This window comes from Haliotis cracherodii, unplaced genomic scaffold (genome assembly GCF_022045235.1).
Source record: "Haliotis cracherodii isolate W230 unplaced genomic scaffold, xgHalCrac1.p SCAF_4, whole genome shotgun sequence".
Lineage (NCBI taxonomy): Eukaryota > Metazoa > Mollusca > Gastropoda > Lepetellida > Haliotidae > Haliotis > Haliotis cracherodii.
In genome coordinates this window covers 40,731,479-40,803,567 of record NW_027266297.1, presented here as the reverse complement: position 1 = coordinate 40,803,567, position 72,089 = coordinate 40,731,479, and the positions used below count along the sequence as shown (strand labels likewise).

The 72,089-nt window shown below is 41.4% G+C and overlaps 3 protein-coding genes across 4 annotated transcripts in view; all 3 read left to right on the top strand.

The window, feature by feature from the left end:
• Positions 1-2,756, top strand: part of LOC139480150 (C-type lectin 9a-like) — a 12,017-nt gene extending 9,261 nt beyond the window's left edge. Inside the window, exons 8-9 of one of the 2 annotated variants that reach the window (XR_011654402.1) lie at positions 1,149-1,215; positions 2,708-2,756. Coding sequence is in view for 1 of the 2 variants with exons in the window: in XM_071263184.1 (XP_071119285.1) it covers positions 1,149-1,163 (15 nt within the window). In the remaining variant the exon portion in view is untranslated. Of the gene's footprint in view, positions 1-1,148; positions 1,301-2,707 lie in introns of those variants that run through there. The other variant, XM_071263184.1, reaches the window with a different exon arrangement.
• Positions 2,757-11,431: 8,675 nt separating this feature from the next.
• Positions 11,432-29,644, top strand: LOC139480149 (uncharacterized). Its single transcript, XM_071263183.1, has 13 exons — positions 11,432-11,567; positions 11,866-12,018; positions 13,034-13,113; positions 15,519-15,654; positions 19,535-19,663; positions 20,335-20,352; positions 20,907-21,133; positions 21,762-21,904; positions 22,574-22,713; positions 23,192-23,285; positions 24,157-24,322; positions 26,056-26,105; positions 29,487-29,644. The coding sequence occupies exons 1-12, from the start codon at positions 11,432-11,434 to the stop codon at positions 26,065-26,067; spliced, it is 1,434 nt and encodes a 477-aa protein (XP_071119284.1). The 3' UTR covers positions 26,068-26,105; positions 29,487-29,644.
• Positions 29,645-31,198: 1,554 nt separating this feature from the next.
• On the top strand, positions 31,199-43,934 carry LOC139478650 (uncharacterized). The gene is made up of 12 exons (XM_071261211.1): positions 31,199-31,278; positions 32,276-32,428; positions 34,347-34,426; positions 35,280-35,415; positions 36,859-36,990; positions 37,897-37,914; positions 38,530-38,756; positions 39,271-39,416; positions 40,145-40,284; positions 40,696-40,789; positions 42,822-43,029; positions 43,847-43,934. Exons 1-11 carry the CDS (start codon positions 31,209-31,211, stop codon positions 42,994-42,996), a joined length of 1,371 nt encoding a protein of 456 aa, XP_071117312.1. The 5' UTR covers positions 31,199-31,208; the 3' UTR covers positions 42,997-43,029; positions 43,847-43,934.
• Positions 43,935-72,089: the final 28,155 nt, after the last annotated feature.

Below are 72,089 nucleotides of genomic sequence, written 5' to 3'. Positions count from 1 at the left end.
TTATTTGTGTCGGTTAACATGCACTCATATTCACCGTATTCAAAGATTAAGCAGCATCAGAAATGGAATCAGGTTTATGCAAGCTGTAGTGATCTGTATGTAACTTCAATGTCATCATATCTGCACGATTAGTATTTGTGTCGGTTAACATGCGCTCATATTCACCGTATTCATAGATTAAGCACCATCAGAATCAGGTTTATGCAAGCTGTAGTGATCTGTATGTAACGTCAATGTCATCATATCTGCACGATTATTATTTGTGTGGGTTAACACGTGAATTGGAATCAGGAAGCAAGGACAAAATCTGTATGTCACTTCAGCATGTGTTACGGGTATCACAGTGTCATCAAATACATTTCCCCCTACAACTATGGTTATAACGAACACGCTTATAACGAACTGACCGATATAACGAACTTATATTTTAGTCCCGGCCATTCGTTGTACATATGCTGTATATAGGCGAATAACGAACTACGGTTATAACGAACTAAAATTAGTGGTCCCTTTGAGTTCGTTATAACCGTAGTTTACTGTAATTTAATCTGTCAAAGGCACAACAAGCCAGCTGTAAGTAATTATAATATTTAAATGAATATTTTGCAAGAAACGTCTATAAGATCTAAGTAATGACAGAAAGGGGAGTTTTTGGTCAATGATGTATAACAGGTGAACATTTAACGTTTACAATACACTCATCTTGATTCATTTCATAACATGCAATTGGTTGATCATGATTAAAAGTTGTATGTGTCTTTGTTTTGAAACTAGAAAAACGCGAGGGCCTTTAATTACCATTAAATGACAGGCGTTCCCTGTTACAGTGTTGTTGAAGTGCAGCATACCATCAAGTGACCTTGACCCAAATAACTTGACCTTGACCCTAATAAGAGCCACGGGGCTGCTAGTACCGTGCCCGTGATCAAATTGTGTCGCATTTACATACATCAATATATGCGGTGAAAGTACAGTGTTAGAATACGTACACAATTCAAATTACTGGAAGTCACATACTGGGAAATTGAGAGCTGACAAATTTTGTTTATATGCTTTCTCAAATATGTAAACTGTTCTTCTAGACGTGCACGTGTACAAGTTGAAGGTGAGCTGTAATGTTTAATGAAGATAGTGTTGCTCTCTTGCAGTTGTTCCCTGAGTGAAGACATCGGCTTTGGAGTAATGCGCATGGCCTCTAGTGTGATCCAGTCGGAGGTATTTTCCATGTTTCAGCTGCCGGGGTACACCTGGTAACTGGTATTCAGTTGTGCTCTTGTACCCACGTCCTCTTTCAGATATGAGTGGCAGGTTAGTATATACGTATTACAAATTGAGAATGAGTATTGGCTACGCTGCAAACAGCAATTAAGTTATATCACGGCGAATTGTCGGAAAGTATGTGACAAACTAGTGGTTGTTGAACATGAACAGTCAGCCACGCCCACCATAAGGTGTAATCAGCCGGTTGATCCTTATTAGCAAGTCTCATGATCAGCCTCTGGTGTTATATAAATTTTATGTTGAATCCCCAGGTGTACAATCATGCAGGCAGTTATTTTTAACAAAACGTAATAGTCCATGACAGCTGGTCTCGGGGTATAAATCAACCCGTCTGTAAGTCTCATGATCAGCCTGTAGTGTTAGATACCTCTTGTATTGACAGCCAAGTCCCTTCCACCGATTAACCAACCTGAACTAGAAATAAAGAAAACTGGATAGACCGTCTGATCTATTTCATGTTTTATCTGGGCAAACAAATTCAGAGGTTGTATGATAGGGATGGTATTCAGCTCCAGCCTTTGGTGTTTACATGTCACAATGTCTAAGGTATAATCTCGTGTCATACGACCCTTGCTCACAGGTTGTTTGGTCAAGGTTACAACATTCAAGGCCTCAGTAAAGCTTTCAAAAAGACTCATGGTAGACATATGGAGAAAATTTCCAAATTCACGCCTCAGTGACAAACATTATGTCTGATAGTATTCCCTATTGGACTTGTACCGTGTTTCAGTTAAAAAAATGACTTGCATGTGCTTGTGACGAATGTCACCGATTAAGCAGAATACTCTCACCTTTCCTGGAACAGCTGGTATCATCACTTTTTGATAGTGATTCATAAAGATATGCTCACGATATAGCCGGAATCTTACAGTCGAGTTTGCTTTGGGCAGATTTCTTATGAATGTGTAAAGGGTTTTTTCGCTTATATTTACGTTGGGCAGCCAGACTTTAGATGACAGCTGGCCTGTACAGAATGGGTGTGTTTCAATTCGGTTTCCCCCTTTTCAGTTTGTGGGTTCTTCTTCTGTTGGCCCATATTTTGACATACGCTGAACGCTTTGCATCCATGGTTATTTTAAAGTTCGGATCCCAATCAACAGCAGGCTGTTCACGGTATTCTGGGTCATATGTGAATAACTGACGAATGCTGTCATTGTCAACAATAGAGAAGTAACCTGTGGTTTTACGACAAACATGATGGTGGCTGTATGATGAGATTTGGAAGCCACGAGCAGTGGAGTATAAACGTTGTTTACTATTTATGTCAAATGCTAAAGGAGTTCACAATATGATATGTATAAGAGCGCGTTTTTGGCACAGGGCTCGATGCGTCTAGGGCAGTGACAACACGCCACTACCTTCTTCATTCGTAGAAACAGTTCACACAAACAGCTTACTATGTAGACTTCTTTTCCTTCTTCCACAGTTTTGTCCCAGGCGTTGGTGAGGCAACTAGGAATGGACAGACGCGTGACAGGTCATATACAAAGTCAGCGTTTGGTGAGAACATAAGTGTCATTATTCACGAGTGGTAATAAATATTAAACCAATCATCAGTATTAACAACTTGTAGAAGCGGGGTAAACCAATAGTAGTAGTCATTTTGTGAACAGCGAGCCATTGACAACGGCAGGTCCTTATGTATCCTCATCTGACACTGAGGGTTATCCAAACCCTGAGTTCTAGTGCCACCTTATATTGTTCATAACAACACCTGTTCACTTGAAATAAAGAAAAGTATCACCTTCTCTCAAATTGAAATATTGTCGTCTATACTTTACACCAATGACTGTACAAGCACTCCGAATTGCAGAACTGTTAAGTTCGGTGACGCCGCCGCAATTGTCGGCCAGATGAAGGACTCCAGATCAAAGAAACACTACAAAGAAGACATTGACCGTTTGAGAATATAGCCACGTAACAATTATTTCCTGTTGCACATGATGAAGCTCATGGAATAATAATTTACTTTTGAAACGAACCAATTTGGAATTGATACTGAGTATAAATACTTTGACTCAACTGGAATTTAAACACAGATAGTGTTTACAGTAAATGTTCACAATACCTTCCCTCTTAAAGTTCACTTTTAAGTGTAAATCAAGCTGTAATATCTCTTATTTACATCACTTTCGTTCAAAGTATTTTACCCTATCTGCTCGAATTGGAAGTGTGTCGGCACCCCAGGGAATCCCCCTGACAGCCAGGTCTACATGTACCGCGTGTAAGTTCACAACTACCCAGGGAATCCCCCTGACAGCCAGATCTACATGTACCACGTGTAAGTTCACAACTACCCAGGGAATCCCCCTGACAGCCAGATCTACATGTACCACGTGTAAGTTCACAACTACCCAGGGAATCCCCCTGACAGCCAGGTCTACATGTACCGCGTGTAAGCTCACAACTACCCAGGGAATCCCCCTGACAGCCAGATCTACATGTACCACGTGTAAGTCCACAACTACCCAGGGAATCAACCTGACAGCCAGATCTACATGTACCACGTGTAAGTTCACAACTACCCAGGGAATCCCCCTGACAGCCAGGTCTACATGTACCAAGTGTAAGTTCACAACTACCCAGGGAATCCCCCTGACAGCCAGATCTACATGTACCACGTGTAAGTTCACAACTACCCAGGGAATCCCCCTGACAGCCAGGTCTACATGTACCACGTGTAAGTTCACAACTACCCAGGGAATCCCCCTGACAGCCAGGTCTACATGTACCACGTGTAAGTTCACAACTACCCAGGGAATCCCCCTGACAGCCAGATCTACATGTACCACGTGTAAGTTCACAACTACCCAGGGAATCCCCCTGACAGCCAGGTCTACATGTACCGCGTGTAAGTTCACAACTACCCAGGGAATCCTCCTGACAGCCAGGTCTACATGTACCACGTGTAAGTTCACAACTACCCAGGGAATCCCCCTTACAGCCAGATCTACATGTACCGCGTGTAAGTTCACAACTACCCAGGGAATCCCCCTTACAGCCAGATCTACATGTACCACGTGTAAGTTCACAACTACCCAGGGAATCCCCCTGACAGCCAGGTCTACATGTACCACGTGTAAGCTCACAACTACCTAGGGAATCCTCCTGACAGCCAGGTCTACATGTACCACGTGTAAGTTCACAACGACCCAGGGAATCCCCCTGACAGCCAGGTCTACATGTACCACGTGTAAGCTCACAACTACCCAGGGAATCCCCCTGACAGCCAGATCTACATGTACCACGTGTAAGTTCACAACTACCCAGGGAATCCCCCTGACAGCCAGGTCTACATGTACCACGTGTAAGTTCACAACTACCCAGGGAATCCTCCTGACAGCCAGGTCTACATGTACCACGTGTAAGTTCACAACTACCCAGGGAATCCCCCTGACAGCCAGATCTACATGTACCGCGTGTAAGCTCACAACTACCCAGGGATCACCCTGACAGCCAGATCTACATGTTCCGCGTGTAAGCTCACAACTACCCAGGGATCACCCTGACAGCCAGATCTACATGTACCGCGTGTAAGCTCACAACTACCCAGGGATCACCCTGACAGCCAGGTCTACATGTACCGCGTGTAAGCTCACAACTACCCAGGGAATCACCCTGACAGCCAGATCTACATGTACCGCGTGTAAGCTCACAACTACCCAGGGAATCACCCTGACAGCCAGATCTACATGTACCGCGTGTAAGCTCACAACTACCCAGGGAATCCCCCTGACAGCCAGGTCTACGTGTACCACGTGTAAGTTTACAACTACCCAGGGAATACTCCTGACATCCAGGTCTACATGTACCACGTGTAAGTTCACAACTACCCAGGGAATCACCCTGACAGCCAGATCTACATGTACCACGTGTAAGCTCACAACTACCCAGGGAATCCCCCTGACAGCCAGATCTACATGTACCACGTGTAAGTCCACAACTACCCAGGGAATCCTCCTGACAGCCAGGTCTACATGTACCACGTGTAAGCTCACAACTACCAAGGGAATACTCCTGACAGCCAGGTCTACATGTACCGCGTGTAAGCTCACAACTACCTAGGGAATCCCCCTGACAGCCAGGTCTACATGTACCACGTGTAAGTTCACAACTACCCAGGGAATCCTCCTGACAGCCAGGTCTACATGTACCACGTGTAAGTTCACAACTACCTAGGGAATCCTCCTGACAGCCAGGTCTACATGTACCGCGTGTAAGCTCACAACTACCTAGGGAATCCTCCTGACAGCCAGGTCTACATGTACCGCGTGTAAGCTCACAACTACCCAGGGAATCCTCCTGACAGCCAGGTCTACATGTACCACGTGTAAGCTCACAACTACCTAGGGAATCCTCCTGACAGCCAGGTCTACATGTACCGCGTGTAAGCTCACAACTACCCAGGGAATCACCCTGACAGCCAGATCTACATGTACCGCGTGTAAGCTCACAACTACCCAGGGAATCCCCCTGACATCCAGGTCTACATGTACCACGTGTAAGTTCACAACTACCCAGGGAATCCCCCTGACAGCCAGATCTACATGTACCACGTGTAAGTTCACAACTACCCAGGGAATCCCCCTGACAGCCAGGTCTACATGTACCACATGTAAGTCCACAACTACCCAGGGAATCCCCCTGACAGCCAGGTCTACATGTACCACGTGTAAGTTCACAACTACCCAGGGAATCCCCCTGACAGCCAGGTCTACATGTACCGCGTGTAAGCTCACAACTACCCAGGGAATCAACCTGACAACCAGTAAGCCACATAGTCTGCCCTAATCAACATTTCGATTTGGATCCGTTTCTATTCTCAATGATTTCTGTGAAGGATAAAGCACGACTCCGAGGTTATGGTCGAGGCAAGAGAGTGTCGGCTCCGAGGTCTTACATTGCCGATACCCGACTGCCAAGGTCTCACTTCCTCGACCATAGACGAGGAGTGCTTTATCTCACATGACAACCGTCACTATACAATACTTTTAAAAAAAATATTGTAATGTTTTCATCACTATGCTTGTTTCATTTGACAAATAGTGGAATATCGAACCAGGAAGTTTTCAATCCGTCATATTCAGTCACGTGACCAATTCGCACGGACTGCACGATCGCTGCTCGCACACAACAACCGTGTGGCATTGCCGATCAGTCGAACGGGAGTGAAGAGAATGATGATGGAAGACTCTGACAACGAGTTATCTATAATCGTAGCGAATCGGTGAGGTTGCACAAAAGAGCCTCTGGTGAACAAGCGGCCTGTCTATCAGATATGTTGTGTGCCAAGAGGACAAATGATCCCTAACCTCGCACCGTGCCGTCAGCCGAACAAAAAGTAGAATCTGTGACATCAGCCGAACAATAGGAGGACTCTGTGATAATGCCAAGGCCAAACAAGAACTACATTGTTCTACTGAATTTTCAATGTAATCTCAACTTAATAAATACATGGAAACTGTCTGTGTGTTTTTATTCAATCCCCGGAAGTTACATCTACACATTAGGATTAACTTTCCAAAAGTAAGACCACCTAGTGCAGGATACAAGGTCTTACTTTTGAAAAGTAAGACCTCCTGATGGTAGTAAGACCTGATACAAGGTCTTACTTTTGAAAAGTAAGACCTCCTGATGGTAGTAAGACCTGATACAAGGTCTTACTTTTGAAAAGTAAGACCTCCTGATGGGAGTAAGCCTTGATACAAGGTCTTACTTTTGAAAAGTAAGACCTCCTGATGGGAGAAAGCCTTGATACAAGGTCTTACATTTGAAAAGTAAGACCTCCTGATGGTAGTAAGCCCTGATACAAGGTCTTACATTTGAAAAGTAAGGCCTCCTGATGGGAGTAAGCCTTGATACAAGGTATTGCTTTTGAAAAGTAAGACCTCCTGATGGGAGTAAGCCTTGATACAAGGTCTTACATTTGAAAAGTAAGACATCCTGATGGGAGTAAGCCTTGATACAAGGTCTTACATTTGAAAAGTAAGACCTCCTGATGGGAGTAAGCCCTGATACAAGGTCTTACATTTGAAAAGTAAGACCTCCTGATGGGAGTAAGCCTTGATACAAGGTATTACTTTTGAAAAGTTAGACCTTCCAGACATTTACATCATGGTAAATACACAAAAATGGATTATTTCTTAAATATAATGAACCTCCACTTCAATAGGAGATTTTTGTTATCGCAATACGTTTATAAATCGTTATAAGGGGATGGCCTGTCACACGTCCATTTCTGTTCACTGAAGCTGGGTTATGTTGGCACAGACGGTAATGCGATAGTAATCCGTTGTGTTGAAGTTGTTGCTTTTCTCTAACTTAGCCGGCTTTTCAGCGGGAGATTTGCACGTGAAATACAAAGTAAGACAAACACGTTTGTGAAGTGTCCTGTCAAACAACCATTCTTGTAAGCCATGTCATGGTGTTGGGTCAGTTTGGGGTAGGTGAGGTCCTACATACCTCATACCTACATACCTTTTATGAGTGTTGTCAGAAGGTGGACTGACAAAAATTGCAGCGGAACATGGACAATAGTTCTGTCATGGACAATAAGTACCCACACCACGCTCATGCATTATCGGGGCGGTCGGGTAGCCTAGTGGTTAAAGCGTTCGCTCGTCACGCCGAAGACCCGGGTTCGATTCCCGACATGGGTACAATGTGTGAAGCCCATTTCTGGTGTCCCCCGCCATGATATTGCTGGAATATTGCTAAAAGCGGCGTAAAACCATAATCACTCACTCACTCATGCATTATCTGCCAACTGGCCATTCTTGTATCTTAAACCTCTTAAAGTATCAAGTCTTTGAAATACATTTAGAGGGGATACACATAAGGAGGAGAATCTATGGATGACAACTTCTTTGTTATGGGGAACACAACGTTTCGGAGTATATACTTACTCCTTCATTTACCTGATGAAGGAGTAAGAATATATTCCGAAACGTTGTGTTCCTCATAATAAAGAAGTTTGCATCCATATATTTTCCTCGATATTACAGTATGTTGTCGGTGCAATTCGGTAATGCCTTACATATGGCAAATAATTGTTGCCCGACTTCATGTATTAAGATTGTTATTACAATGGCCCCAGACCATGATTCGTATAGAGATCGTGAATTTTGCTGTTTGTATGTGTATCCTTGTAGTTTGTTGGCACAAGCTGACTTCATCATGTGTGTTATGAGAAACAACAATCGTGAGCAACGAATGGTATCTCTCATCGTATCCGATGACGTGATTGTAGCCTGTGCCGCCCAACATTGTTTACCCTTGTCCATGTTTTCAGTTGAAATTCTGAAAGTAACTGCGCCGTAAAATACTGTAGTTCAATGTAAGAAAATACAGAAAAACCTTCACTCATTGTCAAAGTCTTAATGAAAAATACTCTGTAAAAATACCAAGCTGTTTTTTTATTGTTTATTATATCTGCTGCCATATGAGGGGACTTTCTCATTTGAATCGATTATAAACATTTCATAACTGTATAGCTAGGAAAGTCAGTATACATGATCTTCGTTGGTAATAAATGGAGGCATCACGCAAGGTGGTAAACAACTTATAATGCCCCAATAAAACTTTCGATGTATATCCTATTCTTCTCTCCACTCTGCTAGGTAGATGATGTACATGTATTCTCTCTCTCTCTCCGTCTCTCCCCCCCCCCCCCCCCCCCCCCCCTCTCTCTCTCTCTCTCTCTGTGACTGACTGACTGATATAGAAGATTTAACGTGCGCTTTCCGACTTTAGCGTATTTCGCATTTCGTATTTAGTGTATTCCGAAAAGGGTGAAAGTGGTGTGTGCAACCCAAGGGGGGCTTTTAAGGCTTGCTTAATTATATTGAATTTTTGGAATTTTTAAATTTGGAATAAATGCCGAGGTGGGTGGAGGAGGGATCTAAGGGAGCCGGGTGAGGTGGGTGTTTGTATGTTTATTGGATTTTGGATTGGTAGATTGATTAGTTTTTAGATGCGCTTAATTAGGTCTGTTTTGATTAGGAATACGCCTTGGGCCTTGAAGTTTTCTAGTTTATTTTGAGGGTTTAGTATTTCATCTAGAGTAGGAACCTTATTTAGATTGAGGGTGGTTTGTAGTGTGGTTCTGTGTGTTTTGTAGTGGGTGCCGTGGATGAGTGCGTGTTCTGTGGTTTCGGGTTGTTTGCAGTGGGGGCAGTTGCCTGTGGTGTGTCATTTAAGTTTTTTTAGGTGGTATTTAGGTTAGTGTGTCCTGTTTGGAGTTTTGTAATTAATCTGTCAAATTTTTTTGAGGGGTGTAGGATTTTAGGTTTGGCTAGTGGTTTTCTGAGCACTTTTTTTATTTGGCTATTTGAGTTTTGATATTGATTATGCCATTTTTTGGTTATTTTTTGTTTGTTTACACTTTTAATTTCTGATTTTGAGATGGGTAGGTTTAGGCTTTTTTCTGGTATTTTGAGAGATAATTTAGCTGCTTTATCGGCGCTTTCGTTGCCGTAAATTCCTACGTGGGCGGGGATCCACAAGAAGGTTATTTGTTTGCCTGCTTGTGTTAGGTCGTTGGAGCTTTTAAGTATTTGGTTTATTAATTTAGGTCGTTTTTTGTATTTTTGTTTTGGAGGGCTTGTAGTCCACTAGGGGAGTCGGTGAGAATTAGTATTTTATTGTTGTTTTTAGATTGTTGGTAATGCAGGGTTGAGGCCATGCCCATAAGTTCGGCCGTGAATATAGATTGGTTGTTAGGGAGTCGGTAAGATTGAGTGGATATAACTGGCTGTGTGGTATGGACTCCGAAACCCGTGTTTGGAGGTCGGATCTGAGGATCCGTCCGTGTAAATGTGACACCAATTTGGCCAATTTTTATGTATGTATGCTAGTGTGGTAGTTTTAGCTATGTTTGGGTCGGTTTGTTTATTTATTTGGCTAGCTAGTGTTGTGTCTATTTTGGGTATTTTAAGTTTAGGGGTGAAGATATTTGATTGTTTGCAGTTTTGTTTAAGATTTTTAATTTGGTGTTCATTGAAGTAGTTTGTTATTCTTTGGGATATTGGGGTAAGTAAGGGGTGTTTACGAGCTAGAGCTTGGTTTTTAGGGCTGATGTTTTGGTTTATTAAGTTTTGGATGAGAGGGTTTGATTGGGACGCGGCCCAGAAATTTAAGCTTAGCTGTTCCCTGCGTAGACTTAGTGGCATTTCTCCTGTTAAGGCCTGAAGTGAAGTGTAGGAGGTGCCATGTTGGGTGCGTGTAATGAGTTTGAGGGCCTGATATTGTATTGAGTCAAGTTTTTTAGATAGAGAGTTGTTTAGGGTGTTGTATATGGCGCAGCCGTAGTCTAGTTTTGATCTAATTAGGGATATGTAGAGAGAGAGGAGAGTATCTTTGGAGGCTCCCCAGTTAGAGCCAGTTAGGCATCTTAGGGTGTTTAGGTCTTTACTGCATTTAGTTGTTAGGTTTTGGATGTGAGCATCCCAGGTGAGATGTTCATCGAAAATAAGTCCTAAGAATTTGGTTTGTTTTTGAAATTTGATTGTTTGATTGTTTAGCTGGAGGATTGGGGAGGCGGGTTTCATGTTTTTATGTTTGAATACTATTCCTGTTGTTTTTTCTGAGTTAAGGGAGAAGCCCCATTTGTCAGCCCATTGTTGTATTTTAGATCCACTCTGTACAATGTATTTGCTAATGTAGTGGGTTGGAGGGGCTGCTCGTCTTGGTCGTCTTCGAAGGGGATTACATGTACAATAAACAAGCTCGTCTCAAACATAACCACAGTGTCACTTTGTTAATTGACTTCTCAGGAATCAAAGGATTACCACCAGCGGACGGAAGTGTATTGTCCGGATAAGTGAGACAATTTTGTGTGCATTTCAGTGTTTTGTGTATGAAACTGACCGTCCGGTTCCGGAAACTGAATTTCCGAATATACGGGGAAATTTATATAGTAATTATTTCGTTTTGATTGAAAATCGTCTGAGAATCGAGGTTTCCGGATATCTGAAGTCCGTATAAGCGGGGCAAGACTGTATAAGCTGCATCTACTGGTTGAAACACTTTACTTTGATAACACTAATTATGTTTAATGTGACCCAATCAACTATAACAACACCGAATGTATCCTGACCCACTTCTCATATAAGCTTTTGTGAAATTAGCCTCCATAACGGCTATTATGTGAATGCAGCTGTTATTCGATAATCAGCAAATCATAGACGACAGCTCAGCACTGTGCTCTTCGGCTCCCACAGAAATGAAAGTTGTTCTCCTCTTTACTTTCCTTGCCTTTGTAACCAACGCCGCTGGAATTATCACAGGTATGGGGGCTTCATTGGCTTTCATATTATTTGATTTATTTTGCACGAAATATGGAGAAGCCTTGCAAGAATTATTTATCGATGCAATATATTCATGTTTAATTGTATTTTCAATCACTCATCATACTTTAAATTACCAAATAGTATTGGCAGTGAGCTAAAGCAATGCTGAGATTTGTCATTTGTTTAAAATCTGTTTGATTTATAACATGATATTTTGCAATGCATATTTACTTTTTTGTACCTGAACTGGCTGTGGCACTATGTTTATGTCATAAGGCCATGCTACTTTTATCAGGGTGCCCCGACGATTGGACACAGGTGAAGAGAAAGTGCTACAAGTTTGTGAACGAAGACGTTAGAAGGGATAATGCATCTGCCACATGTGGAGAGCGCTATGGAGCTACGCTGGCAACGATTCACAATATGGAAGAGAATGTAGCCGTCCAAGGTATGTTGAAATGTATATACATTTAGGCCTGATACGTGAGGTTGATGTTAGTGAAAATAGTGAGTGAAGTAGTATCAGTTCTGTCTGATAGGAGTCTGTCTATTGGAATAAATGCAACAACCATGATAGTTTCCTATGCCATGTGTTTGTTTGTTTATTGTTTAACGCCGCACTCAGCAATATTGAAGCAATTTGTAACATACTATGGTACATATAATAATTTCAAAATTCCAACTGACATTGGTTTGGGTTGTATTTTTTCTTTAAGTATTTAGTAGTCATTAATTTGTCTTCTCTGGTACTGTGTCATTTCAACTGTTTTGATCATAGTCAGTCATTGTGCTTTGAAACTTCTGATTGATAAATATTGTGATTCGACATCTCTGATAACCAATAAAAATCGTGTATTCCATGGAATCAATACGTCATGGCAATGATTCTCTATACAGTGTAGCCACAATGCCTTCAATAGGTTAACACATTTATTCGTCATCAATATACTTTCAAGTTGCACAAACATTCTCCAATGAACTTGCTCTCACGCTGCTCTGCACGTGTACTCAACATGAACTTGCTCTCACGCTGCTCTGCACATGTACTCAACATGAACTTGCTCTCACGCTGCTCTGCACATGTACTCAACATGAACTTGCTCTCACGCTGCTCTGCACATTTACTCAACGTGAACTTGCTCTCACGCTGCTCTGCACATGTACTCAACATGAACTTGCTCTCACGCTGCTCTGCACATGTACTCAACATGAACTTGCTCTCACGCTGCTCTGCACATGTACTCAACATGAACTGAAAATCCCCTTGTACATGAATGGCGTTCATGAAGTTACACTTAATTTTTACGAATATACTTCTCATGAAATTAATCACCCGTTGTACATACATGTCCCTCATCAACTTACTACACAAGGTTTGACATGAATGTCACTCACGAACGTACCCTCAATATTTCATGTATCGCCCTTATGAAAAACCTATATTTCATAGTTATTATTTCTAGATCTTATACATGGTCACAAGTATGCGTGGATCGGTCTGGATCGCAGAAATGGATACCATCGTTGGGACGGCAGATATAAAGTAAGACAAAAACATATCATGAACGTAATCTACTAAAATACGAATGAGATTTGCTGGTTTGAATTTGATGTCTGTATAGATAGTTTCCAGAAACAGCAGGATGACGGACGCGCTGAATTCCTTGAAGGAGAATGCCACATCTGTTCTTCAGCGCCGCTGGTGAACGCGTACCATAACTCTGCCTACCTTCCTTCTTTTTCACTGTCTGTGCTTCAGATCAACTAAAAAATACGCAGAGATATACTCTATGCACATCACTTCAGAAATTACAGAAAAAAATCCAAATAAGCGCACCTGAGAAGGGAAGACTTGATTAATTGAAATATGCCACTGGTCTCTTCAATCGCCGGATCAGATACATTTCAGGAAGCACTATAAGCACTGCCTGACTTTGGTAGTTTATATACTAACCGCCAAAAGGTACGCTACATGTTGTGTGAACCGACGCTCGTGAACGCATCACATGTGACGTCATGGATCTATGACACGATATTTGTCTCGTGCAGGAACTCACGCATACCATCATAAGAACAAGGACACGCCGTGGTAACACTTGACTGATTGTTAGATTTGTCATTAAGTGGTACACATTGGAAACATCTCTTCTTAAAATACATACTTCTCTCTATGTTTCTATTGTTAGCGTTTCTTTTGGCGGTGAGTATATATATTGCACTATGTGCATTAGCGATGCTACTGGAAATTAGATGTTCCTCAAAATGATATTATTTCTGATGTATTTTCAGTTTTATGACAGATTTATGACATTCAGATCAAGCACATGTTTAACACACACAAAAATATCAAAACAAATGCCTTGTCTTAAATAAGCTTCATGTCTCTTAGCTCGCGGAAATTGATAATGTACCGCGAGTTCATTATGAATTTCGCTTGATCTCCCATTTAACGAGTACATCTCTCAAGCTAGCTGATACAGCATGCCAATTCCTCCTTCAGGTAAAACTGAATGTGGAAGAAACAGGGTTAATCCAATCTTGCACTATAACAGGTTTCACGTTAGAATTATATGATAAGTCCCCAGGGTGGATCGTTGCTCCCACAGCTATCAATTGCAAGTTCCAGGTTAGACAAAGTCTTCATCAATCCATGTTTATTGTAAGAGGCGACTATCGGCATCGGGTGGTAAGGCTCGCTGACTTGGTTGATGCATGTCATTGTCCCCCGGGACATAGTATTCACGACCGTACGTACATACGTCCGTACGTCCCACCTGTTTGTTGCCGCGATATCTCAAGAACTAAACACTGGATTGTCTTCATTCTTGGAACTATGGTGTATATACAGACTCCACAGACACCAGTCGGTTTTAGTGACCTTGACCCCATTTTCAAGGTCACAGCAGGCAAATCTGCTTTTGGAGTTGGAAAACGGTGTTGCCGCGATATCTCAAGAACTAAACACTGGATTGTCTTCATATTTGGAGCTATGGTGTATATACAGACACCGCAGACACCAGTCGGTTTTGGTGACCTTAACATAATTTTCAAGGTAACAGCAGGGAAATCTGTTATTCGAGATGGAAAACAGTGTTGCTGCGATATCTCAAGAACTAATTTCTGGATTCCTTCATGTTTGATGATATTGGCTTTTGGAGTACGACAAATAGTTCCATGGAGGTATCTAACACAGAAAATAATATTATTCAAAAGGAATAAAATATTTTGAAAAAAACACATATCGCTTAAGGCGGCGGGGGACATTTCGTCACTTTGTGACAAATACTTGTTGTATCCCAAATGAGTTGATCGATGATCATGCTATCAATCAACGGGTTGTCTGGTCCAGATTCGATTATTTACAGACCGCCGTTATATCGATGGGATAGTGCTGCGGCGTTAAACAACAAACAAACAATCACATATAATTGTGTTGTCTTGTTTTGGTAAGGTGCATCCAGCCGAAATATTGCTGAGTGCGGCGTTAACCAACAAACAGACACATAAAAAACAATTGAGCAATGTTAAGAAAAAGCCTTACTGTTATTGTTTTTTTCTGTCACCAGTGGAATATACATCAATGAATTCCTTTCTCCTTTCTAGAGAAGCCAATACACATTCCATGGCACTTTAGAAAAGCAACATGCCTACATATTTTTGACCATCTTCCCGAGGCAAGAGAGCTAACTGCTTTAAAAGTCCAGTTTCAACCCTTGCCGAACAAGGCTGGAATTCCTGGGCTCAATCGTAGCGTCACCGGTGGTTACGACGAGTTATGTCCCTTCTATGCCTCTCCTCCCAATCAGATTCCACCTCTCGTATCAGTTGCATTTGTTTCAAACAAAATAGCGGCACCCAGTCAAGACGATATATATTACTGTATATTACTTCAAACAGAAAAAGTATATACTTATTAAAACACGAAGTAGCAATTCTCATGTGTTTTAGTTTCAGGTCCGTTTTCAAAACTGGGTTGGTTGGCAGTATCAGAAAGGAAAAGAGTGCGTACAGATCGTCCAAACTGGCTATTGGCAACCTGCGCGTTGCAATAAGCACATCTCGTATGTATGTGGGAAAATAGTTGGTAAGCAACACACACAAGGATTCATAAGGTGCACTTAGCCATGCAAATATATGATGATGCGCAAAATAAAACAAAATAATGCGACAAAACCCTTTCAGTTAGTGGCATGAGCAAGAGGTCAGTAACTGGTTAATAGCATTTAGTTTCCGACAGACATCGTCACTCACGACAAATTGATAACCTCCACAAACCCAACATTTCTTTTCGAATCAACGCCTTCGAAGTGAGTTGTCTTTTTCAGTAAGTATTTATGCAAGCTTTTTTTATTCAAGGCCTCAGTAAAGCTTTCAAATGGGAAAGCGGGATATACAGCAAGATTTTATTATTTGTGGCAGCTGAGCAGCGGGGCATACGGCGAATGTGTGCTACATCGGGAAGCAGGATGTACAGCAAGTCTGTGCTACATATAGCCATCGGGAAGCAGGATGTACAGCAAGTCTGTGCTACATATAGCCATCGGGAAGCAGGATGTACAGCAAGTCTGTGCTACATATAGCCATCGGGAAGCAGGATGTACAACAAGTCTGTGCTACATATAGTCATCGGGAAGCAGGATGTACAGCAAGTCTGTGCTACATATAGTCATCGGGAAGCAGGATGTACAGCAAGTCTGTGCTAAATATAGCCATCGGGAAGCAGGATGTACAGCAAGTCTGTGCTACATATAGCCATCGGGAAGCAGGATGTACAGCAAGTCTGTGCTACATATAGCCATCGGGAAGCAGGATGTACAGCAAGTCTGTGCTACATATAGCCATCGGGAAGCAGGATGTACAGCAAGTCTGTGCTACATATAGCCATCGGGAAGCAGGATGTACAGCAAGTCTGTGCTACATATAGTCATCGGGAAGCAGGATGTACAGCAAGTCTGTGCTAAATATAGCCATCGGGAAGCAGGATGTACAGCAAGTCTGTGCTACATATAGCCATCGGGAAGCAGGATGTACAGCAAGTCTGTGCTACATATAGCCATCGGGAAGCAGGATGTACAGCAAGTCTGTGCTACATATAGCCATCGGGAAGCGGGATGTACAGCATGTCTGTGCTACATATAGTCATCGGGAAGCAGGATGTACAGCAAGTCTGTGCTACATATAGCCATCGGGAAGCAGGATGTACAGCAAGTCTGTGCTAAATATAGCCATCGGGAAGCAGGATGTACAGCAAGTCTGTGCTACATATAGCCATCGGGAAGCAGGATGTACAGCAAGTCTGTGCTACATATAGCCATCGGGAAGCAGGATGTACAGCAAGTCTGTGCTACATATAGTCATCGGGAAGCAGGATGTACAGCAAGTCTGTGCTACATATAGTCATCGGGAAGCAGGATGTACAGCAAGTCTGTGCTACATATAGCCATCGGGAAGCAGAATGTACAGCCAGTCTGTGCTACATATAGCCATCGGGAAGCAGGATGTACAGCAAGTCTGTGCTACATATAGCCATCGGGAAGCAGGATGTACAGCAAGTCTGTGCTACATATAGCCATCTTGCGTTCCCGGAGATGCCTTGAAATAATCTGACCTTGACGCAGACTGAAATGTTTCAGGAATGAGTGAATGGGTGGGTATGGTTTTACGCCGCTTTTATCAATATTCCTTCAATATCACGGCGAGGGACACCAGTAATGGGCTTCACACATTGTATCCATGTGTACTATATATATATATATATATATATACAAAAATGAGGTAAATGTTCACTCGGTGTACATGTAATATATAATAAAATAATAATAATATATATATATATATATATATATATATATATATAATCATATATAGAGGTTATCACGCGAGTGTGTTTGGGGATGGTAAATATCCTGCATTAGGAATAAACATTGTATTTAGCGAGCCTTGGCGAGCTAAATACATAGTGTTTATTCCTAATACAGGATATTTACCATCCCCAAACACACAAGCGTGATAACCTCTTTTATCATATAATGTCATTCTTTAATTCTGTGCTTCAAAATCGCTTTCCCTCTCTCACAAACATTACCGAAACATTGCGACTTTTCCTGGAATGCGCGCATTAATATTTATTACGTCACAGGGTAAGTGATGTGTCAGTCGGACAGTGACAGTAGCCAATATAGTTCCGACTCAAATCTCTTTCTTATACAGTGTCGAAGCAACATATACGCAAAACAACAATTGTTTTTAATTGCCTTTCGCGGCAATTCATCGGTCTGTCCGCTAGAGTAACTGCCCTTTGTCAAAGGGAAGCTACTCTAACCCTAGTCTATGAGACGTCACGACCACGGTCAGACGTTGTTGACAGGCGGTCTGTCCTGTCATAACGTTAAGAAGTGTAGTCAGATGTACACACAGCGACAAAACGAAACAAGGTAACATATTTCGGCCAAATCCAACTATTTTAATTTGTGGAGAAGGTTTCAAGCCGCAGAGGTCTACAAGCACAGATATGGCTACTGATCCCGCTTGGCTAGGCCTCGTGCCCTCGTAATATTGTTTCGAAATTTATATCGCCAAAGTTGCCAAAACTTATAAAATGCCTTAGCTACGTCACATTTAGGCTATGATTTTCAGTATATTAGACATATGTTCTTTTGATGATGATAGCATTTATCCCTGTAGTTTATCCAGAATCCCGATGGTTTATTCTGACTCGATCGCCGAATGACGAGGGCGACGCCATGTTTGTTTATAAACAGTGAAAGTAGTCCCTACTTGACCTTTGATATTTGCATCTCTATCCGCATATGACCCCAACGGATATCGTTTTTATCCGTTGGCTTTATCCTGCCGAGAAACCTATATATATATATATATATTCTACTCAAACAGCGCGTAACCGTCACCGTGAGGCATGGACTCCGTGAGGCATTGTGACGGTGGGCATGTATCCGCATGCCACTCACCCGACATCACAGGCAGGCAAGTTTGGATTGTGCTGAAGAATGCGCCAATTGCAATGACCGGGACGTGGCTCCATACTGTTTATTGATGAATCGAAATTCTGTCTAGACTTCACAGATCGTCGTGACCGAGTGTAGCGAAGAAACATTTGAGGATTCCAACGTAGCCAAACATGATTGCTATGGATTGGGCTCAGTCATCTTTGGGGCGGGCTCAGTAGAGCTGGAAAAACCGTATGCTGGCCCAATCGGTCCAGACGTCACCCTCATGGACCATAACGCAGGACCTCATCGTGCCTGTGTCGTTGATGCCTACTGAGAGCTGGAGACCATTGTCCAGACGGAGTGACCGGTTACCAGACATCACCACAATCGAACACATGTTGGCTGCAGATCGCCCTCTCATGACGCCCTGTCCTTCCGGAAACTTTACAGGAACTCGACAATACTTTTACTGAAGAGTTGAACAATTTTCCCTTGGCAACGATCCGGAAACTTATTGGTAGCATGAGACGACGGTGCCAGGCTGTGATCGTGATCGCATCACGTGGATGACATACTCGTTACTGACAGATGTTTTTGGACAATACATTCGGGATTGTTTTACGTTTCAGTTTTGGTAAGACTTTCATTTTGACGGATGATTTGACTGATTATTTGCCACAAGTTGACTGTTGGGATTTTGTACATGACAACGGACTTTTGTTCATTAAACATGTCTTTATATTGTCTTTGGCTGTTTCAACAGATGCATACAATTTAACGTGATACCGTTTAAAGTGATGACCCTGAGGAAACCTTTACTAGTATGAGAAAGTGATTTGTTATTGCATGATCCATTTAAGTTAGTTAATAAGATTACGTTTAGTTTCTGTCTGTTTATTAGGATTGTCGTGCTAGGTAAGTACTTATACACATATGTGGAGTTTTAATTTGCATTTTCCTCTTGATTATGTCATGTCAATAAAGTGAATATGTTAATACACGGTGCTATTTCAGATTGTGAACCTGGATGGTTTGGAGATGAATGTGAGTGCCAGTGTCACTGCTACCTGGGCCATGACTGTAATGACGAACCTTGTCCTTATGGATGTGAGCCGGGGTGGAATGGCGAAATGTGTGACACTCGTGAGTGATAAGTAAATACATACGACCCCATGCAAAGTCGAATCGCAAAGTGTCGCTTCTGGTTTTACAGAGACGATTGCTGGACATTGTTTCATACCAAGGGAACGCATTTCACACTTTTCTCGTCGGAACCCGGATTGACTAACGTGGTTGTGTACATTGGTCACCACTCGCCCCTTTCCGTAACCTGCAAGAAGACTCGTCCCCTATCGATGTCCCGATGTGCTTTAAATTGCATCTGAAATATATATAATATATGGGGAAATATATGTGAACCATTACGCAACGAGTTGACAATTGTTTTATGTATGCCCGTTTGCGCTAAGACGGAACCCGTTCGCAAAAAATGGCGTTAAACGGTGTATGGTGTATAAACCTTGGGAAATAAAATGCTTGTCGTTTGTGAAATTGCCGCAGGTCATATATGTTTACATTTTAAAGGAAACCATGGTAACCAAATAGTGGGTGTGGCCAACCCAAATACCTCAGTCGAGTTGAACTGACACTTAGACACTTTCAGATACATGACTGATTATAAGATTAGTTCACAAAATGAATTGGAAACAGTTTAACATTTTGAAATTGTAGTTGAATTTTCAAACATATTCAAGTATCTAGTGTTTTTTTCTTTCTTGCACTTAAATTATACTGATACTTGTACTCATTTCCAGACTACCGAAAGCCTAAAGGTAAGAATAAATTTTTATTCGTATCGACCGCCTCCGTGGTCTAGTGGTAGAGCGTCCGCCCGGAGAGCGGAAGGTCCGGGGCTCGATACCCGGCCGCGTCATACCAAAAGACGTTAATAGATGGTACTTGTTGTTACCCTGTCTGACGCTCGGCATTAAGGGGCTAAAACAAGGACTGCTCGGCTCGGAGTCAGTATACTGTGTCTGAGTGGGGTATTCATGTTAAACTGCGGCATGGTATCTCAGTGAGCTAGCACTATAAATCGGCATCATTCCGGACTAGTACAAGCAGCCACACAAACACACATACATACATGCACGTCGCTATATAAGTGCAAGAATCTTGGACGCGACGTTAAACCCCATTTCACCTCAACTTTTATTCGTATCCATCGCATATGTAAACGAATGCTCACACCCTAATTTATTGTGGTTACTCAGAACGCTCCGTCGCTTTCTGCATCTCATGGCCATGTCTATGGAATATTCAGTAACTTAATGGAATCGGCGGGGTGGTTTTATTACATGGTGTACCTTGTATTACATGATTGCAGTGACATTCTACTGTATGAAAATAAGGGGAGGAGGCTATACTCTGAGGGTTTTCATGGACCGGTATGTTCAACTCTACCAGAGAATCGGAGCTGTAAACGCTGAAGGAGACATCAGTCCCAACTGTACCAACGATAGATTTAGAAGGACCAGTGTTCGTGATATACATTTAAATGTTCAGATTCCAAGAGTGTCAGGTGTACTGAAACCAGATTGTCCTGCAGAAACAGTAAGTATGTAATGCTTATCATACTTTGTTGGCATATGTGTGTTATTCCATAGCGTGTTTGTTTGTTTTGTTTGTTTGTTGTTTTACGCCGCACTCAGCAATATTCCAGCTTTATGGTGGCGGTCTGTAAATCGAGTCTGGATTAGACAATCCAGTGATTGACATCATGAGCATGAGCATGATACGATGGCATGCATTAACCAAGTCAGCGAGTCTGACCACCCGATCCCGTTAGTCGCCTCTTCCGACAAGCATAGTCGCCTATTACGGTAAGCTTGGGTTGTTGTAGACCTATTCTACCCCGGATCTTCATGGGTCTCCACAGCGTGTGTACTTGCACCAACTTGAGTTGGAGAGTTGGGTATAACGCCGCTTTTAACCCACGAGCAGAGGTATGGTGCTAACAAACCTAGAAACATAATCGGGGCGAACCGGGATTCGAACCCACAATCATAGGTTTCTGGCGTGCAACTCTGCACAGCGAATCGCGGCACCTCAGACGACTGGGCCCCCCGTGCCTCCACACCAACTTGAATATCAATGCCGGGAAATTAGGGACACATCGTCAAGGGTAGATGTAACTATATCTTCACATTCATTGTAGTTATTTTTGTTCACACAACACTAGGTTGCTGATGGGATCCTGCGATGGACGTTCAGGCTTCAGATGAAAGAAGGTATAGAATCAGTTGAAGATGAGGTACTTCAAGTCCAGTGTGATCTGTCTGAAGCTGATGCTGCATATGATTCTGAGCGTGTCGTGATGGAAGAGTAAGTTTAATAAACACGATCGAATCAAATTTTCTTTTTATTGTCCAGCAAATAGCATCGAAAAATAGCTGTAATAGAAAGCACGGGTGGCCCAGTCGTCTGAGGCGCCGCGATGCGCTGTGCAGAGTTGCGTCCCTTGGGCACGCCAGAAACCTATGATTGTGGGTTCGAATCCCGGTTCGCTCCGATTATGTTTCTAGGTTTGTCAGCACCATACCCGTGCTCGTGGGTTTCGCCGAACTGGTAACCGTTTGAGACCTGCATCATTTCGGGCTTTCCTCCCACACTAAGCTGAAACGCCGTGATATAACTGGAATACTGTTCAAAATGGCGTTAAACCCGACTCACTCACTCACTCACTCACTCTTATTATTTTATTATTTGGTCCTGAACATACTTTTTTGTTTGCGAAAGATCCCAGGTTCGTGAGTAGTTTGGGTGGTTGGGCACACACTCAGTTGCCTGATCTGTTGATAAATGCCCATTCAATAATAACAGCGAAGTTGCTTCTTTTTGAAGAAATTCCAAAGACATTACGTCAAAGACCAATGTGGCAGGTCGTAGCTGCTCCCGGATTGGTTGAACAGTTCACACGGATTAAAACAAATAATTCCATTTTCTAAATACTGCTTTGTGTTGGAATCTTTAATTATCTGTTATTTGTTTCAGGAATCGTGAGATTCCCTTAACGACTGCCACACAGACTAGAGTCAATGTACGGACGTTCCTTGCCAATCTTGACTCTCTGGAACCGGTCATAAACTTCGCCCTTGGTGCTCCTGTCAGACTGGTGGTCACGCTTCCTGAAGGTGCACTTGTTCCTGGAAATATATAGGAGTCACTGTTTGGATTGTTACTATGATCAGCCTTTCTGGACGTCCGCTTTAGGACGATGTATTCTCCTGATGTGTACTGTACATGACGATAACCATGATTTGTATAATGACGTAACACTTAGTCCTCTTGGGTAGATTCCACGAGCTGTCAGCAGACCTGGAGTCTGACTCGGCAACTGCTGCAAACGTAGTTGTGATATTCAACCCAGAATGCATGGTCAAACTCAAATCTGGAAAAGTTTTTCGAAAGCAGGACTGGTTCAGGGAGCTTTTGGTTAAAACGAAAACATTTATTCAGGAAAAATTCTATTTGTTTCAATTTCCACGGTAATGTCATATCTATCTGTTGAAGATACTGACAGATGTCAGATATGAATCTTGGGACATGTATATTTGTCGTCTGTCTCTATATGTCATTCTTCAGCTGAACATGTCCATCTTTTTGTATCAGGGGATGATCTTGTCCATCCGTTCTTTTATCCCCGGTCCTGTCAAGCTTCATCGCCAGATGGGAAGGTTTCTTTTCAAATGACCAATTCCGATGGGTCAGTACGAAATTACTCTCAAATGCTGCACTTGTTATGCCTTCTAATGAAAAGCACTTCCATGAACAAAACGTCATATGTTACCCAGGCAACAGAAAAGCACTTTCATGAACAAAACGTCATATGTTACCCAGGCAACAGAAAAACACTTTCATGAACAAAACGTCATATGTTACCCAGGCAACAGAAAAGCACTTTCATGAACAAAACGTCATATGTTACCCAGGCAACAGAAAAGCACTTTCATGAACAAAACGTCATATGTTACCCAGGCAACAGTAAAAGCACTTTCATGAACAAAACGTCATATGTTACCCAGGCAACAGAAAAGCACTTTCATGAACAAAACGTCATATGTTACCCAGGCAACAGAAAAGCACTTTCATGAACAAAACGTCACATGTTACCCAGGCAACACAAGTTTCCTAACTACAGACCTAATGAAGTATCCATTTAATATGTTTTCTATGATTTGAACAAATGCCTGTATGTGTATAGGTCTCTTATAGCCAATATCCACCTTCATTATAACTTTTAGGGGCGGTCGGGTAGCCAAGTGGTTAAAGCGTTCGCTTGTCACGCCGAAGACCCGGGTTCGAATCCCGACATGGGTACAATGTGTGAAGCCCATTTCTGGTGTCCCCCGCCGTGATGTTGCTGGAATATTGCTAAAAGCGGCGTAAAACCAGACTCACTCACTCACTCGTGTGATCCTAAGACTTTGGCGTTGTATTATCTTAACAAATTCTGACGAGGACATTCAATCGTCGTGTGGACGTATACACGTGTAAGGTGAGCTACAGTGTTTAATGAAGATGGTATTTCTTGTCCCTCAGTATCTACATCTACTAATCTGGTTCATCTATTTCAGCTGTCCTCGAAATGAATACGAAATCTTTTTGGGGAAAATGGACAAGGCCTCGGGTGTGATCCAGTCGGACATGTTCAAAATGTTTCGGCTGTGGGGTTACACCGACGTGGTATTCAGTTGTACTCTGGTAGTACCCACATTAACGCATGCAAAATATCAGAAACCGGTTAGTGTTTGTTTTTACTTACACTTCTGAGTGAGTGAATGTTGTTATACGTTGTGTCTATGTATGTTTGTATATTTTCATAACGCTAAATGGGAACAGATTCCGACCTCAATCGTTCTTAAATATGTATAATATATTCAATACAGATCCTCCATCCTCTTCCGTCGGGAAGCCTAAAGCGTTCGCTCGTCACGCCGAAGACCCGGGTTCTATTCCCGACATGGGTACAATGTGTGAAGCCCATTTTTTGTGTCCCCCGCCGGGATATTGTTGGAATATTGCTAAAAGCGGCGTAAAATCAAACTCACTCACTCACTCACTCCATCCTCTATCTTTTCTAAATAATAGATGCTCTACAAAAACATAAACGTTACATAAGGTTTCAGTTCTCTCTCATTCAATGAAAAAATATGGTTCCATCAAACACATAATGATAATGTCTACAGCGACTGTCCAGCTCATGTCTCAGCAACAACAGATCGCATTCGCCTCAGAGGCCCTTTAGTAGGGTACGTTACGTCGGCTGTACACCCTTGCTCTACCATCTGCCTTCATATCCGATAGGGGGCACGGGTGGCCCAATCATCTAAGGCGCCGCGATGCGCTGTGCAGAGTTGCGTCCCTTGGGCACGCCAGGAATCTATGATTGTGGGTTCGAATCACGGTTCGCCCCGATTATGTTTCTAGGTTTGTCAGCGCCATACCCGTGCTCGTGGGTTTCACCGAAATGGTAAACGTCTGAGACCTGCATCACAACGGGCTTTCCTTCCACATTAAGCTCACACGCCGTGATATACCTGGAATACTGTTAAAAGCGACGTTAAACCCAACTCACCCACTCATAGCAGATAACGTGACTCTTCACCTTACAGGATTCTCTTCCACCACATCCATTGCCAAACATGGTATCGATCACTGTAGACGTTCAGTCTGGTGAAGTTTTCAGGATGTAACATTTCCGAGATCCCAGATTTCCTCTGATCGGAAGTGCGTCGCTTGTCAGTAATGCGATGGGCAGTACTGGTGGTTGTGAAGCGACCACTAAGGCGTGGGCGTATAATGTAGCGGTCCTGTGTAGCGTTTCTGACCCGAGCCTGTCAAAGGCACTTACGGTTGTATCGCACTCATGACCTGTTGATTGACAATCACTTGTCATATTCATGGCGCTTGCAATAACCGGCTGGGCCAGCTCTGCCTCTGGACGTCTGATGACACTGTGATGCTGGTCTTGTGTCGGCCTTGGCAGTTTGTACTTGTCAGGATCAGGACATGAGCCTACGTCAGGATGGGAATACTGTCAATATGATAGCCCCGGCAGTGGATATACATGGGAAATAGCACCACACGTTGCATGTAAATGCAGAAAACATTAAAGGTTGCTTGTGATTGCGTTTTGGCGGTTTCCGCTGGTTTCTGACCATTGAAGCCTTTTATTGTTGATTCAGCCCATGTGTATATATACCATGGCAATAATTTACAGTTAGCTAATTTGTAGCCTAATGATTCTTTTTTAAGGGTTTAGTCACACAACATCCTCCTGTTCTGCCATTGTTCGAGTACAACGACTGATGCGAGTACAACGACTGATGTTCGGAAAATATGTGGGGGATGGAGGATGAGACTTTGGGGGGGGGGGGGGGGGGGATTTATATAATATCAGGATGTCATACACTAAACCATATCCTGTCATTCATTATGTCATTTAATGCTTTCATGTATTCTTTCTTCAACAGAGTTGTTCCTAGTAATAAAGGAGAAAGCGGATGAAAGGTCAACTGCAAAGGTCAGTGTAGAGTGAGAACACAAATGTCAATCATTGCAAACTAGAGGCAGTCAATAAACCAATCTCCATGTCCCAGTACGGTTGTTACCGCGAGTGTGGACGAGTTTCTGGCAGTCAGTGATATGCGGATTATATGCTCATAAACAACTTCAAATAATACACGAGGAGTGTGTATAAGCAGGGGTGCCTCCAAACTGGATTTCATTAAATTAAAGCAAAGGGCACTCATGAAGTTTTTTTATCTTTGAAAGGTGTATTGCGAATATAGGCCAATTACGCCTCTCAGAACGCGATTGTAACTCGATGAACTGGTCGGGTAATGAGTCCCTCAAAAATCACCCACGGTCAGGAAGACCCCCCAAGGTGACAAATCCTGAAATGATAGCTGCCGTGGAAACGAGCATAACGAATGATCGACGGATATAGGTGGGTAGCATTGAAAACACCATTCATCAATATCTTTGTATGTATGAAAAGTCGATAGGATGGGTACCAAGAAATCTGCAAGATCTCCACCAGAGATGGAACGCAGCCAAGAACTCCTAGAACTATGATAAAAGAAGATTTATATCAAGTTTTGTGACGAGATAAAACGTGGGTTTATCAGTGGGATACAGAGGCCAAAACTGAATCAATGCAATCTCCGGCACCTAAGAAGTATCTGACTTAACTCTCACCTCGGAAGATGAGTTCACAAGTCGCACAGGCTGTTGTAAGGCTGTCACCAGTGAAATAATTCCCTCACAGCCCAGACCCAGTTATAAGTGACTATTTAGTCTTTCCACAAAATGTTGAAGACGCTGATGCCTTGAAGTCTGCTGTTTAGGATTAATCTGGGGATAATCAGAAAGTCCAAAAATAAAGAAATATTGAAAAACAGAACTCAATTCAACTTTTTTGAAGGCCCCTCGTAATACATACCTAAACTAGTCTTCAATATAAACTAGATGCAGATATGTCAACCTATCTTCAATATGAACTGTAGGAAATACATACTTTACCGATCCGGTGGTAAATACGTAAACCGATCATTGTAGTAAATATTTCAACCAATCTTCATGTTGAACCAGTGGTAATAAATACTTCAACCAATCTTCATGTTGAACCAGTGGTAATAAATACTTCAACCAATCTTCATGTTGAACCAGTGGTAATAAATGCTTCAACCAATCTTCATGTTGAACCAGTGATAATAAATGCTTCAACCAATCTTCATGAGAAACTAGAGGTAATAAATGCTTCAATCTATCTCCATGAGAAACTAGAGGTAATAAATGCTTCAATCTATCTCCATGAGAAACTAGAGGTAATAAATGCTTCAATCTATCTCCATGAGAAACTAGAGGTAATAAATGCTTCAATCTATCTCCATGAGAAACTAGAGGTAATAAATGCTTCAATCTATCTCCATGAGAAACTAGAGGTAATAAATGCTTCAATCTATCTCCATGATAAACTAGAGGTAATAAATGCTTCGATCTATCTCCATGAGAAACTAGAGGTAATAAATGTTTCAATCTATCTCCATGATAAACTAGAGGTGATAAATACTTAAACCAAACTTCATTATTTACAAGAAGTAATAAATACTAAAACCAGTCTTCAAGGTAAACTGAAAATAATAAATGCTTTAACCTTTCTTCATGATAAACTAGAGGTAATGAATACTTAAACCTCTCTTCATGATAGAGTAGACGTAAATAATACATTCTTATAAGGCAGTGTAATTTATTGTTGGACAATGTAACCGTGTTACATTGTTTTCTGTTGAGATTCGGTAGACGCTCATTGCAGTGATTAGTCGTCAGGGATGAAGTGCCATTTAATGTAACTAGTCGTCAGGAAGTTACTATATTTAGATACTAGTGTGGTGTGTAAACGTCCGGTTACCGCGAACGGTGATGGTATGGTATAGAAACACGTGGAATGTTCCAGTGCAGCTAGACTGGTGAGGGCACAATGGAGATAGTTCCAGCAGCTAGTTGGACTATATCAATTTATATTGTGGGTCAAGAGCGTGTTTATCAATCTCCCGTAATTCCTTACCTAGGACAATCTCGGAAGCTTGACCACTGTCGCCGCTTGGTTGATATACTATCATAACTGACTTTTACTGTCACCACTGTATTTTTCTATTTGATACTGACCACTGTAATCATAGTATATACCGCCATTGAATATTGGACAACAATTCTATTGTTTACTACCATTGTAATTGCGGTCCATAAATTTGTATTTATTTGTAAACTTAGTGTATTTTATAATACATTTAACTGTTTACCATTTGTTGGTTGTTGGTTGGTTTCACCAGAGACCATATCTATTATTTGGTCTCTGGTTTCACAGTCAGTTATTTTACGTGCAGATTTTTGGGTTCACATATTGTTTCAGTTTGCGAATCGACACGGAACAACATAAATCAAACTTAATTAATCACAAGATGTTATAGGTGAGGTGGGGTGCAATGGGTTTAACGTCGCGTTCAAGATTATTAGACTTAGCGTGCGTTCGTTGCTGCTTCTACTAGTTCTGACTAATGCTGATAATAGTGCTAGCCCAGTCAAATACCATGCCGCAGTTTAGTGAGTGAGTGAGTGAGTATGGTTTTACGCCGCTTTTAGCAATATTCCAGCAATACCCTGGCAGGAGACACCAGAAAGGGGCTTCACACATTGTGTCTTGGGAATCGAAGCCGGTCTTTAGCGTGACGAGTGGACGCTCTAACCACTAGGCTACCCCACCGCCCAGTGCCGCTGTTTAACATGAATACCCCCCTCAGAGACAGTATACTGACCCAGAGGCAACCAGTGCTTGTTTTAGCCCCTTAATGCCGTTCTCCAGGCAAGGTAACAACAAGTTTAATCTTTTTACCTCTTTTGGTATTATGCGGATCGAACTCACGACCTTCCGTTCTCCGGGCAGACGCTACTCACTTACCCACGGAGGCGGTCACTCTAGAGGTATTAAATATGTAAACCAGTCTTAATGATAAACTTGAGGTTGTAAATACTTACAAAACAAACGTCAACGCCAGGGAAAAAACAGTCTCGATTATCAGAAACAGATTTAATTCGGCGTAAACGCAAAATAGCGGGGTAAATCAATCTACCTTGTAAGAAAAAAGTGAGAGATACTTAAACCTATCTTCCTTATCAACCAAAGGTAATAATACGTAAGCCAATCTTCATTATAAATTAGAGAAAATTAATACAAAAACAAATCTTCATGATAAACTAGAGGTAATAAATACTTTAACCTATCTTAATGATAAACTGGGGGTTATAAATACGAAACCAAACATTTTAACATATTATGAAATAGAGGTATTTTCTTATGTTCATTCGTTCATTTCTGTCATCATGTGCATTCATTTTATTTCAGATCATACCAGCGACTCATGGACTGCAGCCAATCAACAAACCATATGTAAACACTCAGTGTCAGTGATACGTCAGCCAATCAAGAACTTGGATGAAGTTTAATCCTCACATGTTTATAACAAAACCTATTCACTTGAAATAAACAAAAGCAACCCAAAACATGGAACGCTTCTTGTTTTCGCTGCTTTTACAGCCGCATGTCCTTGTTCAATGGTAAAGCAATATGACAATCTTACTATTTTAATCTGGGCGAACTTTGGAGTCGAATCCACAACAAGGGCCATAATTCTGTACAGATTACAGTAGTAGTAGTAGTAGTAGTGGTGGTGGTGGTGGTGGTGGTGGTGGTGGTGGTGGTAGTAGTAGTAGTAGTAGTAGTAGTTACCCGTGACGATCCGGGTTAGAATAGGTATTCAGCAACCCATGCTTACCGTAAATGGCGACTATGCTTGTCGTAAGAGGCGACTAACGGGATCGGGTAGTCAGGCTCGCTGACTTGGTTGATGCATGTCATCGTATCCCAATTGCATGGGTCGATGTTCATGGTGCCTGGATTGTCTGGTCCAGACTCGATTATTAAAAGACCGCCGTTTAACAACAAAGAAAGAACGAATATAGTCCATCTATTATCCATTCCAGAATGTTCTTTTGTTTAGGTTTCAAATTTGTAATCGAGAAATTGTCAAAATGTGTTTCGAAGCGTAGTCGCCAATTTGAAATTAGTGCCGTAAAGCACGAGGAAGCTTCCTTCTGATTGGTCATTCCATGGGATTGGTCAAAGGTCGCGCAAGGTCGATCTGACGTGACCCGTAATGGGATGTCCTCAGATCTTTGTTTAGCGGTAGCGAGAACTAAGATCTGATTTTAATGAGATTGAACAATACTCGGATGGATATGCGTGAGACACTATGTTTCAGCATGACATTCCAAAACTTATTGCACCGTATTTCAAAATAGCAATATAAAGACCATCAATCAATATTTTATGCCCAACTGGAAGATGTTCTGTCGACTAAACATCAGTGTGTTTCTCTGTTGTCGTGACCGCCTCCGTGGTCTGGTGGTAGAGCGTCCGCCCGGAGAGCGAAAGGTCAGGGGTTCGATCCCTGGTCGCGTCAAACCAAAAGACGTTAAAAGATGATACTTGTTTTTACCCTGTCTGGCGCTCGGCATTAAGGGGCTAAAACAAGGACTGGTCGGCTCGGAGTCAGTATACTGTGTCTGAGTGGGGTATTTATGTTAAACTGCGGCATGGTATCTCAGTGAGCTAGCACTATAAATCGGCATCAGTCCAGACTAGTACAAGCAGCTACACACACACATACGTGCATACACATGCACGTCGTTATATAAGTGCAATATCTGGACCCGACGTTAAACCCCATTTCACCTCACCTCACCTCTCTTGTCGGGCACATGTCCACAGCCATGGAGAAAGGGAGAAAACCTGGTAAACAATATGTCCTCATCAACATTTCGACTTAGATCCGTGTCTTCCCTCCACACTGTGTGTATGTACAAAGCATTGGCGACACATTCACTTCGTGAACTTTAGCAACTCAAATATGATGAACTTAACTAATAATGTTCAATGTGTTCAAGCCCGCTATAATAGCACTGATATTAACCCTGACGCTATGAAAGCCATTATCTACGTCCGGTTGTCTATGACCAGCAAACCACAGCCGGTAATTCAGCACTGTGTTCGTAGGTTTCGAGAGACATGGAGGATGTTCTCTTGTTCACTTTACTTCCACTTCTAACCAACGCCGTTAACGCTGGGAGATACCAAGGTATGAATTAAGTAAAGTGTGCCTGAATACTTTAACTCAACATATTCATACATAATGATTCATTTATTTTGGGGAAGCCTTGCGTTTCTTCAATTGGAATGATTGCAGATATTTAATGATGTGAGGCTATTAATGAAATACCTTAATTTCTCTTCCAATTATTCAAAATATTTTCAATCACTAAATAATGTTCGACGTAAAATGCTATTTAATTTGGAATTGTTCATCGATATACAACACAACTGCCTGACAACTGTTGAATAGTAGGGCAACACAAGGCATGTTTACCTGTACTGCATCCTTACACTGCTGGACGGAAGGTCATGTTACTTTTAGGGGTGACTGGATCTGGAAATCTCTATTGCGATAACTATTGAAATTGAAAGTGAGTGAGTGAGTGATTGAGTTAGGTTTAACGCCGCTTTTGACAGTATTCCAGTTATATCAAGGCATGTCAGCTTAATGTGGGAGGAAAGCCCGAAGGGATGCAGTTCACGGACGTTTACCACTTCGGTGAAACTACGAGCACGGCAATTGAAATTGAAAGAAAGTATTGCGATAACTATTAATATTGCAAGCAACTATTGCGATAAATAGCGATAGTTTTCAGAGTATCATTTTAGATGGATTTTAGAGTTGAATTAAACCTTGGAAGTGAAGTTTCCTTTGAGTGTGATAACCATAACAATAAATAAAAAGAAAAGTTTTAGCTGTGACTGATTTTTTTTCTTTACCCTAATAATTTAAGAAAAAGAAGCTTCCACATTACCAAGTGTAAATTACTACCACTCCTGATCAAAAGAAAAACAAATTTGAACAGCATTGCATGTATTTTATTGATATGGTAACTGCAATCGAAACTATCGATATTCATCACAGAAATCGATACTATCGATCGGAAACTGATTCAACAATCGATTTATTGACTTTAAGTGCTTACCAATTGCAATATGTGGATATTTCGATTTATCGTGACACCCCTAGTTACTTTTATCAGAATGCCAAGAAGGCTGGACAACGGTGAATAATGAGTGCTACATATTTGTGGAAGAAGAAGTTAACAGACAAACCGCATCTGACCGATGTAGAGAGCGCTATGGTGCTACGCTGGCAGTGATTACGAACAAGGAACAGAATAAAGCCGTCCAAGGTATGTTGAAGCGTGTATTCAATCAGACACGATACGTGAAGCTGTCACGATAATCGCCAAACACACACTGGTACTATTTGTGATGATGTGATCAGGCAAGGTAACAATTAGAGATAACATTTCCTCATATAACGTGCCTCTACAGTGAAGAATAGGTCTTCAGCAACCCATGCTTGTAAGAGGCGATTATGCTTGTTGTAAAAGGCGACTTTGCTTGTCGTGAGAGGCGACTAAGGAGATCAGGTGATCAGGCTCGCTGACTTGGTTGATGCATGTCATCGTATCCCAACTGCGTGAATTGAAGCTCATGATATCAATCACCGGATTGTGTGGTCCAGATTCGTTTATTTACAGACCGCTGTCACATAGCTGGAATATTAATGAGTGCAGCGTTAAACAACAAACAAACTTATAAAACATAGAAAACACATAATGCTTATTCTACGATACACACAAGTCGTGGTTCATAGCCAATTCCACTGGTATACTCACTGGACGAAGAACTAGAAATATAGAGACCATTTATCTCCATTCGACCCTGACATAGAAACACCAACTCTTGCATGTCAGTGAAGTAAGAAGTTCAATGTTTTTGAGTAGGTTGTTGGTTGAAGACTGAAGGTTGACGTCAAATGTCATGGAATACAGTCAAACATTGCTTTTGATATCAATATACCTTATTTGCATATAGCTAAAGCACTATTACCTGATACCTCGTAATCCAAAATATAACGATGACCCCAAATGAATATGAAGGAGGCCTTGCAAGGTTCATTTCTAAATTTCTATTTCGCTTTGGGATATCCCAGTAACCACATCTTGTAACCTACAAACGTACATGTCATTATTTTAAGAAGCCAAGCGACACTGTTCAGTCAGAAGTGGTTATTGTGATTTGAAACCTTTGATGTGATTTGATACCCGTGGTTGAATCGAGTACTTTTATGACATACTTAAGTCATGTGTAAGATTAAGATTTCAGTGTATCAACAATGCCTTCGGTATTTCTCATCAACCTACTCTCAAGTTGTACACACATGTTCCTCATCAACCATGTTCCTCATCAACCTGCTCTCAAGTTGTACACACTTGTTCCTCATCAACCAACTCTCAAGTTGTACACACATGTTCCTCATCAACCAACTCTCAAGTTGTACACTCACGTTCCTCATCAACCAACTCTCAAGTTGTACACACTTGTTCCTCATCAACCAACTCTCAAGTTGTGCACACTTGTTCCTCATCAACCAACTCTCTAGTTGTACACACATGTTCCTCATCAACCAACTCTCAAGTTGTGCACACTTGTTCCTCATCAACCAACTCTCAAGTTGTGCACGTATGCTCCTCATCAACCTACTCTCAAGTTGTGCACACTTGTTCCTCATCAACCTACTCTCAAGTTGTGCACGTATGCTCCTCATCAACCTACTCTCAAGTTGTACACACTTGTTCCTCATCAACCAACTCTCAAGTTGTACACACTTGTTCCTCATCAACCTACTCTCAAGTTGTACACACATGTTCCTCATCAACCAACTCTCAAGTTGTACACTCACGTTCCTCATCAACCAAGTCTCAAGTTATACCTCCTTGTTCCTCATCAACCACCTCTCAAGTTGTACACACATGTTCCTCATCAACCAACTCTCAAGTTGTACAATCATATCAATCATAAATATACTGTCTAGTTATATATGCATGTTCCCCACGAACGTATTCACATGTTATACAAACGTGTCCACCATGAACGTATTCACATGTTATACAAACGTGTCCACCATGAACGTATTCACATGTTATACAAACGTGCCCCCCATGAACATACTCTGAAGTACAAATATCTGTCTTATGAAAGAAGTCTCAAATTGTAAATACATGTCCCTCGTGAAATACTTTTCATTTTGATTATTTCCAGATCTTATCGATGGTCACAGGAACGCGTGGATCGGTTTACATCAGGAAGATGAATACTTTCGTTGGGACGACGAACACAGAGTAAGAACATCAACATGAACGTAATACAAGCGAAGTGCTGGTTTGAGTTTGTTTCTGTCTTCCAGCTCCACTGTTAAATTGCAACATCACCAACAAATATATGCACCATATGCACAGGATTACAGAAATTACCTTACTTCCCCTAATGAGCCCTGTCGGTTACATGTTCCGAACAAACAATTAGGGCTGAAAATTATCTTACATAGGATACTAGTAAGGAAGGATAAATAGAGGCATCGTTATGTCAACTCGCGGTTTCTAAAGTTACTTGGGGCGGGGAGGTAATCTGATTCCCACATTGGTACATGTGTTTCTCATGCAGCGGTATTGCTGTAATATTGCAAAATACGGCATAAAACGATACTCACTCACTCAAAGTTACTTCAGCTATTATGGCTTATGTCAGGAATGAAATCAGGTGATAGAGAGATCATTGCCTTCCTGTGATTCAAAGGCTCGCTGCTGTTAATAAAGACAATAGGCTAATAAGACCATTGTCTTGCTCGACAATGGTGTAAGGATCTATACCGAAACGTCGCCTATATTTAGTCATCCGTCAACTTCTAAGTAATATCTATCAAATAATTCAGGTTAATAGTCTATGTACATCAAAGACAAACATCGAATGCTCATTATCCTCTTTTCTCAGTGGCCCTTACATAGATGTGTCCATATTAATCAACACATTCTCATTTATTCTGTCTGTGTGAAGACCATTTCTGGTGTCCCCCGCCGTGATATCGCTGGAATATTGCTAAAAGCGGCGTAAAACATACTCACTCACTAACTCATTTATTCTGTCCCACATATTTCTACAGATATTAAAAACCAAACCAATTCTCATTTATTTTAGTATTCCGGATATACCAACTGGAAGCCACTACCCTACAACCATTATGGTAAACGGTGCACAAGGATACTTGATGCTGGGTTTTGGCAAATTGACAATTGCCGAGAAGAAAGCCCTTATGTATGTTCGACAATAGCTGGTAAGACCTAAGGCTTACTATGATCCATTCGGTTATTTATACAAGTATACATGTATAACGGTGCAGATTAGTACATCTTGCAGTTACGTTAAGGTCGATGAATGATTAAGAGCATATTTACTTTCACATAAGGTATTATATATTTGAAATCGGATCGAAATCACTTGACGTTTCATTTACAGAAATATATTCAATGGACTGGAGTTCTCTCTCACATCCAATAATCAGTTCTTATGTACATGTATTTGTTCTGAATAGAAGCTTATTGTGAAGAGCTGTGTCTTTAAAAGTATAAATACTGGAGATCTCACGTTGAAGGGTTCTAGTTCTCTCTAACTAGTTCAGAAAAATATAGAAACCTTTACTTCGAAAAATGTATCCATGCACAGTAAACTACGGTTATTACGAACACGCTTATAATGAACTGACGGATATAACGAACTTACTTTTTGGTCCCGACTACTTGCTGTAGTCATGCTGTATATGTACTTATAACGAACTACGGTTATAACGAACTAAAATTAGTAGTCCCTTTGAGTTCGTTATAACCGTAGTTTACTGTATGCATGCATGCATGCGTATGTCAGAGTTAGAGCCTCTTCAGGCCATAGAAGTAATAGTTAATCCCGATTGTAACGTCACAAATATCAAATGAAGTCACAAAAGTTCCAAGGGAGGCAATTTGAACGTTGACGCCTTTCACTTTTGAATTTATGGTAGGCGAATACAATTTAATCGATCTTTCTTCTTTTGAGTCTAAGAATTTTCGGCTTGAATTGTAGAAAACATTTCTGTGCTATCGTCATAATGAATTAACAATTCTATAAGGACAATATACTACCCATGTTTGAAGTTACGAAATAGTGCGTCCCGTGTTGTGAAAATGACGAAAACCGTATAATGAAGTTGCGACTGGCTGGATGTGATCGTGAAATCAGTGTGGCTCAAAGTGACTACCTATTTTCACTAAGCCACGTACTGTTATGGCCTCCCCAAGATTCATAAACACAAAACTCTTCAAGCGGAAATTATATCAAAGGAAGAAGTGGGAGTTTTTATTGACAATCTTCATTATATAAAGTTTCGACCGTTAGTTTGGGGATCATCGAATCACACTAAGCAATTAAGTAATTTTATAGATCTAATTTCCACACCTGTTTGTAAACATGTTTCATGGATTTGGAAAAAAAAAAGACAAATGTTACCAAAACGATATTGGGCTAAATACAGTCGTCGAAACACAACTGTGATACCTGTATCAAATACGTCTTATCGAATAACCATCTGTTTCGGCAGATGATCGTGACTAGTTGTTCTACTGCATTGACGTTATAATTTATAATTGTTTGTTTCACCATCAAAAGTATTTTATTAATGTTAATATTGAAACCCCATCATGTTTTAATTTCATGATTAAACTGAATCTACTCTCTGCTGTTTCAGATTGTGAACTTGGATGGACTGGTTATTATTGTGATCGGGAATGCCACTGTTATCCGGGTTATGCGTGCAATGGAAGCGAAGCTTGTCCATATGGCTGCGAGCCGGGGTATACTGGAAAAATGTGTGACGATTGTGAGTCAGAAGTAAAATAACAGTTGTTTGCCCATGTGTCCCTAGTCCTCACCCGAGATGTGTCCTTGTTTAACCCCTTTATAGCCGGGCGCCAGGCAGGGTAACAACAAATACCATTTTTTAACGTCTTTTCGTATGACGCGGTCGGGATCGAACCCAAGACCTTCCACTCTCCGGGCTGATACTTTATCAGCTATACCACGGGGTGGTCACGCAAATACAAACATTATGTTTATGTGTCATATATCGGACATGGTTGCATCCAAACAAATCTAACTCGACACTTTGATGTCATGTTATCCAATAATCAATATGTGTGTGTGAGTGTGTGTTTGTATGTGTGCGTGCGTGCGTGCGTGTGTGTGTGTGTGTGTGTGTGGGGGGGGGGGGGGGGGGGGGGGGAGAGGGGGGATGCGTGTGTACGTGTGCTTTGGGCGCATTCAGCCCATGTGCTTGTATTAACTATTGCTTAGTCTGAACTGATGTCAATATCTAATAATTTATTACCAAATCTGATGATACGACCCAATCAAATACCAGTCAATGTGATGAACTTCCTGTCGGACTGATACGATTAAATGCTTAAATGCTGTTCATTGATTGCATGCTAAAGAAACGCAATTCACACATTTATGGTCAGTGCCCGGATGATTTAAGTGGCTGTGAATCTACCGTAGGAATATGAAACTACGTGTTAGAGGATGCCCAGTCATCCACATAAATCTTCAGGTTTTTGTGAAAGTACTTCAGTATGTTTCGTGACGACCCATGGTACGGATGTGACCAACCCATGTGCCTTGATCGTTGTTGAACTTTCAGATACATGCATGTCTGTTTCCAATGAATTGTACTTGAACTCCAAGAATATAATGCTAGTATGTATTGACTTTTGCATTTGTTTTCCAGATCTAGTCAAAACTACAGGTGAGAATAAGGCTTCAACTTCCAGTCTCATCAATTCCGTCCTGCAGCATTTATAGTCCGTTACGGGGGCCACGGGGCGGCCCAGAGTTAAGTCCCTTGAATGTGGGTTCGAATCCCGGTTCGGTTTCTAGGTTTGTCAGCACCATACCCGTGCTCATGGGTTTCACCGAAGTAGTAAATGTCTGAGACCTGCACCGCTTCGGGCTTTCCTCCCACATTAAGCTGACACGCCGTGATATAACTGGAATACTGTTAAAAGCGGCGTTGAACCCAACTCACTCACTCACTATAGTCCGTCACATATATTTAGATACTTTTTAAACAATCGGGTGCAATAACTTAACATTCTAGAGATACTCAAATATTGGCAATCCACGTTTATGTAGACTCATACTACTGGTATACGAGTATGGCATGGCGTCATTTATTATTTACTAGCACAATGACATCGTAACGTCAACAGGGTGATTTACTGACGGATGACTCTACATCAAGTCCTCAAAGTTATCAGATGTTCAGTCCTTTCAGGATACTCAGTACCGACAGAGATCTATACACGTGAAATCCCTGTGCATGTGGTGTATACTCTATATTGTTTACATGACGTGATTGCAGTGTCCTTCTACTGTATGAAACAACGGGGTGGAGGCTACTCTCTGATGGTTTCCTTGTACTGGCCAGCTCGCCACTTTCGGAGAATCGGCGCTGTGGACGCCGAGGGCGAGATCAGTCCCCACTGCACCAACGACAGATTCGACATGAGCGATCGTTGGCAAATGCATTTGCATGTTCAAATAAAAAATGTGTCCGGAGTTTGGGAACCAGATTGCCCTGCGGAAACAGTAAGAATGTAGTATACATCACAAGTGTGTGTGTGTGTGTGTGTGTGTGTGTGTGTGTGTGTGTGTGTGTGTGTGTGTGTGTGTGTGTGTGTGTGTGTGTGTGTGTGTGTGTGTGTGTGTGTGTGTGTGTGTGTGTGTGTGTGTTTGTGTTTCGGGGCCACAAATGACATTGTAATTCGAGTAGCGTCCTTCAGGCACGTCAGGATCCTTATATTGATCGTGATTTTGAACTGTGTTTTCACCAAAGTGGTTCAGGTCGAAGACAATCATCCTTTTGGGTCCCCCAGGTATATTAACGTATTTTAACTTTATAAAGTCTAAAGGGTAGTAAGGCTCGCTGACTTGATGCATGTCATCGAATGCAGTTGCGTCGACCGATGCAAATTATGTCAATCACTGGCGTATCTGGCATAGATTTGCTTATTTAGAGATCGCTGTCATATAGCTGGAATAATGTTGAATGTGGCGTTAAACCACAAACAAATAAACAAATAATCCAATGTTGTAACACTAGGTTGGTGAGGGAATCCTTCAATGGACGTTCAGGCTTCAGAAGAAACAAGGCGTAGTGTCGTTTGAAGATGAGGAACTTCAAGTCCAGTGTGATCTGTCTGAAGCTGATATATTATATTATGACTCTGAGAGCGTCGAGATGGAGGAGTAAGTTTCTAAAACACATTTAGAAATCGTTTCCTTGCCTGCAAATATAATGGACGTAATAACAGCAATAACAGATAGTTATACAGTGAGCAGATATGACCCGTGAAGATCCGGTTAGAATTGTTCTTCAGCAACCCATGTTTGTCGCAAGAGGCGACTAACGGGATAAGGTTGTCAGGATCGCTGACTAGGTTGATGCATGTCATCGTATCCAAATTTCGTGGATAGATGCTCATGATGTCAATCACTGGGTTGCCTATCCAATACTCGATTTTTTACAGACCGCCGTCATAAAGCTATAATATTGCTATGTGCGGCGTTAAACAAACAATCAAATAAACAAAGTAACATAGAGCAGAAACTTTATTTCTCGAAGGTAATGTAGAAAGTTCATCTCAGGGAATAGTCAGAAGCCGACCAATGCGACAACCTCTTTCACAGAAACGTTTTTTATTCAACACATGTCATTTTTGTAAATGATCAGGGCTGACCAAAAAAAATGGAATTGAATTCAAACAGTTATTTTCCTATTGTGAGTGGATAAAATGTTTGGGCACATATACTTTTCGAAGTTCTTTGATAAGCTTTGATAAGTCCCGTTCTGAAGGGACAGATCTTAGCTAATCCCCGATTAGATGAATATGTATACCCAGTGAAAAGAAATTGATTACAATTTCGAAGCAGTGTTTTGTGTATGAACCTTAAATTACATGGTTTTTTTATTTCAGGAATGGAGTGAGACCCTTAACGTCAGCCACACAGACAAGAGTCAATGTACGGACATACCTTGCATATCCTGACACTCTGGAACCTGTCACAAATCTTAGCATTGGTGTTCCTGTCAGACTGATGGCGACGCTTCCTGAAGGTTTGCCTAAATCAAGCATGTTGTTATTCCTAGGACCACAAGGTGGCACTGTCTAGATTATAAGAGAGTGTATAATTATCTGCCATTTTAGCTTACTGTTCCAGGATTATTGTCTTTAGAAACATGTATTCTCCTGTTCTGCTGTTGTACATGACGAGTACGACCAGTTATGCAAATACATAATAAGCTGGACTTTTGTGGAGATTAAAAGAGCTGCCAGCAGACTTGCGGTGACGGCAGTTTAGTTGTGATATTCCCCCTTGTTGTGATAGTCAAATCAGGAAAGAGGTTTCAAGCAGGACCGGATCAGGGAGGTTTGGAAAACACATATGTGAATCTGGGGACCGGTACATGCGTCACTTTTCTCAGTGTATTCATCTTCAGAAGAACATGTCCATCTTCTTGTTACAGGGGATGATTTAGTCAATCCGTTGTTTTACCCTTGGAACTGTCAAGCTGCATCTCCAGATGGAAAGGTTACTGTACAACTGACCGACGACTCCGGGTCAGTTTGAAGTCACTCACTCCCAAATGTCCAACTTGACATGTGACGAAAAGGCAGTAGATGGCCATTTGCTGGAAGTAAAATCTGGTCTCCAAGTGGGGTTGAATACTTATTATCCGTTCCTCGCTACAGATAGGGACAGGAAACACTGATGTCAATTTGGGGCATCAACATGGACATCACACTCAACACGCCCACATTCAAATTCACCCTAATAACCTGATGAATACACATATAATACAGTTTGTTAATGATATAAAGAACCATCTTTTAACGTCTTCTTAACAGAAAAGCCAGAATCCACGAATCTGAAGTTTTGACTTTGATTTCACCTTTGCACTTTTCAGCATCCCTTTTCTGACACTGAATCTGGATCCCCAAACTTTGCTCACATCAGTGTGATTTTATCAATATTTGTTATCAATGTGACTAATATTCAATTCATCTAAAGATTAAGCACCTAAAAACCACAAGAAAGCTGTATGAATAATAATCTTAGTCTTAATTGTAGGTTTATGAAAGATCTAGTGATATGTATCTATTGCTTCGATCGGTGCACTAAACGCTCTTTCAAGTTTTTCTCCCTTTTCTCGGAATTTGTCACTATTATATAGTTGAGGTGATACAACGTCATCAAAATTTTATCTTTTTATTAATATTTTTGGAATATTTATAATACATAGCGAAAAGAAATTTATTTCATTTTCGAAGCTGCGTTTTGTGTATGAACCTTAAATTATATTTATATTTAACTTATTTCAAGATTCGAGTGAAACCCTTAACCTTAGCCACACAGACAAAATCATCAAAATATTATTTTTTAGACTAATTATTTTTTCTCTACAATATAAATTCGAAAATGTTAAAACGCCCTTGTTTCAGAATGATAAAGTCACGTGAGTGAACATTTTGCGACTGGTCAGGTCAATGTGTAGTTTTAGGTCACATGTCAGGTCCCAGATCAAGGTAATGAGTATGTCGGTCAAGGTCACCGTCAGTGTTACCCGGCATGACAACATTACAGGTGAACATTTAGTATTTACAAGACACTTTTATCTAGTTACTTTCTTTTAACTTGATAGTAATCTGTTGATCATGATTTCTTTTGGATTTCTTTTCATATTATAGAAATAATGTCTGGGAAACAGGCTTTCATTGCTATTGAATGACAGGTGTCTGACACATTTAGCGCCATGGGCTACTTTCACCATGCCCTTGATCAAATTGTTATGCATTGACATACTAGTATCTATTGCCATATCTATATTAGCGGTGAAGGTATCTTCTTTAGAATACGTATACATGTAATTCATATACTTGAGATTTGAGAGTTGAAAATATTTGTTTAGATGGTAAAGAAACTCTTTAAAACTCTTTTCCCAAGCGTCTCCTACCCCTCCCTCTATTGAGAATTTTATAAAGACTTATGTCAGCTGAAAACGACCAAATTATAAAAAGCTTAGGTAAATTTCTCTTCCAAGTCATGAACATTCGAACGGAAACACAGTGTTGAACGGTAAATCATTATTAAATCTACCCAGCATGCAAATATATATACAGTATATTTCCATTGTATTATGGGCCGGTGGCCTGAAGTACCCAATAGATTTGTCTGTCTGTTTACATGATTTCACATGATTTAAACTATTTGTTGAGAGCGCTCGTGTACAAGTTGAAGGTGAGCTTCAGTGTTTAATGAGTGAGTGAGTGAGTATGGTTTTACGCCGATTTTAGCAATATTCCAGCAATATCACGGCGGGGGACACCAGAAATGGGCTAGTGTTTAAAGAAGAGGATGTTGCTTGTGTTACCATGGTTACCGTGTTTTCATCTACTATTTGGGGCGGTCGGGTAGCCTAGAGGTTAAAGCATTCGCTCGTCACGCCGAAGACCCGGGTTCGATTCCCGACATGGGTACAATGTGTGAAGCCCATTTCTGGTGTCCCCCGCCGTGATATTGCTGGAATATTGCTAAAAGCGGCGTAAAACCATACTCATTCATTCATCTACTATTTTGGTTTCTCTTTTCCAGTTGTTCTCTGAATAAAGACGTCGGCTTTGGAAGGATGGGCGAGGGCTCTGGTGTGATTCAGTCGGAGATATTTCCCATATTTCAGCTGCGGGGTTACAGTGACGTGGTGTTCCGTTGTGCCTTTGTACCTTCCCTCACACCCGGATATAGGAATCCTGTCTGTGTTCCTACATAGTGGATGACAGGTCAACGGCAAGGTCAATGTATGGTGAGAACATAAATGTCAGTCATTGTAAACAAGAGGTAGTAAACATGTAATCAGATCTTAGTTCATAATGATCGAGAGGCTGTAAATCCTGACCCGTTCTTCATCATGTCTAAACCGATCGTTGTAATTCAGCTGGATTTTGTAAATATATACACAGATCTTCATATTAACATAGAGTTTGTACATAAACTGAGAAGCATAAGAAACCTTACCTCTCAGTTGATTTTGTCATAGGTTTGATTTTCAATTAAAAATAAATTAAGTAAGCGATATTATACATAAAAAAATTGCTGACTTGCTTTTGGTCAGCACTCAAGAAATTTTCTACATGCCCTATTTTTTGTAAATAAAATTGAATTTTAACTTTTAAAAATTAAAAATAAAAATTTCGCAAAATACCCACATGTTAATGGGTACCTTGGACATGTTATCTTTGAAAATCAATCAATTGTTTTTTTATGGCTAAAATTGACATTTCAAACATGTCAGGCGCCATATGGTAACAGATTCATTTCTAACCCCAGTCTACATAAAACCAGTTTATTTTTTCACAAAAAGTACCGAGCCACACATTATTTTTACTTACTGTTAAAGGAATTATGAATGATAGTTAAATAGACATAATCATATTTAATAACAATAAAATTACATAAAAAACAAACTCGGTACACTTACTTTTGGTCCTCGCTTTAATGAAACTGATCGTTGTAATAAGTTTGAGAGAGTAAATATGCAAATCAATCTTTATCAGCAATAAGAGGTAATCAATACCCAAAACAATGGTCATGATGTTCATTCGTCCATGTTTTTATTTTAGAAAATAACAGCGACCAATTCACGACATTCACGACAGAGTGTATGTAACAGCTCAGCAGCCAATCAAATCCCCGCACGGAAGTGGGTCTTCAAAACAGAAACTGTTGACATGAAATAAACAAAGATATCACTGTCTGTGAATAGGAAATGGATCGTGTTGTCTTCTCGACCACAGCTTCTTGTCCTTTGTGTAATGCCATGTGCTTTGTAACAGTGGGTATTGTTGTGATTTTGTGGTCATTGCGGCAAATGATTGAAGCGCTGGTAAAATGTTGAGTGCTGTAGTGGCCACAAAGTGTGATTAGAGTTACCGCCCCTGGTTGCTATAAACACATATGGTAGACTCGCTCGTCCGAGATGTTTCAGGAGGGAATAGTTTCTAGAAGGAAGGCAGAGCCTATATAAGAGCAAGGGAAGGGCCACTCGATGCCTTTTTCAGGACCTACTTGCGTCGTATCTACTTGACCAGTGCGGCTTGGATACCTGTCTGACAACACCGACCTCCTGCCAGCGTCCAACACGACTCTGGATGAACCGGGACAGGACTGTTTCAAGATTTTCTACATTGGCAATATTCAGGACATTCGCGAGTGCACTGTCGTTAGTTCTAGGTTCCGTTACTTTTGATGCTGTCGCGTATTTGACCCCTTGTTGTGACTGATTTGACTTAGAAACCAAACACTATTTGTTTCAATATGATGTATTGATTATGCCTTGATCTTGTATGGTCATTTACTTATTTTCAACAATTTTCTCCAGCTACACATACAACAGAATGTTCCCCGTTCCACAGCTACACCTACAACAGAATGTTACCGGTTCTCCAGCTACACCTACAACAGAATGTTACCGGTTCTCCAGCTACACCTACAACAGAATGTTACCGGTTCTCCAGCTACACCTACAACAGAATGTTCCCCGTTCCCCAGCTACACCTACAACAGAATGTTACCGGTTCTCCAGCTACACCTACAACAGAATGTTACCGGTTCTCCAGCTACACATACAACAGAATGTTCCCCGTTCCCCAGCTACACCTACAACAGAATGTTACCGGTTCTCCAGCTACACCTACAACAGAATGTTACCGGTTCTCCAGCTACACCTACAACAGAATGTTCCCCGTTCCCCAGCTACACATACAACAGAATGTTACCGGTTCCCCAGCTACATCTACAACAGAATGTTCCCCGTTCCCCAGCTACACCTACAACAGAATGTTCCCCGTTCCCCAGCTACACCTACAACAGAATGTTACCGGTTCCCCAGCTACACATACAACAGAATGTTCCCCGTTCCCCAGCTACACCTACAACAGAATGTTCCGAGTTCTCCAGCTACACCTACAACAGAATGTTACCGGTTCTCCAGCTACACCTACAACAGAATGTTCCCCGTTCCCCAGCTACACCTACAACAGAATGTTACCGGTTCTCCAGCTACACCTACAACAGAATGTTCCCCGTTCACCAGCTACACATACAACAGAATGTTCCCCGTTCACCAGCTACACATACAACAGAATGTTCCCCGTTCACCAGCTACACATACAACAGAATGTTCCCCGTTCACCAGCTACACATGCAACTGAATGTTCCCCGTTCTCCAGCTACACATGCAACTGAATGTTCCCCGTTCTCCAGCTACACATACAACAGAATGTTCCCCGTTCTCCAGCTACACATACAACAGAATTCTCCACGATCAACAGCTGCACAAACAACCGAATGTTACCAGTTCTCAAGCTATACATACAACCGAATGTTACCGGTACTCCAGCTACACACAACAGAATGTCTCCTTTTATGAGCTTTATGTAAAGTATGTGTTCCCACTTCCAGAACAGAGCAGACGAGAGACCTCAAAATAATATATAGTAGTAAGAAATGTGTTAAATCCACTAAAATCACTTCTTTAGTGGTGAATATTTGCACTTTAAAAGGGTTTTCCATGAAAAAGTAATAACAGATAATAATAAGTAATCCACATACGATCCTGTTCACACGAGGTTTACAGTAACTAAATCTCAGCTTTCTGCAAGTATGTAGAGTTATCTCCCCTCCACCGTCTCGTGCAAGTGCTCGTCACTTGGACTTTTTATCCTCCGCCCAACAAAGACTTGACAAACTATCTGTTTATTGTAAAAAATGGAGCCTCTGTGTTAATGTTGAGAAAACAAAAGTAGTTGTTTTTAGAAAAGGTGGTAGACTTAGGAAATATGAAAAGTTTTATCTTGACAATAGACCATTAGAAATAGTTCCTTCATATAAATATTTAGGTGTTCAGTTCTCTAGCAGTGGTTCCTGGTATAAAACACAGAAAACTCTGTCTTTTCAAATGTCCAAGGTTTTGAATACAATGCGCTCCCAATGTAATAATTTTAGAAATTTATCATTGCCAGTATTGCTGTATATTTTTCATGTTAAATTGTTTCCAGTGTTGACTTATGGATCTGAAATTTGGGGTTTTCATCCATCGCCAGACGCAACCCGTGTTTATGATACTTACTTTAAGCAATTACTCTGTCTTGGTAGAAACACACCAAATGTTGTTGCTAGAGGTGAAGTTGGATATTGTTCATTAAAAGCTAAGATGTACATCAAAATAATTAAGTATTGGCTGAGATTAATTTATCAACAAGATAATGTGATTTTACAGCAGGCATATTCTTTTCAATATAGGTTAGCTGAATTAGATAAGAGTTGTTGGGCATATACTGTTAAAATGCTTTTATTTAAGTACGGTTTTGGATTTGTCTGGAAAAAACAAAATGTTAATTGTATCACTTCCTTTTTGTCAGAGTTTGAAGAGCGTTGTAAAGAGATTGATTACCAAATGTGGTTTGAGGATTTGTCAAAATATTCTAAATTGAAAATGTACCAGTCTGTTAAGACTGTCTTTAAATTCGAAGAATACCTATCACTTGTCATTGTACATCCTTATAGAAATGCTCTGATTAAATTTAGATGTTCAAACCATAAACTTATGATTGAATACGGACGTACACTTGGTATAAGTGCGAATGAAAGATTCTGTCCATTGTGTATCGTACCTTGTGTCGAAACTGAATACCATTTTTGTATGATATGCCCATTCTATAATGATATAAGAAGTCTATTACCGAAATACTATGTAAAAAACCCAACTCTTCTTAAATTCCAACAACTACTGTCATCACACAATGCCACCACTGCAAATGTCTTAGCGAAATATATTTTCCTGTCAATGAAAAAAAGATGTAAACAACTCAATATTGATTAATTGTCACTTTGATTGACCAATGTATAATATTGTATGGCGCTCAATTGAATTGAAAAAAATCAATGAAATATGTATTGTATAATGGGCCGGTGGCCCCTTTACTGCAATAAACTCTCTCTCTCTATCTGGTCTGTTTTGGGTTAAAGATGAGCCGAGGTGAGGTGAGGTGAAATTGCGTTTAACTTCGCGTCCAAGATTACTGCACTTACATAGCGACCTACACGCGTGTGTGTGTATGTGGCTGCTTGTACTAGTCCGGACTGATGTTGATTTTATAGTCCTAGCCCACACACACGTGCATGCACGTTGCTATATAAGTGCAATAATCTTGGACGCGACGTTAAACCCCATTTCACCTCACCTCATTGAGTGAGGAGACAGCTCAGTCAATTCAGCTTTGTTAAGTGAGAGAGATATTATAGAAACATATGACAAGTGTGGCATCAAGATGTGGCAGGCGATGCTGTCAAATGGCGTTTGATATGATATTTGCCATGTCTTACGTTGTTATTCAACAGGACTCCAGTCAGCTGATATGTGTTATGTGCAATACACACATGTTCAGTGTCACGTGAAGTAACAGCTGACAGGTGCTCCCATCAACATCATCCCAGTAGCCCCACCTTACGGAAGTCTCGGGGAGGTTAGAATATCTGTTCCCCTGGCGTCCTCGCTGTACAGTTACAAAGGACGTAGTTGATGTGTAACACGTAGTTGATGTGTAACGTTAACGAAAGTGTCTCATAGATCGACGGAATGTTGAGGGTTTAAAGTCAAAGTGAAAACTACATATAATTACTTGTTAGCCATATTTATGTAAAGTTATGTCAATTATGTTTCCCCATTCTAAAAAGCCGACCCCCCGCCGAAAAAAAGAAAACAAAGACAAACAAACGCAAACACAAAAGAAGCAAACCACGGTCAAAGGTTTCTTGAACACCTAAGGCACGAGAATTGTGGCGCCTTATACCCATTGACCACCTCCGTGCCCCACTACAGCGTATATACTTCTAATGATTCTAATTGCCAGGATCCGCTGATTTCGAGCCCCGATTAGGATCCGTGGTAAGTTTCAGAGTGGCAAACATCCATGACCTGCATGATGTTCGTTTTATTCCACTCACTCACTCACCCACCCACCCACCCATTCACTCACTCACTCACTCACTCAAAACACACAAATATGAGTTCTATACAGATTCGATAAATGGGGCGATCACCATCACACCATACCAACCCGATACACACGCACCCCCCCCCCCCCCCCCTCCTCTCTCTCTCTCTCTCTCTCTCTCTCTCTCTCTCTCTCTCTCTCTCTCTCTCTCCTACATCCCAACAATGCAGCGGACTCACAGTGCATCTAGTTCACGGTCAGTGCAATTATTCATGCTTGGCTACTTTGGATGTTAAAATAACGTCAGGATCGTTCAGCATTCCATTCTTTAGCTAGGCATTTGTCAAGATTTTCAAGTGGAATTTGGACTCCATGCCAGAAGAATTACAGGTCAATATCAACGACCGAAAACAGAACTCGTCGATAATGGAATACTAACATAGGTAAATAGTACGTTCTTTACGAAGGAGAACAAGGTGGCTCGGGGTACAAACAACAAACATCCTCAAAAGCACCCAAGTAGGCATTCACAGTGGAAAGTGAAAAGAAATGAAGTGGGACGAATAAAGAATCTCACCCGAGTGTGATAAAAGTGGAACACTTTCATCAACGAGTGTTGCTATATTTGATATCAAAAGACACTAGGGTGAGATTTTATTTATCATCCAACATCATTCTTCCAACTTATATCAGTTTGTAGAAGTACTTAGCTGTGCCTTAGTGTAAAATGTACTTTTAACAGTTTTAGTAGCAGGGCCATTAGCGACGTCATTTGATTGTGACGTTATGGTAACAATGATCTGCAAAGCATTGTTATGCAATTTTATTGCAGCGACATCTACAATGTAGATATCGCTTGCTCTCATCCAAGCGATATCTCCTGTGGGAGTCAGTTTTTGATGATAAAGGATGTTATTTAAGGCAAAATCGAGGTCATACATTGGATTGTTAATGTCTTCTTCAACTTGAAAAGTGCTAGACAAATATACCTTGGCATATATAACTTGTGAAAGAGGTTTTACAGAACTTGTTCATGTTATATCTTCTGATAAGCTCTCGCTCACAAATGTGAACGCGATCATAAAGTAGATCGCATATAACTTGTGCAAATACATCCGTAGATGTAGTTCAAACAAATGCGCAGTAGGCACAACTATGTGAAAGTACTTTGCATGTCCAACTATGGAAGAACACGGCCATGTTCTGACCTGATATGACCTTGTATGACCAGGGTGGCAAGACGCTAGGTGAAAAAGGTAAGTTATAAAGCTATTCATTTAGTTGTCAATTTTTCTAAACGTTTCCATGAAGTCAACTCTTCATAAACGTCAGCTCTTCACAAACGTCAGTTCTTTATAAACGTCAGCTCTTTACTAACATCAGCTCTCCATAAACGTCAGCTCTTCATAAACGTCAGCTCTTCATAAACGTCAACTCTTCATAAACGTCAGCTCTTCATAAACGTCAGCTCTTCTCATAAATGTCAGCTCTTCACAAACCTCAGCTCTTCACAAACCTGAGCTCTTCATAAACGTCAGCTCTTCATAAACGTCAGCTCTTCATAAACATCAGTTCTTCATAAACGTTATCTCTTCATAAAAGTAAGCTTTTCATAAAAGCTAGCTACTTGAACGTCAACCCCTCAAAAAACTTCGTTCTTGAAAAAAATGAATCGTGCCAAAAAGTCGAAATGTCCAGAAAAAGTTTGTCACCTATTTTCAGGTTTGTCTTCATCTTTCAGAGAGAACAACATGTATATCCTATGATTTCAGAGAACTAAGGGGCATTAATGTTCCCGACTGACGGACCGTTGTGCATATTTATACAGCCTAGCCTTGGCCTAGCCTACTTTCACTTTAACCAGACATCTAGGCTCGTGACTCGTGACAGCAAGGCGTTAGTTATACTTCAGTTTCCCTTTTCTGCACTAGAACCCTTGAGTGCAGCTGGTGGAACGTCACTCTCGATCGCTCACGTTGACGGTAATATCCTCGTGAAACGTCCGTCACAGCTTGGGAGGCTTAGAGATGTCCTGTCAGTAATCCGATCAACACGTCAGTCAATATATTTTGAAGTAAAAATATTCTTTTGCGCCGATTGCAAGCGATTACAATTTAGGAATGTATGTTTTTTATCGATTTTTTAAAACTATTCTTGAAGGATTTCTTGCCACCTGCAACGAACATTAGTTTCTGAAAGCAGATTCACTGATTTAATCCTATTGTCGGCATATTTGGCAATGTGCAACCAAGGTCGACGTGTGATCCACACATGTACCAGGTAATCTCCACGACACTTATTGTCATAAGAACAACGTAGTTACCATTTTGGATAATTTGGAAACGTTGTCCGAAATAAGGCACGCGCATCACAAAGAGAGCTGTATTCAGTTTGATCCTGTCTCGAAATAAGCCACGCGCATCACAAAGACAGCTGTATTTAGTTGGACCCTGTCTCGAAATAAGCCACGCGCATCACAAAGACAGCAGTATTTAGTTGGGCCCTGTCTCGAAATAAGCCACGAGCATCACAAAGACAGCTGTATTTATTTGGACCCTGTCTCGAAATAACCCACGCGCATCATAAAGACAGCTGTATTTAGTTGGACCCTGTCTCAAAATATGCCACGCGCATCACAAAGACAGCTGTATTTAGTTGGACCCTGTCTCGAAATTAGCCACGCGTATCACAAATACAGCTGTATTTAGTTGGACCCTGTCTCGAAATAAGCCACGCGCATCACAAAGACAGCTGTATTTATTTGGACCCTGTCTCGAAATAAGCCACGAGCATCACAAAGACAGCTGTGCTCAGTTTGGTCCTTGTGAAAGCGACATCTGTCCCTAAACGTGGTGGCCATAGATACAGCTAATTCTGCATATTATGAGATTTAAGAAAAAAAATTAATACATGAAGACAACTGTCATCTGAAATTTACTAAGATAATATGTGGAGTGATGTAATGCTGAAACTCCTCAAAGACATACATGTATATGTGAAACTTAGGGACAGGACATTTAGGCAAGAGGCATCCCTGTGGGCACCAACTGCGCTCCTCGCCTTGACGCTCTCTTTCTTTTTCAGCATATAAATTGGAATTTGATAAGACAATTAACTTGGGCTGAAGATTTTATCAATGATCTGATTTCGTTTAATGATGGTCAAACGTGTACGACCTTCTCTTCCGCTGATTTACCCACATGATCTAGAAATAAAAGAGAGAAGTGAATTCGCCTCTTATGTTTCATATTTTGATCTATGCACGATAAACTCTTACCCATACTACATGACAAGAGAGATCACTTCAACTTTCCAATAGTCAACGTTCCCTTAATGTGGAGACCCGTGAAAATTCCGGGGTAGAATAGGTCTTCAGCAACCCATGCTTGCCGTAAGAGGTGACTATGTTGTCGTAAAAGGCGACTAACGGCATCGGGTGGTCAGGCTCGCTGACTTGGTTGATGCATTTCATCCTCATGATATCAATCACTGGATTGTCTGGTCCAGACTCGATTATTTACAGACCGCCGTCATATAGCTGGAATACTGCTGAGTGAGGCGTTAAACAACAAACCAACCCAACCCTTAATGTGGAGAAATATTCCGGCTGCCCCAGCCTTTGGTGTCTACATTTTTAGATAAAATCGGGCATGGGCTTTCAATGAGGGACATACGACTCTTGCTCAAAAATTGTTTGATCAAGGTTCAAGCTTTCAAGAAATTTATGGTAGACATGTGGAGGACATTTCCAAATAGTGATTCATAAACACAAAGTTTCGACACAATCGAAATCGTACGATGGATTTCTCATGATTATGGAAAGGGTTTGACTGCTTGTATTAATATCAGTTATGTGCCGTGCATGATTGTAGTGGTGAGGTCCCGGAATACGATCTGGATTTCACGAGTACGCATCGCAAGCAGGCAATGATACTGCAGCTGCGCGCACTGCTGAAACGGGTGTATGTGACTTTCATGTCTGGTTGCACTCTGACTAATGACACAGTGATGTGTAATAACTTTCTCATTAATCACCGAAGCTTAAACAAACGCATTGTCTTACACAGTAATTAAACTTTACCATCCACGCAACATGACATTTTAATGTTTTGTACTCTGGTTAAAAAAAATAATTCATTTAAATTAAATCTTTTTAACTTGATGATTGCTTTTGTAAACATACCTAAAACTTAAAATTATGTAATAGTTGAAGACTTTTTGAGACAACACTAGTCAGTTTACAAACTAGGTAATAAATGGACAACAATTACAGATCGTATTTGAAACCTACCTGATTAATAGGCAGACAGGGGCGGTCGGGTAGCCTAGTGGTTAAAGCGTTCGCTCATCACGCCGAAGACCCGGGTTCGATTCCCGACATGGGTACAATGTATGAAGCCCATTTCTGGTGTCCCCCGCCGTGAGATTGCTGGAATATTGCTAAAAGCGGCGTAAAACCATACTCACTCACCAATAGGTAGACAGTAGTGTCATTATGAGTTAATATTAAATATATTCAAGAAGCGCAAATGTACAGATGCTATTAATGTTATTTTCAATGACACAGTAACTCATTTTAGGTGCCGACAGTCATCAACCTTTGGTAGGAAGTTTACAGCCAGGATTAACTCGGGACCGGGGACGTACAGCGCGTGGGGAGAGATGACATCAAGCTAAAAGCCCCAGCAGGGAGGAACACCAGACTTACTTAGGACAATGACATGTTCATTTAAAAGGACGTTGACCTTTGAATGTTTATTTCAAGAGAATAATAAGCCGTCGTCTTATTAAAGGCGCTTTGTATATGTTTGTATAATGTTTCGCTTCTCTTGGTCCAAGTGATGTGAGATCCTCTTTTGTTTTCAATGCGAGTGGTCTCGAGTCATATGTATATTGACATCTGTTCCCTGTGAAAGCTTTCGGGTGGCCATTTTTTAAGAATAATTAAATCATGGGCACTGGTTGGGATGGGGGCACACACACACACACACACACACACACACACACACACACACACGCACGCACGCACGCACGCACGCACGCACACACACACACACACACACTTGTGACATATACTAATCATGTTCACGAATTAACAAACATATAACTACATCATTCGGGAACATTTCAACAAAAATAACAATACATTAACAATTATTTGGCAAACAAATTCCCCCTGGATTATTTCCGTTCATTGGTTTAATTATAAGTGCGCCCGCTCCAATATCACCGCAAACCACCCACACACATCCCGCCCAACCACACCCTCCCCCCACCCCCACACCTCTACAAAGCGCTGTATCCGCAGCTGATAAGGGCGATGCCCTGTACTGAGATCCATTCGTATTGAGATGATGTGACATAGAATCTTCATGACGAAATATATCTACAATGTCATTACCACTGTACCCTTTGAATAAACGAACATACTTTTACCCTAATACATCTCACATGATTGATACTAATTCCATCCATTTGTTACATATTACAGACACAGTCACAACGCAACCCCCCATCTTATCTCGAAAGAACGTTGACCCTTAGCAGGATTACAGGATTCAGAAAATTCGGAACCGATTTATTCTGAAACGAACGCTGGCCTTCGCTACAGTTTACGTCAACGCTACCAATGATGGTGGTTCCGAACACCGCCCATGAGGCAGGGAAAGGGGATTGAACAGCAGGACATCCAAGAGGTCACATGGGGACGAGCCATGACATTTTTATTGCGGCTTCACTACCGATGTTAATGCGGCTCACCTGTGCTTCACTACCAACGCTTGCGGGCTTACAGCTTTTATCATATATTAAAGTCTCGAAAGAAGGAACACCTTCCCAGATACCCAGATAAGTTGTTTTGGTACCAACTCAGCTACAACTAAATTATATGACTTAAAATGGCCCATATCGTCCAATGTGATCATCTTTAAATATTGATAATGTTATTTCATACAATTCTGTTTTCTGTTTAAGTGAGTTGTTTTGAGCAATATTCATGCAAATCACTTTATGTCAGCCTGATGTGGGAGAAAATCTCAAAGTGATACAGGTCTGAGACACTCTGGTGAAACTCTAGACCACGGGTCTGGTGTTGACAGACCAAGAATCGTAACCAGGAGCAAGATAGGATTCGAAGCCACGATCAAGATATCTGGCATGTCTGATGGACGTAACGCTGCGTATATGCGAGTTTGGACAACTGGGCAAAACGTGTCCCATGTTTCCCTGATAACATAACATACAATCACGGTTTTGTTTGTTTGTTTTTCTGTTTAACGCCTCACTCAGCAGTATTCCAGCTATAAGATGGCGGTCTGAAACATAATCGAGTCTGGACCAGACAATCCAGTGATTAATATCATGAGCATCGATCCACGCAATTGGGATCGATGACATGCATCAACCAAGTCAGCGGGCCTGACCACCCGATCCCATTAGTCGCCTGTTACGACAAGCACAGTCGCCTTTTACGGCGAGCACAGGTTGCTGAATCTACCGGATCTTCAGGGGTCCATAATATACAACAGGTACTGAAATATGGATGAAGGAGGTGTATACCAAGAAGTGCATCCTCACCATCAGAACCACAAGGACCGACATTGCTTACCCTTTTCGCGAATATCTGGTGTCATCACTGATTTTCAGTATCCATTCATATAATTTCCATCACCAATTCGCCTTTTACGATCAAAGGAATCTGTTTCGGCAAACACTGGAGACTTTATTCTCTGGTGTTGATGTTTTACATTTATAGAAATTCTACAATTTTAACAAAATATAAAAGTTTTATTGTGTGTAAAAACTTGCTTCAGAAAACAAAGTATTACTTCACAAGCCTGTCTCATAAAACCATCAACATGCAACCACATCAATGGTCTAAAGTCGGTAGGCAGACATGATGGTGGATATGTTGCAATGATGTGTTTTCTTCAAGCATAAACTTGTCTGAAATGTCAATAGATCTGTTTGGTAACATAACACATTAAGACAGATGTGTTTCATTTGCCATCATCCATCACCACGGCGTATCCAGGACCGGCCCGGTAACAAATCTCGTTTTATGTGCTGATGGCTGAATAGTCAGGGACTGATTACCGCCCTTGCCGGAGGCAATGTCCTTGAACTACATCGTTTGTAGAGTAAAGTCACATATTAAACGATTACCCCAACCGAAAATATATATGTATGTCGTAAACAAAGTACAGAGACATTTTCACCGTGGAGAGGTTTATTTTTTAATCCTTCATCAATATTATACATACTCTCTAAAAACTGAAACGCAAAGATGGTAACAATATTTTCATAAGTAAATTGTTTGGATTGAAAGTATTGACTGGGAGAGCGGAAGGTCGGCGGTTCGATCACCGGACTGGTCACAGGCTTCTTGGGCAAGTTTATGACATATGCTCCTTTCACAAATCATTCAGTTAACGAATTGAATTTTGAAAATGTTAAATAATGAGGTGAGGTGAAATTGGGTTTAACGTCATTGACGTGAATGCACGTGTGTGTGTGTGTGTGTGTGTGTGAGAGAGAGAGAGAGAGAGAGAGAGAGAGAGAGAGAGAGTGTGTGTGTGTGTGTGTGTGTGTGTGTGTGTGTGTGTGTGTGTGTGTGTGTGTCTGCTTGTACAAGTCCGGACTGATGCCGATTTACAGTGCTAGCACACTGAGATACCACGCCGCAGTCTAACATGAATAACCCACTCAGACACAGAATACTGACTCCGTGCCGACCAGTCCTTGTCTTAGCCCCTCAATGCCGAGCGCCAGACAGGGTAACAACAAGTACCATCTTTTAACTTCTTTTGGTATGACGCGGCCAGGGCGGTATAGTGTTAAGATTCTACGGTGGTAGTTGTTGTTGCCCGACCTTCGTTCGCATATACGTGTGACATACATGTAACCTTTGACTCGATGTATGTAAAGTCATTGAATTCTTTTCCCATCCACTATTGAGTGAGTGAGTATGGTTTTACGCCGCTATTGGCAATATTCCAGCAATATCAAGGCTGAGGACACAAGAAATGGGCTTCACACACTATACCCATGTCGAGAATCGACCCCGGGTCTTCGGCTCGAAAAACGAACGCTTTAACAACAAGGTTACTCGATCGCCCCTCCATCTGCTATTGAAGACTCTGTGTGTGTGTGTGTGCGTGTGTGTGTGTGTGTGCGCGCGTGCGTGCGTGCGTGCGTGCGTGCGTGCGTGTGTGTGTGTGTGTGTGTGTGTGTGTGTGTGTGTGTGTGTCTGCGTGTCTGCGTGTCTGCCTGTGTCTGCGTGTCTGCATGTGTGTGTCTGCTTGTACTAGTCAGGGCTGATGCCGATTTATAGTGCTAGCCCACTGATATACCATACCGCAGTCTAACATGAATACCCAGTATACTGACTCCGAGCCGACCAGTCCTTGTTTTAGCCCCTTAATGCCGTGTGCAGGACAGGGTTTTGTGTGAGTTTTTAATGTTGGACTAGTTGTAGTGTTGGTTTTATTATTGTAGGGCCGGGTTTAGTGTCGGGTTGTTCATGTTGGACTAGTTGTAGTGTAGGTTTTATTATTGTAGGACCGGGCTTAGTGTCGGGTTGTTCGTGTTGGACTAGTTGTAGTGTTGGTTTTATTATTGTAGGACCGAGGTTAGTGTCGGGTTGTTCATGTTGGACTAGTTGTAGTGTTGGTTTTATTATTGTAGGACCGGGCTTAGTGTCGGGTTGTTCATGTTGGACTAGTTGTAGTGTTGGTTTTATTGTTGTAGGACCGGGCTTAGTGTCGGGTTGTTCATGTTGGACTAGTTGTAGTGTTGGTTTTATTATTGTAGGACCGGGCTTAGTGTCGGGTTGTTCATGTTGGACTAGTTGTAGTGTTGGTTTTATTGTTGTAGGACCGGGCTTAGTGTCGGGTTGTTCATGTTGGACGAGTTGTAGTGTAGGTTTTATTGTTGTAGGACCGGGCTTAGTGTCGGGTTGTTCATGTTGGACGAGTTGTAGTGTTGGTTTTATTCTTGTAGGACCGAGGTTAGTGTCGGGTTGTTCATGTTGGACCGGGTCTGAGTATTGATCTAGTTTTGGATGCATTCGGTCTGTAATAATACTTTGCGGTGTGGGATTTTATTACATATTTTATTAAACCATTGGTCTGGTATATCATTGTCATGCTAGGATTTGGTCTTCTGAAGGGGTATTGGCCTAGGATTGCGTCTCACATCATAGCTGTAAGTATGCGTGCATTCCCAGGCAATCAGAGCACCTTCCACAGAGACGAGGGGGCACGGGTTGCCCAGTCGTCTAAGGCGCTGTGATTCGCTGTGCAGAGTTGCGTCCCTTGGGCACGCCAGAAACCTATGATTGTGGGTTCGAATCCCGTTTCGCCCCGATTATGTTTCTAGGTTTGTCAGCACCAAACCCGTGCTCATGGGTTTCACCGAAGTGGTAAACGTCTGAGACCTGCATCACTTCGGGCTTACCTCCCACATTAAGCTGACACGCCGCGATATAACAGGAATACGGTTAAAAGCGGCGTTAAACCCAACTCACTCACTCCACAGAGACGAGCGACACGCTAATACCCACTGGCCAGACGCTGCATGCATTCTTGTCAGTGATTGGCTGACATGACGACTCTTCTTCAGATTTCCTGACAAGTTCCTGACAAACTGATCCAGCATATAATGAATGTCTTTGTTCGGGCTTTTGTTTGCGATAAAAATGCATATGAATTTATGGGACCTTTTTGATGTTCAAAATTAGTGAAATACGCTTGAAGTCGCACAAATCGGCTTCTTGTTCTCTTTTTCTGTCGTTTGATCCAGAAGCCTGAAGTAATCCAAATTCATTTTTTCATTTCTTTATTTTTTTTTTTTGGTTTTCAGTTCAAAGTCTTGAATTAATACGCACGTTCTGGATCAGTCAGTGGTAAATCAGGAACTCGTTGTGTTTTCATGCTCTGCATGAATATTCCATACTTTTGTAATGAAGACAACAAACATCGATAAATGAAACAATATTTCGTCATGTTCAGATCCTGTGTTCGAATCCAAGTAGGCGAGTGGTGAAAGCAATGTGCACGGATACGAAACCTAAAAACATAATGAGGGCCAACCGGGATTCGAACCCACGATCATAAATTCCTGGAACGCCTAAGGAGCGCGACCCTGCACAGCAATTATACGTCTTGCTGAACATTTATTTGTCAGTTCGCAGACCGACTTTCAAAGGACCTACAACTTGATACTTAGAGGACTAAAACAAGGACGTTTCCGCTCCCAGCCGGTATACTGTGTCTGAGTGGGGTATTCATGTTAAACTGCGGCATGGTATATCAGTGGGCTAGCACTATAAATCGGCATCAGCCCTGACTTGTACAAGCAACCACACGCACGCACGCACGCACGCACGCACGCACGCACACACATGCATACAATAATCTTGGACGCGACGTTAAACCCATCTTCACCTCACCACATGATGCGTCAAAGAGAGACAGAGCTGTCACGGCGTGAGTCATCCCGTCTCATGGCATGGTGTCACGTCGGCGGTAACCCAGGTAAGTTAAAGGAAACATAGAATTTATGTCACAGACACCGTAAAAGCAAAACGTACTCAGAATTAATACTTGCCTGTCTTCTCATATATCGACTCAAACAGCAGAAAAAGACAGGCATGGCGTCATTGCTAGGACACCCCCCCCTCCTCAACCCACCCTACACACACATACACACAATACAGACACACACATACACACAATACAGACACACACATACACACAATACAGACACAGACATACATACAATACAGACACACTAATACACACAATACAGACACACAGACACACAATACAGACACACACATACACACAATACACACACACACACAATACAGACACACACAGACACACACAATACAGACACACATACACACAATACAGACACACACAATACAGACACACACAAACACACAATACAGACACACACATACACACAATACAGACACACACAATACAGACACACACATACACATACAGTACACACACACAATACAGACACACACATACACACAATACAGTCACACACATACACACACACAATAAACACACAATACAGACACACACATACACACAATACAGACACACACATACACACACACAATACACAAACACAATACAGACACACAGACACACAATACAGACACACACAGACACACAATACAGACACACACATACACACAATGCAGACACACACATACCCACAATACAGACACACACAGACACACAATACAGACACACACATACACACAATGCAGACACACACACAATACAGACACACACATACACACAATACAGACACACACAGACACACAATACAGACACACACATACACACAATACAGATACACACATACACACAATACAGACACACACAAACACAATACAGACACACACATACACACAATACAGACACACACATACACACAATACAGTTGGATTGGGAGGCTATTTTGGGCGTCATACGAACAGTACTGGAAACGGTGACAGCGTATGTGCCCCGTTAATTTATCATAATGGAATGGACATTTAATACGATGGATCATCGAAGATGTGATCCCGTTAATAACGTCAACTCCTACCATGACAATGACACTGCCTAATGAGCGGGATGGAGAGGAAGCTCGGCGACGTTGTCCGATAAAACTGCTTAATAAGGCTTATGTGAAGTTTTTCTTATAATACTAATTCAAGAGGTTGAGGTCAAGTTTGATCATGTAATATTAATTAATAAGGCTTATGTGAAGTTTGTTCTTATGATTCTAATTCATAAGGCTGAAGTCAAGTTTGATCATGTAAAATTAATTAAAAAGGCGTATGTGAACTTTGTTCTTATAATGCTAATTCATATGGCTGGGGTGAAGTTTGATCATATAATATTAATTAATAAGGCCTATGTGAAGTTTGTTCTTATAATACTAATTCAAGAGGTTGAGGTCAAGTTTGATCATGTAATATTAATTAATAAGGCTTATGTGAAGTTTGTTCTTATGATACTAATTCATAAGGCTGAAGTCAAGTTTGATCATGTAAAATTACTTGAAAAGGCGTATGTGAACTTTGTTCTTATAATGCTAATTCATATGGCTGGGGTGAAGTTTGATCATGTAATATTAATTGATAAGGCTGGGGTGAAGTTTGATCATATAATATTAATTAATAAGGCTGGGGTGAAGTTTGATCATATAATATTAATTGATAAGGCTGGGGTGATGTGCAGACATGCAGGTTATTACTCTGTGAACTCATTGTCTTTACTCAAGAAGTCACATTAGCTATAATTCTATAATTTCTTATAATTCCGTGTAGCTGAGATTGTGAGAAGTACTGTATATGAACTCATGGCACCAAGAGGGTTAACAACGTTTATAAAACAAACATATCGAACACAATTTCATTGTCTTTGAAATACATATGTCTGCATCCGTATTGTTTTCTGAATATAAGCTGAAGGGCAAAGAAAGCATCCCGAGTTTGTTTTTCATGTACTTTAAACTGAAGGAACTGTTGTTAAATTTAAGTATGCCCTTTAACCATCACATATCTTTAGGCGAATTATGTTTTGTTAATATTTAAAAGCTTTAAATCAAAATGTATTTTAAAAAATAAAACCTCGTAGACATTTTCTTTTAGCGTTGACTAGCCACCAGTTCAGTTCATTTTCTGGATATAAGATATTTTCAATTTAAAGTCAAACATATGATTCAAATCATCTGAGATGTATAGTTTCTTTTGCTCGTCAGTTTATCTCGTGAAATGGTCGATATCTGTGACCTACATGGCCCCCAGCTTAGTTCAGGTATCGTGTAATCTGGACACCAATGTTTGGAAACATCTGCTCGCAGCCTCAGTGTTTATTTATAAATTCCATAAATAATTTATTTGTAACATGCATCAAAATAGCAGTTTCTGACACAAACATTTCACATTTATTTAGCATTAAGTAAAATAGTCCTTTGTGGAAAACAACCTGGGAGACACAATCTGGGCTGAGCATGTCCTTCACGCAATAAATGGATTGTTATTTTGGTAGTATCGATTGGTGAGTCATTCAGCAAGTATATCGTAGGTCGTGATTAAGATGTGTAAGTCTCCGCCGATATCGTGTCTCACTGACAGTGTCACAGCGTTCAGACGAATAGCCTTGACTGACTGGAGCTTTATTGGGAGCAACGGATGTACGACAGTGTATGTCATTGCTGTCAGTGGCAGCGGATCTCGCTACTTGTTACACTCACGACTGTGATCTTGAATCAGTTTCATATATTAACTGTTAAAACTAAAGTGTCTAATAAACATCTGCATATACCGGAAGAACCTGTCTAAAGTGAAACTTTTATAATCCGGACGGTTTTGTTCCGTGTGAGTAGTCCGAATTAACACAAGTGAGTGAGTGAGTGAGTGAGTGAGTGAGTGAGTGACGAGTGAGTGAGTGAGTGAGTGAGTGACGAGTGAGTGGAAAAAAACGAACATTATGCAGGTCATGGATGTTTGCCACATATGAAACTTACCACGGATCCGAATCGGGGCTCGAAATCAGCGGATCCTGGCAATTCTTTGCGTACTTAGAATCATTAGAAGTATATACGCTGTAGTGGGGCACGGAGGTGGTCAATGGGTATAAGGCGCCACAATTCTCGGGCTTTAGGTGTTCAAGAAGCCTGTGACCGTGGTTTCGAATCCTGGATGTCCCTGATTATGTTTCTATGTTATTTACTTAAACACTCACTATGATGTAGTAATTACACAATACTCCCTATACAGTCCTTTAGCAATACTCCCCTGTACAGTCTTATAGCAATACTCCCATACAGTCTTATAGCAATACTCCCCTACAGTCTTATAGCAATACTCCCTGTACAGATTTGACTCGTGAAGATCCGTGGTAGAATAGTTCTTCAGCAACCCATGCTTGCCGTAAAAGGCGACTATGCTTGTCGTAAGAGGCGACTAACAGGATCGGATGGTCAGACTCGATTACTTGAAGCATGTCATCGATCCCAATTGCGTGGATCGATGCTCATGATATCAATCACTGGATTGTCTGGTCAAGGCTCGATTATTTACAGACCGCCGTCATATAGCTGGAATATTCCTGAGTGCGGCGTAAAACAACAAACAAACAAACCTATACAGTCTTGTATCAAACTCCCCTGTCTTTTAGCAATATTCCATACAACCAGTGCGCCAAGTGCACTATTCACAGCCCAGCACACGCTGATCCTTCACTGTTGAATATATGTATTTCATGAAACCAAACCCTAGATTATAGAAAAGCAAGTCAGCTGTGTCAGCGGGGCGGTCGGGTAGCCTATTGGTTAAAGCGTTCACTCGTCAAGCCGAAGACCCAGGTTCGAATTCCGACATGGGTAAAATGTGTGAAGCCCATTTCTGGTGTCCCCCGCCGTGATACTGCTGGAATATTGCTAAAAGCGGCGTAAAACCAAACTCACTCACTCACTCACCTGTCAAATCAGCATCAGACAAAACCTGAAGGGGTGAAATGTATTGCGGTATAAATGATTTCCCAGACTCATTTTGTCGAACGCTGACATGGCAATAAAACACAGGAGGAGGCCTGGCCCACCCCAGCCGCCGGTTCTTGTCAAGCGTTATGACATGACAAACAGCAACCGTTACGTCTGTGACGGCAAGGTACACAACGCCCAGCTGAAACACTGCCTCAGGTGCATACACCTGTGCCATACCCAGCGGGGGAAATCTAAGCCACAAGCTGGAAGGTCGGAGCGTGTGGCTTCCTTGGATTGCCATGCAATACTTCCGATGTTCCTCTCAATGCAGATGAGGATGCAACTTGAATGTAGCGGCCTCGGATCATGATTGGACGCGATGTGAGGATCCGTTGTGACGAATTAGTACAAAACAAAAAGCACTACATGTTGTTATTATCATTGCTGCTGTTGTTGTTATTATTGTTATTTTTATTTTTATTATTTTTTTCATTATTATTTTATAATTTTGTTATTGTTGTTGTTCCTCTTCTTATGATGATGATTATTGTTATTATTATTAATATTATTATTATTATTATTAGTAGTAGTAGTATTGTTGTTGTTATTCATATTGTTTTTTGTTGTTGTGATGATGATGATGATGATGATGTCGTCGTCGTTGTTGTTGTTGTTGTTGTTGTGGTACAGATTTAAATAAAAAATGCAGCAAAGAGGGTTTGGATGATCCTGGCACAGTCAGGCTGTTTAGGCTTATCAGCTCAGGGCCCTTGCCCCCTCTACACGCAGTCCAGAAAGCGAATGGGACTTCTCCCAGGAAGCACTGCCTAGTGAAACCCACCCAGAACTTTTCGGAGAATGTGAAGGCTCCCCAACACTGCAGCCTTCTGCATTACCCAGATTGTCAGAAGGGCTGAATTCCTGGTAGCAAACCCGGGTACTCTCCCAATGTCAGTCAACAGATTGGGAGGTACCAAACCTAAGGCACCGAGAACAAGTCGGACAACTTGGTACTGCAAGTGGGTGCAAGTGGGACATTTCGAGAGCGAGGTCTGCATATTTGCCATGTTTTTCCTCAATCTTGTCAATCACATTACTGTCAAAAGGGACAGAAAATGCAATGATATAAATGATTTCATTGGATTTATCAAAAAGGACAAGATCAGGTTCGTTGGCTTGGATATGTCTGAGGCTGTGTACGGGCCTATTCCAAAGAATTTTGTATTTATCATTTTCCATGACGCACTCTACATATTCATGGTCGTACCATGGGTGGACCTCTGTGTCAAAACCATAAGCATGGCGAAGACGGTAAGAAAATGATCGAGCTACACCATCATGTCGTTTAAGATACTGTGTTTGTGCCAAAGCTGGGCATCCACTGACAATGTGTTGAACAGTCTCATTAAATTCATTACATAACCTACATTTCATATTCACATTTTGATGCAAAATCACACATTGACGGTTTCGAGTAGGAAGTGACTGCTCCTAAGCAGCAAACAGAAAACCTTCTGTTTCACTTTTCAGGCCAGACGACTTCATCCAAGCAAAGGACTCTGCAGGGTTGCTGATCTTCTCAACACACTGCACAAAGACTTGATGCAGTGGTCGTTCAGAAAGCCTCTCCTTGAAAAACTGAGTCGGGCCGATTTGATATGGCACTTCGCTTGGTTGACACTCATTTCTGTACCGTCTAGCAGTACAGAACCATCAACAAAATCAACACCGACATTGAGATTATGTCCCAAATCCTTGGCTTGTTTTAGAAAACTGTGGAATGCCTTGTTTTCATCATGAGTCTTGACATGCTTCACAAGAGGATCATCAGACAAATACATGTGTGCAAAAGTGCACAAAACAATTCCATCATGAAAAGCCTCCACATTAATCAAACTACGCCCTCCCATCATAATTGGTAAATATAAGCGATTGAGGGAAGAGCGTCGTCGTCGTCGTCGTCGTTGTTGTTGTTGTTCTTGTTATTATTATAATTATCATCATCATCATCATCATTATTATTATTATTATTATTATTATTATTATTATTATTATTATTATTATTATTATTATTATTATTATTATTATTATATAAAACTCCACTTTGAAGGTTCCATACGGGAATCCGTATTAAGAAATCTTGTAAGGGATAAGAGCGGAATGAGGGGGAATGTTGTATTAAATAAAAGATATGCTCTGGGTAGAGAGACTACCAGGACTTCACAGAGAAGGAATAAACATGACCCACCATGTCCTCAATGTCCTTAACGTCCATAACAACGACATCTATAAATCCCGCCGACTAGCCGAGAGTTTAACAGAGATGCCGACATCTTTCGTCCTGGGGCTATACATTTATGTAGACTTAACTTGCAAGCACTGGGGCGATTCACGTGCACCTGTGATGTTGTCAGTCGGCCCCGGGCACTCCTCGTGGCAAGGTGACCCTCTTTCAGCCAGCAACGTTCAACACACTGACCTCCAGCCAGAGATGCACCCCTGGCCTTAAAATCAGATAAATGTGGACAGTTTTATTTCATTTTTTTCGTAGATTTTGCAACAGGTGAAGATAATAACCTCCCGGCGCAAGGATTTCATTCGAGGTGAGTTGAGGTGAAGGTGAGGCGAGGTCAAAATGGAGTTTAACCTCTCGTTCAAGGTCATTGCACGTACAGAGCGGGCCTTTATCAGATGTTATGCCAGAAAAAAATATCAATCGCCTCGGAAGATTCTTTGTAATTTTCATCTTTCCATCTGTGAGAAATGCTGATTCTACTTTAATATGCCAACATGATGATAAAAATAGCGGCTTACAATGAACGTTAAGGAAGGGTGTAGAGACATTGAATGATTGAGTGAGATGTGCTGATCACAGCTCAACTGATTGAGAAAGCAACTAATACATCACAGGAGGGTTAATCTGGATGAAATGATTGATGACCAAGAGGAGACGTAAATTTCAGTGGCATGCATTAATTAAAACATGTTATAACTGACAGACCAAATTTCAAGAAATAAATATATTCTAAGATAAAAAAAAGAAGATAAAAAATGTTGCAAAAATGACGTATTAACGGCATTATTAAATGGAGTGAGTGAGTGAGTGAGTATGGTTTTACGCCGCTTTTAGCAATATTCCAGTAATATCACGGCGGGGGACACCAGAAATGGGCTTCACACAGTGTGCCCATGTCGGGAATCGAACACGGGTCTTCGGCCTGACGAGCGAACGCTTTAACCACTAAGCTACCCGACCGCCCCTTATTAAATGGAAAATTTCGCACATATAAACTGTCGGGTAAAAGAAAGTATACTCTTGAGAGCTCGTCACCATACTCGTCACCATACTCGTCACTGTGTACTGTTTCGAGCCCCATGTTAAGACGTCTTGTGCACGTTACCTTTTGTGAGATACTCATTGGTGTCATACCGTATCAAATACAGCCCCATCGAATAATCATTTCTTGTTTTATTTTAGTCACCATCTGACATACGTATATACTTTCTTTTGCCAGGCAGTTTACTTTAGAAAGAGTGAGTGAGTATGGTTTTACGCCGCTTTTTGCAATATTCCAGCATTATCACGGCGGGGAACACGAGAAATGGGCTTCATGTTAAGACGTTAAGAGATGGTATTTGTTGTTACCCTGCCTTACGCTCAACATTAAGGGGCTAAAACAAGGACTGGTTGGCTCGGAGTCAGTAAAATGTGTCTGAGTGGTGTATTCATGTTAAACTGTGGCATGGTATCTATCATGGTGGGCTAGTACTATGAAATCGGCATCAGTCCGAACTAGTACAAGAAGCCACACACGTGCATGCACGTCACTATATAACTGCAGTAATCTTGAACGCGATGTTCAACACAATTCCTCTCACGGCTCACATAACTTTAGTAGTGATGCTTCCAGATTTCAATGTATTCAGTTTAAACCATCCGAATAAAGTTAGTATAACAGTGCGGGCGCATTTGAACGTTAAAACTGTGCGACGTCAGGAAACAAACACTTACTTTTTATGCAAATTTAGAAATTTCGATTACATGAATAAAACGCACCAGACCCGTGAAGACCTGGGGTAGAATAGTTCTCCAGCAACCCATGCTTGTCGTTAAAAAAGGCGATTTTGCTTGTCATCAGAGGCGACCCATGGGATCGGGTGGTCAGGCTCGCTGACTTGATTAATGCATGTCATCGTATCCCACACCGCCGTCATAAGTCTGGAATATTGCTGAGTGCGGCGTTAAACAAACAAACAAACAACAACGTCACCATGTTGTGTCACGTGATAGTCACGTGCATTTACCGAGTTCCTATCGGGATTCCTCGTGGTGGGCGAGATGACATAAGGGCTTGAGATGAGCCAATTGGTGTCATTGATCAAGGTGTAGTTTATGTCATTGACTTTTAGTATTCACTCTCTCAGCTGACGAAGAAAGTCGCTTCTTCACATGATGCGGGGCGGTCGGGTAGCCTAGTGGTTAAAGCGTTCGCTCGTCACGCCGAAGACCCGGGTTCGATTCCCGACATGGGTACACTGTGTGAAGCCCATTTCTGGTGTCCACCGCCGTGATATTGCTGGAATATTGCTAAAAGCGGCGTTAAACCATACTCACTCACTCACATGATGCGTTAACAGAAATATACGGTGGCCCATAAGGGACATGGGGTCTGTTTTTCAATATTTTGATGTTTCACTTACTTTTATCGTAACCTTTTGCAAATTAACACAATTTGTCATACAAATATGTGATAAATCCTGTAGAAAAACAACCTAAAACATGGAAAATGTACTTTCAAGAAGCTATTGAGTCGCTGAAATGTGAAGCGAAAATGTCAAAAACTAAAATGAAACCACAGAAAACTATTTCCACCGCGGTAGAAATAGTTTTCTGCATTTTCATTTTAGTTTTTGACATTTTCGCTTTTGTTTTTTGACATTTTCATTTTAGTTTTTGACATTTTCGTTTCACTTTTCAGCGATTCAATATCTTCTTTACACCTGATTTATCACATATTTGTAAGACAAATCGTGCTAATTTGCAAAAGGTAACGATAAAAGTAAGTGAAATATCAAAATATGGAAAAACAGACTCCATGTTCCTTATGGGCCACCGTAGAAATGAACCGAGAAACATACGATTTTAGTGCTTCTTAAACACGGGGAATTTGCATAATTCTACAATGAAGTCATGAGGTGACGAATCAGCGCACACCGGTTGAGAGAGGTTTGTGACGACGCGCGTTGACAGCTTCATTATCCTGTGACTCTGGAAAACAGCTGTGTTTTGTTTAAAACTGGTATCAAATGAAGACGCATTCATATGACGTCATTTTCAAGTTAAGTTGGTGACATGTAGTAAACATTAGTCCCCGTGACAATGTTACGTAATGCGATTTGACAAGTCAGAACGGACCAAGACGCACATGTAGCATAAAAATGTCAACATGTTTATTACAAGGAATATTTAAGAAGTATTATTGCAGTTTGTGAAAATTAAATGCCAGATGTGAGGTGGGGAAGTGAAATGGGGTTTAACGTCGCGTCCAAGATTATTGCAATAATATAGCGACGTGCGTGCACGTGTTTGTGTGGCTGCTTGTGCTAGTCCGGACTGATGCCGATTTCATAGTGCTAGCACACTGAGATACCATGCCACAGTTTAACATGAATACCCTATCAGACATTATATACTGACTCCTAGCCGAACAGTCCTTGTTTTAGCCCCTTAATGCCGAGCGGCAGGCAGGGTAACAACAAATACCATCTCTTCACGTCTTTTGTTATGACGCGGCCGGGGATCGAACCCCGGACTTTCGGCTCTCCGGGCGGACGCTCTACCACTAGACCACGGAGTAAGTGATGATGCCATATCTCCCTTCTACACCAGGAAGGCATGCTGGGAGTTGATAAGGCAGATACAAATTCTCTCCTCCGCGACGATCTAATTCACATATTAACCATGCATTTCATGAAATTACAAATAATTTGTCAAAAGAACTTATACAGCTACCACAAACGTTTGGATAGAAATTTAGATCCGGATCGCCAACCAACGATTTAGATAATTCAATTCAATTCAACTTATCTCAGGAATAAACTGACTTGAACTGGTCAGGACTGGTTGTGGTAGGACACCACCTGCTATTTGTGTGATGTTCTTGTGTCGACAGAGGCGGTAATTAATTTAGATTTACGGAGAATTAAACGCTCGTGTCCAACATATTTATAGAACGGGATGCCAACCTAGTGTTTCTGTGTTAATGTTTTATCACTGAATGATCTACTTTATAACAGTGTTTGGATGGGGCCCGAATGTTCTTTCTTCGTGTAAGTCGCCACGGTCTCTAGTATGGCCCAAATCTGGTTGTTGGCGATCGCTAATCCGAATTTTAGGCTGTGCCATTAATAGTAAAACGTTTTTTTAGTATTCTCCAGCCTTTTTTACATTTTGTATGATACTGGTTGATTTACTGTCCTTTGTTGACTTGATGTTATTTTAATAAATAATTTGTAAATGTTCCAGTCACAATTTGGCTTAAATAATTTTTACTCACTCACCCTCACTTTATATTATCGCCCATTACATCCTGTTATGGGTCACATCAGAACGAGACCGCCTCCGTGGTCTAGTGGTAGAGCGTCAGCACGGAGAGCGGAAGGTCCGGGGTTCGATACCCGGCCGCGTCATACCAAAAGACGTTAAAAGATGGTACTTGTTGTTACCCTGTCTGGCGATCGGCATTAAGGGGCTAAAACAAGGACTGGTCGGCTCGGAGTCAGTATACTGTGTCTGAGTGGGGTATTCATGTTAAACTGCGGCATGGTATCTCAGTGAGCTAGCACTATAAATCGGCATCAGTCCGGACTAGTACAAGCAGCCACAGAAACACACACACGTACATGCACGTCGATATATAAGTTCAATAATCTTGGACGCGACGTTAAACCCCATTTCACCTCACCCCACCTCACATCAGAACGACCTTTCGCGGACTTTGACCGACTATTGAAATGACTAACAAGACGTCATCATTAGCCAATCAGAAAGCAGCTTTCTCGAGCGTTACGGCATTAGTTACAAACTGGTATCTTCCATTCAAGACTACACTTTGAACAATATTTTTTCAAAGCTCTCTATTCATAATTTGAAATCTGAACAAAAGAACATTCTGGAATGTCTACAGATGGCCTAGATTGTATGACAGTCCTTGCCGTGAGCTATGGAAAGTCTCTTCCGTTTCAACAGTTTATCGACGAAAGACGCTGATTGTGACGGAATCAGTCGTACTGCCCGTAACTGTCGTTCGGAATATCCCGTGTTATCCGTTTTGAGGCTGCATGGTTGGAAAACACATTCCGACTGTCGCTTTCCGAACTGTTAAGCGACGTTCTGATTGCTCGGATGAAAGGTCGTTCTGACGTGCCCCGTTATGGGATAGCCTCATATCTTTGTTCAGCGGTAGTGAAACAGGTCCAAGTCCTACCAATACAGTTGAAACAACACCTTGTAACAGTGTTTGTTATTGTTTGTGGCAGACAATACACCGAACGTTAAATGGTCGGTCCTTCAGCAGACAATTTGATTGTTTGTTTGTTTGTTGTTTAACGCCGCACTCAGCAATATTACAGCTATATGACGGCGGTCGGTAAATAATCGAGTCTCGACCAGACAATCCAGTGATTAATAGCATGAGCATCGATCCACGCAATTGGGATACGATGACATGCATCAACCAAATCAGCGAGCCTGTTCACCCGATCCCGTTAGTCGCCTTTTACGACAAGCATAGTCACCTTTTACGGCAAGCATGGGTTGCTGAAGACCTATTCTACCCAGGAATCTTCACGGATCCGAACAATTTGATGTTTGGATGACAACTGTCAAACTTCTGGGAAAAGCTTCTGGTGGGAACAAAGGATATCGATAGTCCGAACCAAGTCGGAAACACAGGGTCAGTACATCAAGTGACACCTATGCATCAAAATATTTTATCAAATGTATTCAAAAGAAACGCGAATCACAGAAATTAAAAAAGAAGTATGCACATTAAGAAAAGATGTTTCCAATGTGGACCACTTGATAACAAAACTAACAATCAGCCAAGTGTTACAACAGCTTGTCTTATTCTTATCACAATATGCTGCGCGTGATTTCCAAACCTTACACGCTAATCCTGCACGAGACAAATGGTGCATCTCGATCATGGATCAATGACGTCACAAGTGATGCGTTAGTGAGCGTCGGTTCACGCAACATAGCAATATGTTCGTTTATGCATCGAGCCAATCTAATATATCCTGTATATGAGTAATATTTTATATATTAACCAACAGGTATGGAATTCACGTTTCTGTTGGCGGTGAGTATATTTTCTCAATATTGAAGTATCAGTGAAGTCTGGAGGAACGCTGATTGTACGCATTTGTACGTGTTCACGTCCAGGGGCACGTGCAGATCACGTGGGGAGTGTAGCACCTTGTATGTCACGACTACTATGAGCTGTAGTACGTCGCCAAGTAGGTCATCAGCCGCCACCGACCCTGTGCTACAAGGGCGTTCTGTTTATATACTGAGACTACCACCATCTGGACAAAAGTCATATATGAATACTCTTGTACTATATATGTATTTAATGATCAGATTCTTTGTGAAAAGATAACGTGAAAGGTGAAGGACACTACACGTCGATCTACGTACTGACCTACAAGTGTGTGTTGGAGCAAGTGAGTGAGGGAGAACGCGTGAGTAAAAGTCACGTGTGAAAGAGCTCGTGACTGAATAAGCGCGCGAGGAAGTGGATGAGTGAGTTTTAGGTAGTTTTTGAGTGAGTGTGTGAGTAGGTGGGTAAGTGAGTGACTTTTAGGTGGTTGTTGAGTGGGTGAGTGAGTGAGTCAATGGGTTAGTGAGTTTTCGTTGGTTGTTGAGTGAGTGAGTGAATGAGCGCGCGAGTAACTGGGTGAGTGAGTTCTGGATAGTTGTTGAGTGAGTGAGTGAGAAGGTGGGTGAGCGAGTTTTAGGTGGTTGTTGAGTGGGTCAATGAGTGAGTGAGTAAATGGGTGAGAGTTTTCGGTGGTTGTTGAGTGAGTGAGTGAATGAGCGTGCGAGTAACTGGGTGAGTGAGTTCTGGATAGTTGTTGAGTGAGTGAGTGAGTGACTAAGTGGAGGTGTGATTTTTCGGTGGTTGGTTCGTCGAGTGAATGAGTGATAGCGTGAGTAAGTGGGGGTATGCGAGTTTTCAGTGATTGTTGAGTGAATCACATTTCCGCGTACATACCTGTGCGAATGATACATATCGCACAACTGTGACAAAAAGATTTCTATACAGATTCGATAAAATGGGGCGATCACCATCACACCATACCA

Bases quoted from the DNA above. Each gene is read 5' to 3' on its own strand.
- LOC139478650 (XM_071261211.1), top strand. From the start codon at position 31,209: ATGGAGGATGTTCTCTTGTTCACTTTACTTCCACTTCTAACCAACGCC. The intron at 32,429-34,346 runs GTATGTTGAAGC...GATTATTTCCAG, and splicing joins ACAGAATAAAGCCGTCCAAG to ATCTTATCGATGGTCACAGG. The intron at 39,417-40,144 runs GTAAGTTTCTAA...TTTTTATTTCAG, and splicing joins GAGAGCGTCGAGATGGAGGA to GAATGGAGTGAGACCCTTAA.
- LOC139480149 (XM_071263183.1), top strand. From the start codon at position 11,432: ATGCAGCTGTTATTCGATAATCAGCAAATCATAGACGACAGCTCAGCA. The intron at 21,134-21,761 runs GTAAGTATGTAA...ACACAACACTAG, and splicing joins CAGATTGTCCTGCAGAAACA to GTTGCTGATGGGATCCTGCG. The intron at 22,714-23,191 runs GTGCACTTGTTC...TTTTTGTATCAG, and splicing joins GGTGGTCACGCTTCCTGAAG to GGGATGATCTTGTCCATCCG.